Here is a 72,089-nt window from a genome sequence, read left to right as displayed (position 1 = left end):
TCTCATGCTTTGTGGTAAAATGTTAAGTATGTAAGTATAAAGATTTTTTTTTTTTTTTTTTTTTTTAGAACAGTCTATATAGCCCAATGCATGTAGGAATATAACAGTAACATGGAAGTTGATGCACTAAACTGCAGTGAATATTACCGTTGCTACGAGCAGCGTGTACTGCGAGTTACGCTATTAGCGCAACCTGCGGTACTTGAGTGGCATGGGTTGTGTAGTGAATTGGTTGTGTAGTACGGATAATTACTAGAACATTAGTAGCAAAGAAAATATTCTCATATCTATATTTTCAGTTAGTTTATTTTATAACATTGCATCATTCTCTAATATTTGCAGTTTACACACTACTCAGCATTGTAAATGATTTTACAGAGCAGGCTAGTGAACTCTTGAACTGTCCTCTGCAGAGAAAAAAACAATACAGTGCCAGACACTTGAGATAATAAGCTTCAAAAGACAGCTCTCTGCGACTTTGAAAGTTGTGGAGCTCAATGGCTCTTTTGCATAGATAACTGGAGTTTCTTAACTCTTCCTGTACTGGAAAAAAATATTAGACTTATGTCTCTGCTCCAAATGCTTTATTTCTTAGCTGTACAACACATACAAATAATTATATCATAATTTTTTTCCGCTTCAGTGTCTCCGGCTCCCTTGCTCCATTGGCGCAGAGTGCGGTCTGCCCGCTTCCCGGGCTCCAGCTCCCCAGCGCTTACTCTGAGGACCGGCTCGCCACGTGGGAGACACCGGCTGATTGACCCCACGTGATGCTGCTGGTGCTGGCCCCGGAGCTGGATCTGTGCGGCTGTGTCGCTGCTGAGGCCCGCCTGTCGGGACCCTGGACCCCACCTGCTCTCTTCCTCACTTGCGGAGGTGTGGGCTCGCAGACAGGATGTGCAGACGCCGCCGGTGTGCAGCCAGCTGATCGGGCTGCCAGCTGATCAAGCCATGTGCTGATCAGCTGGCCTGTGAGGGTTCCTGGCTGCACTGTCCCGCTGCCTCTGGTCTGCCACTCACCACCGACTGGATTCCCACCACCGCCACGTGCTATGGAAGCCTTTCTGTGCTCGTCGGAGGCTCCCATACCGCCGCACTGAACAAAGCAGAGGATCAGCGGCATGGCTTTAGCCCCATCCACCAGCTGATCAGGAGCAAGCATCAGCAGCACAGCCCTGGATCCAACTAGGCCTAGGAGGAGGAAATCGCAGCTTGCCCGGCTCCATTCACCAGAAGACCAGCTCCAGGACAAGTGGTCATCAGCCAGCTCACTGCATCACCAGCTGCCTTGAGGGCTCCAGCCATCCCATGGGACCCTGTCCTCCAGCGCGCCTGTGAGCAGCACCACCTAGCCCTGAGGATCAGCTGCCCACTTTCCTACACACGGGGAACCGGACCATAGTGCTGGACACGGGGTTATCTTGCCCAGCTCTGCCTGCCTGGGCCACTGAAGGTTAGTGCTGCGACTCCTTTGGCCTTCAGCTGTTGCCCAAGCTACCGCTGTAACAACGCTCACCCCATCATAGGGCCATAATGTGTATCATCCCCACGTGGCTGCGACCAAAGGCCCAGGAGCTGCTTCACCTGATGCAGGCACTGCCTTCCACCTTCTGTGGGCCCTCCACAGAAAGCATCCAGGCCCTCTACAGAGGAACTTTGCTGAGGCCATCCTGGTCCTCCGGCTTTCAGGCCCCGCTCCAAAAACCAGGCTTAAATAATCCAGTATCTGGCAAGGGCCCACCGAACTGGCACCTACTGGCACCTTACTTACACAGTGCCTAAGCAGCAGCTGCAGATCCGTCACAGCCTGCCAAGCGAGACTTTTAAATGGACTAGGTTGCACTGCAATCCTAGAGGGTCTTACTTTCCACTGCTTTCTTTCTCACTGTCTCCTATAGCTCCTTCTTTTTCTCTCCTTCTCTCTCACCGCCTGCATTTTCCAAGACATGTGGTGGGGTGTCTGATATTGCTGCTGAGCAGTTGAGTGCCGCACAGGGTGTAGCAGGCAGCTCCGCTCGACATAGCACTCCGACGGAGCCATCTAGCTTAAGTTTTGTGTAATGTGCAACGTGTAAATTTTGTTATATCTCTGAAGCGACCTTTTGTATTTCTATGATTCTGCTGTACCATACCATCATTGACCCTGTATGTGCCAAAAATAATTCCGGGTACAACCTGGATTTGTACCCGGGTAATTCCGGGTACAAATCTGATTCTTATACTGATTCTTTAAGTAACTATTATAGCCGATAGCTTATGGAGGTGAACATTGCTGTAGCAAGAGAGCCCACTGTGAGGTCATTGGGACAGTAAAACTAATTATTGAGAGTAACATGTTAAGGAAAATAATTCAATATGCCCTAAAAAACATAGTTCCAGATGAATATGCAAAGTAAGTAAAAAAAAAAAAAAAAAACCTGAAACCGTGTGAGAGCATGACTACCACATATAAAAAAAACACCTTTTGTTAACAATCCCACAAACATAAATATGATAATGCAGGTTAGCTTTTTTGGAATTTGGTAGGTGTCAAGGGTCAAAACAGGAAATTTGGGTGCCCCTTAATTTGCTATTTTATCGCCACCAACACCTCACTGGGCATCAATGGGTGGGTTGGTGGAGCTCTTGGTCAAGGATAGGTATCAGTGGGTGGGTGGGGGTGGGGGGGTTGGTTAGGGTTAGGCATTGGTAGAGGGAGTGCTGGTGTGAAAAATTGTTAGGTTTAGTGATAGTAAAATATTGGTAAAATGTACCGCTATTTTGTTATAGGAATTACCACTGCCCAGTAGTAAAATATTGGTTATTTTAGCGAATACTAGAGAATTACTAGTGAACATTTCCGGTGCCCGAATTGCCACAATGCTAATTTTGCGTTTACGAGTCACAAGTGTCCTCCTGAGAGCAGATTTCCCCCACACCAATTTGCAAAGTATGTGTTTGATCATTGATACTGATCAGATTATAAATAAATTAATAAATTAGGCAGAGGAACTGCTTTGCATAATTGAGGCAGAAAAACAATTATAAATGAGAAGTACACATTTATACCCTGGCTTTTGATTACTTCTGTAACAATTTATATTTATATATATGCCTTAAAATATATTTCCCCCGTTTATTGCACCTTGTCACCTCAACATTAAAGCGCATTTTAGGTGATGTTTTTGAGAATATCAGCAATTGCTAATGAATGTATTCCCAAATCCTAACACAGAGGATTTCTTCTTTTCCCTCTTCTTTCAATAGCTGGTCTCCTGGTAGGGTGGAAAAGATCTTTGGAAATAGTATTCTAATAAATGTCACATTGCTAAAAATGGAACTAAACTGAACTGACATCCAATATATAGAAAGTGGCCACTTAAAGAGAGTCTGAAGCCAATTAAAATATTTATTTTTACCTGCGATTTATGTTAAGCAATGTTAGCAGTGCTGAAACGTCACATTCCCACGGCAGAACAAGGGCTGTATACCCCCCAAATACCGGGGCAAAATTCCACAACCTTCCAGGTTGTGTATTTTGCTGCACGGGGAGGCAGAGCTTAGCGCTGTAGCCCTGCCTCTACTGGAGTCAATCTCTGCCTCTTCCCGCCCCTTTTAGTGAAAGAAGAATGAGAGGGGCGGGGAGAGGTGGCAATCGGCGGAGATTGACTCCAGTAGAGGCAGAGCTAGCAGCGCAAATCTCTGTCTCTACCAGGAAGCGCTCCCCGATTTTTGCTCCGGGGATTTGGGGGTATAAAGCCCTCGTTCTGCCACGGGAATGCGGCGTTTCAGCACTGCTAACATTGCTTAAAGGATACCCGAGATGACGTGACATGATGAGATAGACATGGGTATGTACAGTGCCAAGCACATGAATAACTATGCTGTGTTCCTTTTTTACTTCCTCTGCCTGAAAGAGTCAACTATCAGGTATGTAAGTGGCTGACTCAGTCCTGACTCAGACAGGAAGTGACTACAGTGTAACCCTCACTAATAAGAAATTCCAACTATAAAACAGTTAGTTCATAGATTTTAGCTCTGGTATACTTCAATGAATGTGTCATTGAGCAAAAACAAACAATAAACAGTTAAAACTTAAAAAGTAGATTTAAACAAACTAAAACTGTGGAATATCTTAAAGTGTCATTTTTAGGAGATGGAAGATAGATACATTTGTTTATTTCATTAGTGTATTTTAGCCTCCAGTGCCCTTTAACATAAATAGCAGGTAAAAATAAGTGTTTTAATAGGCTTCAGTCTCTCTTTAAAATGCAGCATTTTTCAGGGTGCGTAGACAGAACCATTTATGTCTGCCTCTAAAAAGGGTTTATAATCCAATACACCCTGACCTCACCCAGTTTCTGGGTGAAGTCGTTTAACCACTTGCCGACCGCCTTAAGCCGATGGGGGCCGGCAAGGGCTGGGCTCAAACGACCGCAATACGCCCATCGGCGGTGGGCGTGGTTATGCAGCGAACGCGTCATTCGTGACGCGATCAGCCGCCGGCTGTAATGTATACAAAGCCTATTATACAGGCTGCCTCCTGCGCTGGTGGTCCCAGTGTCCGAAGGACCACCAGGGCAGGCTGCAGCCACCCTAGTCTGCACCCAAGCACACTGATCTCCCCCCCCCTTTCCTCTGATCGCCCACAGCACCCCTCAGACCACCCCCTGCCCACCCCCCAGACCACTGTTTGCACCCAATCACCCCCCTAATCACCCATCAATCACTCCCTGTCACTATCTGTCAACGCTATTTTTTTTTTAACCCTAAACTGCCCTCTGCTCCCTCCTGATCACCCCTCCCCCCCATGTACTGTATGCCTCTATCCCCCCTGTAATAACCCACTGATCACCTGTCAATCACCCCCGGTCACTGCCATCCATTAATCAGCCCCTAACCTGCCCCTGGCGGGCAATCTGATCAACCACCCACACCATCAGATCGCCCGCAGATCCGACGTCAGATAACCGCCCAAGTGCATTGTTTACATCTGTTCTCTCCTCTAACCACCCACTAATTACCCATCAATCACCCAGTCACTGCTACCCATCAGATTAGACCCCTATCTGCCCCTAGGGCACCCAATCACCCACCCACACCCTCAGAACGACCTCAGACCCCCCCCCCCCCCCCCCTGTGTACTGTATACATCTATTCTCCCCTGTAATCACCTATCATTCACCCGTCATTCACCACCTGTCACTGCCACTTATCAGATCAGACCCTAACTAGAGGTGTAGCGAACGGTTCGCCGGCGAACGGTTCCAGGCGAACTTCGGGGGTTCGCGTTCGCCTGCACCAGGCGAACTTTTGCGGAAGTTCGATTCGCCCCATAATGCATTGTGAGGGTCAACTTTTACCCTCTGCATCACAGTCAGCAGGCACATTGTAGCCATTCAGGCTACACTAAGCCCTGGAGCCCCACCCCCCCTTATATAAGGCAGCCTCCGGCGGCCATTACAGTCACTCGTCTGCCTGCTATTAGACAGACTAGGGAGAGCTGCTGCAGACTTGTTCTTCTAGGGACAGATTAGTTAGGTTCTTGGCTGCTTAGCTTGCTCCTGGCTGATTGTTATTGCTTTTATAGCACACAGCAACAGCTCTTATCAGAAGCTCATCCTGTACTTTTTTTTTTTTCTGTGTCAAACTGACACTTTTGTTGCATGCACAGCATTGCTAATTGATAGTGTGTGTGCCACTGCCAGCAGCCCAGTACATTCAGTGACTACCTGTGTGTGTGACAGGGAGCTGCACATTGTACTACAAAGTACTGCATATACCCCAGTACCTGTTGTGTATACTCAACCCACCTCATCACTGCATATACCTAGCTTTGTGTTGAGTGAACCCAGCTCACTGCATCTAAATACCTGTTGTGTTGGGTGAGAACCCACCTGGCCACCTCACTGCATCTAACTACCGGTTGTGTTGAGTGAGAACCCACCTCACTGCATCTTAAGTACCTTCACTGTTCAGTGGACCCAGCTCACTGCATCTAACTACCCAGTACCTGTTGTGTATACTTAACCCACCTCATCACTGCATATACCTAGCGTTGTGTTGAGTGAACCCAGCTCACTGCATCTAAATACCTGTTGTGTTGGGTGAGAACCCACCTGGCCACCTCACTGCATCTAACTACCGGTTGTGTTGAGTGAGAACCCACCTCACTGCATCTTAAGTACCTTCACTGTTCAGTGGACCCAGCTCACTGCATCTAACTACCCAGTACCTGTTGTGTATACTTAACCCACCTCATCACTGCATATACCTAGCGTTGTGTTGAGTGGACCCAGCTCACTGCATCTAAATACCTGTTGTGTTGGGTGAGAACCCACCTGGCCACCTCACTGCATCTAACTACCGGTTGTGTTGAGTGAGAACCCACCTCACTGCATCTTAAGTACCTTCACTGTTCAGTGGACCCAGCTCACTGCATCTAACTACCCAGTACCTGTTGTGTATACTTAACCCACCTCATCACTGCATATACCTAGCGTTGTGTTGAGTGAACCCAGCTCACTGCATCTAAATACCTGTTGTGTTGGGTGAGAACCCACCTGGCCACCTCACTGCATCTAACTACCGGTTGTGTTGAGTGAGAACCCACCTCACTGCATCTTAAGTACCTTCACTGTTCAGTGGACCCAGCTCACTGCATCTAACTACCCAGTACCTGTTGTGTATACTTAACCCACCTCATCACTGCATATGACTAGCGTTGTGTTGAGTGAACCCAGCTCACTGCATCTAAATACCTGTTGTGTTGGGTGAGAACCCACCTGGCCACCTCACTGCATCTAACTACCGGTTGTGTTGAGTGAGAACCCACCTCACTGCATCTTAAGTACCTTCACTGTTCAGTGGACCCAGCTCACTGCATCTAACTACCCAGTACCTGTTGTGTATACTTAACCCACCTCATCACTGCATATGACTAGCGTTGTGTTGAGTGAACTCAGCTCACTGCATCTAAATACCTGTTGTGTTGGGTGAGAACCCACCTGGCCACCTCACTGCATCTAACTACCGGTTGTGTTGAGTGAGAACCCACCTCACTGCATATAGCTAGCATCCCCCCGAGATGGACAAAATGGACAAACCAGGTAGAGGAAGAGGTAGAGGCAGGCCCAGAGGAAGGCCACCAGGCACCGGCTGGTCTGTGCGAGGTGGTGTTTCTCTGATTTCGTGCGGACCTGCCCCAAAATACAGTGCTCAGAAGAAGGCACGTGCCAGCACTTCCCAAAATCGTGAGGAGGTGATTGAGTTTTTAACACAGAACACCTCATCTCCCGCAGCCACCAGCGCTACAACAAGCACCACATCCGCTGCATTTGACACTTCGCAGGAGTTATTTGGTGGTGGTGGTGAAATCACTGATTCCCAGCCACTACTGCCACAACAACAAGAAGGCGCAGGTACACCACCACATACGTCTGAGTTAGGTGGCGATAATATGGACGTAACGTGTGTGGATGGGGATGATGGTGGACCACCTGAAGTTGGTGCACTTGAGGAGGTGTCTGAAGAAAGCACAGCTGGCCAGGAGGATTATGATGACGATTATACGGATACCACATATGTGCCCGGTAGAGGAGATGACCAGGGGGACAGTTCAGAGGAGGAGTCAGAGAGGAGTAGGAGGAGACGACTCCAAGATAGAAGCAGAGGGAGCTCGTCCTCAGAAACAGCTGGGGGCAGTGTCCGGCGCCATGTATCGCCAGCTATGGCCAGCCAGCACACATGCCCTTCAACGTCAGCTGCTGATGCCACCGTAGCGCCATCAGCCCAGGGGGGCTCAGCGGTTTGGAAATTTTTTCACATGTGTGTCTCAGATCGGAGCAAAGCCATCTGTTGTTTCTGCCAGCAAAAATTGAGCCGTGGAAAGGTCAACTCTCACGAAGGCACCTGGAGAGAAGGCACAAACAGCTATGGCAAGAACACCTGAGGAAAAGCAGCACCCCTCAAAAGACAAGCCACCCTCCTTCTCCTCTTCCTCCTTCAGGTGCATCGTCTTCATCCACTTTCTCCCTTGCACCTTCACAGCCACCCTCCTCCACACCGCCTCTTCCCTTGAGCGGTTCCTTCTCCTCTGCCCACAGCAGTACCCAGCTGTCCGTGAAGGAAGTATTTGAGCGGAAGAAGCAAATGTCTGCCAGTCACCCTCTTGCCCGGCTTCTGAAAGCTGGCGTGGCGGAACTATTAGCTCGCCAGCTATTACCATACAAGCTGGTGGAGTCGGAGGCTTTCCGTAAGTTTGTGGCCATTGGTACACCGCAGTGGAAGATACCAGGCCGCAATTATTTTTCACAAAAGGCCATACCCAAACTGTACCGTGCAGTTGAGAGGCAAGTGGTGTCATCTCTGGCACACAGCGTTGGGTCAAGGGTCCACCTGACCACGGATGCCTGGTCTGCCAAGCACGGGCAGGGCCACTACATTACATACACAGCCCATTGGGTCAACCTGGTGACCGATGGCAGCAAGCAGGGAGTACGTGGCTGCGCAGCAGACCGACTTGTCACACCTCCACGGCTTGCAGGCAGGCCTCCAGCCACCTCCCCTCCACCTGCTACCACCGCTTCGCTGTCGTCATCCTCCTCCTCCTCGGCTGGTGCCACGATCTCCTCTCCAGCTACACAGCCCCAGTACCCCAGGGCCTATGCTGAATGCCAGGTACGACGGTGTCACGCAGTGTTAGACATGTCTTGCCTGAAAGCGGAGAGTGGCCACGCTACTAGACCCTCAGTACAGGCACAAAGTGGCGGACCTCTTAGCAACTCAACAAAAGGCGGAAAGGATGCAGCACTTGCAGAACAAGCTGTCGATGATGCTTTACAATGCATTCAAGGGTGATGTGGCTGCAAAACGCAATCAAGGTACCACTGGCAGTAACCCTCCTCCTCCCAAGTCCACGCAGGCCATACCCAAACTGTACCGTGCAGTTGAGAGGCAAGTGGTGTCATCTCTGGCACACAGCGTTGGGTCAAGGGTCCACCTGACCACGGATGCCTGGTCTGCCAAGCACGGGCAGGGCCACTACATTACATACACAGCCCATTCTGTCAACCTGGTGACCGATGGCAGCAAGCAGGGAGTACGTGGCTGCGCAGCAGCCCGACTTGTCACACCTCCACGGCTTGCAGGCAGGCCTCCAGCCACCTCCTCTCCACCTGCTACCACCGCTTCGCTGTCGTCATCCTCCTCCTCCTCCTCCTTGGCTGGTGCCACGATCTCCTCTCCAGCTACACAGCCCCAGTACCCCAGGGCCTTTGCTGCATGCCAGGTACGACGGTGTCACGCAGTGTTAGACATGTCTTGCCTGAAAGCGGAGAGTGGCCACGCTACTAGACCCTCGGTACAGGCACAAAGTGGCGGACCTCTTAGCAACTCAACAAAAGGCGGAAAGGATGCAGCACTTGCAGAACAAGCTGTTGATGATGCTTTACAATGCATTCAAGGGTGATATGGCTGCAAAACGCAATCAAGGTACCACTGGCAGTAACCCTCCTCCTCCCAAGTCCACGCAGGCAAGGACAGGACGCTCCAACGATCTCAGGGTGATGTCGGACATGCGGACGTTCTTTAGTCCAACTCCTCGCCATAATCCTTCCGGATCCACCCTCCAACAACGCCTGGAGCGGCAGGTAGCCGACTACCTGGCCTTGAGTGTGGATGTAGACTCTGCGAAAAGCAACGATGAACCCTTGGACTACTGGTTGCGCAGGCTTGACCTGTGGCGAGAGCTGTCCCAATTTGCCATACAACTTCTCTCTTGCCCTGCCGCAAGCGTCCTGTCAGAAAGGACCTTCAGTGCAGCTGGAGGCATAGTTACTGAGAAGAGAAGTTGCCTAAGTCACGACAGTGTTCAGTACCTGACCTTTATCAAGAGGAATGAGGAATGGATCCCGGAGGGCTACTGAACGACCGAAGACTAAGTCAGTCCCCACACACAGCATCTCTGCCTGCAGGCCGCTTGACTGCCTTCTCCGCCACCACCAACAGGGTCCTGGACTCTAGGCGGATTCCTGAATTTTTAAGGCCGCTGCTAGCAGCGGCCGCTACACTAATTTTTCTGGTGCGTGTACATGCCTGCCTAATTTTTCTGGCTGCACTGCGGGCGGCTGCAACAACAAAACAAAAGGCATGTATACCCACCTTCGCCAGATAACTGAATGTTCCGATTTTTTATCCAGAACCAAATGGGCCCTAATTGAAGCAACACACATACTCCCAATCTCTTTAGCCTCACTCATTTGGCCAAACTCTCCTCATCTTTCCCCAACACCCCTGGGTCTTTCTACCACTAGGTTCATGATACGCCTTTGGGCCAACACAGCTGTGGATGCAGGTCTTCGATCCCCTTTCAGACTGCAACCATTCCTGGGTAACCCCAATTTTAAGCCTGGTTTAAACAGAGATTTTATGAAACGGTGGTACTCCAAGGGATTCTTTCGACTGCAAGATTGGTTACAACCCTCCTCTACATCATTCATAACCTATGACCACGTCTGCAAACACTTCCCCCGCTCTCCTAAACTCTTCCTGGAATACAGTCAAATCTCCCATTTCCTAAAAACCCTATTGCCAAATCCCTCTAATCTGGGTCGCCAGACGACTTTTGAGGACCTTTGTATTCAAAGAGGTCATCAAAAGGGTTTGATAACACAGATATATGTACTCCTATGCACAAAATCGTCCACTGCTACCCCTGACCACCCTTACATGGCTAAGTGGGAATCAGTTCTACCCCAGCCCCTATCCATCTCTGACTGGGGCTCCATTTGGCAAAATGCTAAAGACTCTTCCATGTGTGTACAAATTAAAGAGAACATATATAAAATTTTATTTAGATGGTATTTGACGCCAGCTTGGCTGTCTCGAATCTATCCTGGATCCTCCGACCTCTGTTGGAGGGGCTGTGGCCTTAAAGGAACATTAGACCATATATTCTGGTCTTGCCCAGCTCTATCCTCTTTCTGGACAGAGATTCAAGATTTAATCTATCAAGTCCTAGAAGTCTCCATCCCTCTAGACCCCACTTACATGCTCCTAGGCAAGTCCCTCCCCCAGACCCATAAATTCGAAAGAATTTTAATCATTCGTATCCTCACCGCTGCCAGGCTATCCATATCCTCTAATTGGAAAAAAATTGCCCCCCCCCAGAACTCCCAGAAGTTTTAGTAAAAATTAAATGGATCAAGCTTATGGAAAAACTAACCGCTACCCTTAGGGACACTGAACAACGCTTTGATAAAATCTGGGGCCCATGGGAGAACCACTTCCCTAATGGCTAGATATTACTGGGTACCCCTTTATACTAGGGTCAACCTTAAAACTCCCCCTGCCCATTTCTTTGGCTACCCATAACAGTGTGGATGCACAATAGATCTCTAAACCAATCTGACCTCCTTTTCTCCTTTTAGTCCTCCTGACCAAATATAGGGGCTAATGATTTATTTTCTTTTCTTTTTCTGTTGTTTTCTGATTTTAAAATTAAGTTGATTTCCGCTTAAAACTCACCTTTAAACCCACAGGTACTCAGATCTTGAGAAATTTTTGTACTATGCTCGCTCTTTCTTCTCACCAGTAGGCTCAACTTACACCACCTATTCCACATTCGATTAATGGTATGGATCTGGACATTAATTTACCACCTATGCTCCTTTCCAGTCTCAGGTTGTAACTTTCCACGTTTACTGTATTTGTATTTGTTGATCCTACCTATGAGGTACTACTTTACTATAAGACCTCATAAGTGTCTATGTACCTGTACCTGTAAACTTTTTCTTTTATAATCAAAATAAAAAATAGTGTTACAAAAAAAAAACCAAAAGGCATGTACATGTGCCCATCCCCCTTCATGATCATTACCTTGCCGCGGTGAAGGGGCTTGCGCATCACAATGAAGCAATGACCGCCGGCTATTTGAGTTTCTCGGGTGGGGGTGGCACACAAAGGATAATAAGGTCGTTGCTTCATTGTGGTCAGACCAAATTTGATCAGCTGGACAGTCACTGTTGTTCTATCATTGAGCTACCACAGCCCGGCGACCATATGGGCTTGAAAAACGCCACGGCCTACACTCTGGCCACGGTGCATACCAGTCCAGTACGGCCGTCACTACGCAAACAGCTGTTTGCGCTGCGTTACACAGTGAGTTTGGTGTGTCAGCGTGTAGCAGAACTCTAATTACACTCCCTGATTGATGTATACCCATGCAAGACGTTTTAAAGCACTTTAGGCCTGCAATTTAGCATTCAATGTGATTTCTGCCCTTAAAATGCTGCTTTGCGTCAAATCCAGATTTTTCCCCGGGACTTTGGGCATGTATCCCACTCCGCCATGCCCCCCTCCAGGTGTTAGACCCCTTGAAACATCTTTTCCATCACTTTTGTGGCCAGCATAATTATTTCTATTTTTGAAAGTTCGCATCCCCATTGAAGTCTATTGCGGTTCGCGAACTTTTCCGAGAACCGAACCTTCCGCAGAAGTTCGTGAACCCGGTTCGCGAACCGAAAATCGGAGGTTCGCGACATCTCTAACCCTAACCTGCCTCTTACGGCATCTGATCACCCTCCCACACCATCAGATTGCCCCAGACCTACCCTCAGATCACCTCCAAAGTGCATTGTTTACATCTGTTCTGCCATCTAATCACCCACCGATCACCCATCAATCAGCCCCTGTCACCGATACCCATCAGATTAGACCCCTATCTGCCCCTAGGGAACCCAATCACCCGCCCACACCCTCAGAACGCCCTCATCACCTCGCCAGTGCATTGCTTGCATCCATTTCTCCCCTCTAATCACACCTTGAGACACCCATCAATCACCTCCTGTCACCACCTGTCCCACCCCCTAGCACACCTACCCATCAGATCAGGCCCTAATTTGCCCCGTGTGGGCTCCTGATCACTCGGCCAAACCCTCAGATCCCCCTCAGACCCCCTTCTGATCACCTCCCCAGTGCATTGATTGCATCTATTTTCCCCTCTAACCACCCCCTGAGACACCCATCAATCACCTCCCTAGCACTCCTATCCATCAGATCAGGCCCAATACAACCTGTCATCTAAGAGGCCACCCTGCTTATGACCGGTTCCACAAAATTTGCCCCCTCATAGACCATCTGTCATCAAAATTTGCAGATGCTTATACCCCTGAACAGTCATTTTGAGACATTTGGTTTCCAGACTACTCACGGATTTGGGCCTGTAAAAATGCCAGGGCAGTATAGGAACGCCACAAGTGACCCCATTTTAGAAAAAAGGCACCCCAAGGTATTCTGCTAGGTGTATGACGAGTTCATAGAAGATTTTATTTTTTGTCAAAAGTTAGCGGAAATTGATTTTTATTGTTTTTTTCACAAAGTGTCATTTTTCACTAACTTGTGACAAAAAATAAAATCTTCTATGAACTCACCATACACCTAACGGAATACCTTGGGGGGTGTCTTCTTTCTAAAATGGGGTCACTTGTGGGGTTCCTATACTGCCCTGGCATTTTAGGGGCCCTAAACCGTGAGGAGTAGTCTAGAAAACAAATGCCTCAAAATGACCTGTGAATAGGACGTTGGGCCCCTTAGCGCAGTTAGGGTGCAAAAAAATGCCACACGTGGTATCGCCATACTCAGGAGAAGGAGTATAATGTGTTTTGGGGTGTATTTTTACACATACCCATGCTGAGTGGGAGAAATATTTCTGTAAATAGACAATTGTGTGTAAAAAAAAATCAAAAAAATTGTCATTTACACAGATATTTCTCCCACCCAGCATGGGTATGTGAAAAAATAAACCCCAAAACACATTATACTACTTCTCCTGAGTACGGCAATACCACATGTGTGGCATTTTTTGCAGTCTAACTGCGCTAAGGGGCCCAAAGTCCAATGAGCATCTTTAGGCTTTACAGGGGTGCTTACAATTAGGCACCCCCCAAAATGCCAGGACAGTAAACGCAGGCTTATCTGCATCTTGAGCAAAAAAACCTAATCCCCTCTCCTCCTCCCTTCTGCCTCTGAAATCTCTGGCTAGTAATACCTCCCCCTCCTCCTGCCCAGACTGACCTCCCATGAGCCCTTGCTACTGTCTGAAAGTGCCTTGGCTCTCTGAAAACCTGTGGGTCGTGGCTTGTTTAGTTTATAGGGAATTAGTATTAAAACAAAAAAGTATTCGGCTTGTGGAATGACCTATAAACCATAGGAAATGAACACAATTATGCAATGAGTAAAAGTTCATCTTGGATCCACTTTGTGAATAGGTGAATCGGGGGAAGCAGGCATGTACGGGAAGTTGTCCTGATGCCCACCACTACCCCCGTTCTCCTCCGTCCCCCTCCTTTGCTAGCTGAACGCTCCCCATGTGCTTTTTCCCAGTTGGCCAGGTCGGGTAATAGTGCGCAGGGCTGGCTGCGCGCATCCTACATTGTGCGTCCATGGCAGGGAACGCTCTGCGCATAACGTAGTCGAGACGTCATGTCGCAGAGCACTCCCAGACGTGTGCAGCCGGGCTCACTTCAGCTCTGGTCCTTTAAGCTACCAGTATGAGAATCCACACAAACTCCATGCAAACAATGTCTTTGCCAGGTATGGAAACCAGGACTAGAGTTACAAGTCAAGAGTGCTAACCACTTAGCTACCATTCTGCACAGAAGCAGTTTCCCTAGCAGAACTAAAGCCCTATCGACACGATACGATTCTTTGTGCGATTCGATCACGATTCTATTTACGATCCGATTAAATCCGACATGTCTGATCGGGATTCGATTCAATGAAATTCGATTGGCCACTGTTTTGCAATGGCAAATCTAATTGAATCAAATCCCGATCGGACTTAATCGGATCGTAAATAGAATCGTAATCGAATCACACAAAGAATCGTATCGTGTAGATTGGGCTTTAGATGTAAGGCCCTTAGCTCCTTTATCTATCTCTAATGTCTACCAAGGGGAAACATACAAAGAACTTCTTTATGAACCTATATCATGTAATGTAATATAATAATTTGGTCTAAATCCCAGGTAGCTGGCTCAGAGTGCTTACCAGATAAACAGCTTGAAAACCTAAACTGGAAATAAATAGATTGAGGACACAAACAATCTTAAAGCGGTATAAAACCCTGACATAATATTCAATAAAAACATGTTTTCCTACTTTTTATATGCCATACGGTTATCATATTTGCTTTAGTGCATAAGTATTGTTCATTTAGAAATTACAAGTTTCCAAAGTACACTTTTTTGCTTTGAGAGCTGACTTTGCATTTTAATCATAACTTTTTTTTTTCCATGTTGAAATATAAGCAGAAATACTTTCTGACTGACTGTCTTTGTTCAAGAGACTCTGCAGTGTCAAAGAAGTGTTTGAATACATTTCTCACTTGATACAATTAAACACAAGATAACATTATCTCTAGTTCGGATTTGTCCAGCTTTCCCGGCATTGAGCTTTTCTGTCCTGTGTTTAATCCTTTGAATGCTGTTCTTGTAAACAAAAATGCTGGTAGTATATAATATGCTGTAAATAATGTTTTAGAGCAAAGAAGAATTGCTGGGTTTCATTCCGCATTAACTAACTTCCTACTCCTAAAAACTGCCTTTTTTTATCTCACAATTTTAGTTTCTGATGAAAAGATAAAACAGTAGGTTTGATGTTTATTGTCTCAGTGAATAGATTAGATTAACAATCAGTTAGATTGTTCAGAGCTACAATCTAAACTATTGAGCTTTTTTATCTATTCATTGCACTCAGAAGCTGTTCTCTGCCAGGCAAAAGTTTTATGCCTTTCATTAGTTATGAGGGTTACACTATAGCCTGACTAGAGAAAACCTGCTATTTGATTACCTGATTATTTAACCCTTTCATGGAGAAAATAAAATGAACACAGCCTACTTATGTGGATGAATGACTCTGTACATACAAGTTTATCTCATCATATCACGTCAGTTCAGGTACCCTTTAACGAAACCGGTCACAGACACTTCTAAATGAAGTTTGTGTAAATGGTTTACTGCCTTTACACAGTTCTTTCAGCCTTTGTGCTAGGTAACAAATGATAGTGTTCCACAAGAAAGCTATTGTTACGCTTTGAAAGGACACAGATGAGGGACATTTGACAAGACTGCTTTGTGCTTATAACTCTTACCTTATTTTGCACATATACTGTATGGGATATTCATATAACCAGATAAAACAAAGATATGCTTTCTCTCTCTCTCTCTCTAAAAATATATATACATATATACATTATATATATATATATACATACATATATATATATATACACACACACACACACACACACACACCTGTATATATTTTACTAGCTGGGGTTTGTAGGAGCCAACACAGTAAATGATCATTTAAATAGGTATCACTTTATTCTTGCATAACCAATTCCTTTCTGGACATGATGTGGAAAAAAATACAGTTTTGACAAGAAGAACAGAGTGTTTCATGGTGTGAAGCCAGTTTCTCAGAGGAACACAAAAAAAACCCCCCATAAAATCTGTCAAAAAACAAAAACATAAAGCCAATATGTATAAAATAGACAACACACTCATATTTGGACAATAGTTTACAGTATATCAGGATTCAAAACTGAATGAGTTCTTACCAGTTGTAGACCATAGAGGATGCCCAATTCTAGAAAAAAAGTTATACTCTTTAAGTAAGGGCTCGTTTCCACTGTTGCGTTGCGGAATCGCCTGGATTCCACCATGGACGAAATCGCATGCGGATGCGTTTCCGCATGCTGTTTTCCCCGCGATTTCGCATGGCTAGGAAGCAGGCGAATTTAACCATGTCACTGCCTGTGTAAAGTTCCATAGCCTTACATGTGAAATCGTACGCGAAATCGCGGGGAAAACCGCATAACAAAGCCGCATGCGATTTCCCTATTAAAAGCATTGCGGGCGATTCGCCCGCATTCCTGCCGCACGCGAAATCTGACGGCTCTGCCATGCAAATTTTCCCCGCACACCAAAACGCACCCGCACGATGCACAAGTGGAAACAATCCCATCCACTTGTATTGCCTATGCGAATCCGCATGCAGTGCCTGCATGCGGATTCGCTATAGTGGAAACAAGCCCTCACCAAGAAAAATAAGGTTAAACAAAGCAAGCCAAAATACAGTGGTCAAGGAGGAAGAAGATGGGGGGGGGGGGGGAATGGAAGAGAGAGAAGCAGGGGGAGGGCTAGAAGGTGGGAGGGAAAAAGAGGGAAGGGGGTAAGGAGACAGGGCTATGTCTTTTTTTTGTTTATCCTTATTTATCTCAGTTGCTTATAGAGTATATTTTTTTTCTAGAATTGGGCATACTCTATGGTCTACAACTGTTAGGAACCCATTCAGTTTTGAATCCCGATATACGCAATTATCTAAATATGGGTATGTTGTCCGATTTATACATATTTGCTTTATGTGCTTTTTTGACAGATACATGTGTATTTTGTGTGCCTCTGAGGAAGTGGCTTCACGCTGTGAAACACACGCTAGGCCGCTCTGCTTGTCAAACTTGTATTTTGTTTCACATATATGCATACAGTATACTTGTTGTAGGTATGTAACAATGATCTGCAAACTTGTCTCTACAGCTGTTAAGGAACTACATGTCCCACAATGCATTGCAGGAGCCTGACAGCCATAGTCATGATTCATGAAGGCAAATGCATTGTGTGACTTGTAGTTCCTTAACAGCTGGAGAGCCAAGTTTGCAGATCACTGTGTAATTTAGAACGTATGGGAGCCAAAGACTCAGCTTGAGTCTGTACTCAGGAACAAAGATGTCAGCCCCCAGGTTCCTCTCGCTACAGCTTTTCCTTTCATATTAAAAACTTGTGTAGTTAATAACTTTTCAAGGGCTCCCAATATAAATTTAAAATAAGGTATAAATTACACATTTTATTCTTATTCAGTGGCTGATCCAGTAAAGCGCCATTGAGTTTATTTTAAAAGGTTAATTAAGTAAAATGACCATGCAGAGCACCCAATCAGCTTCTACCTTTCATTGCTGAAACTAGTATAAAACTGGTAGAGTATTAAACAATTGGTTCCTTTGAACTACGGCACTTGACACAGCATCATCATTGTGTCACTCTATTAAAAAGGCTTTTAATAATCTTCTTATACTGTGAAATATGGTTGCACATACAATGGCAGTACGGAAGGATCACCGGTGATCTTGCAATAAGCCTATATTGCTGTGCAGCCTCTCTTTCTGTAATCCTCCCACTCCACAACTGGTTGAGCGTCTTTCAAGTACAGTGCAATGCAAAGCTGCACTAATCACAAAAATTCTGCAATAAAGAGCGCTCATTGGACTTTAGCCGTTAATAGGCTTGGAAATGTGACCACACGCTTTCATATCACAAAGGGCTGTCAGAGAGGTACAAATCTGACCCGGCTGGCAGATTCAGAGCGAGCGAGAAAAGAACGGTTCTGCAGAATAGACTAATAATGGTACATTATTCAGCACAATGCTTCATTGTGGATTTTAAGTGTGTGCTTGCAGTAATCATACAGGCTCTTTTTCTATTGGAATCCCAGCGCGTTTCACTAGAAGGTGTAGTGGTCCCTGCAGTGTCTCATTTAATGACAGGGATGGCTGTAAGCAGAAAATATTGAGCAAAAATAAAACAGCTTGCAGAGGGACCTTTGTTTTACAATCCTTGGCAAAGCTGGGCAGCTGGGATGCCAGAAATGTGGAGGCTTCGCGTTCATATCATCCCAGATTAAATAGAATCTGGAGGCACAAAACAGCTGAATGCTTGTAGATTTTACCCATTTTTATTAAATGGTGCTTTCAAGTTACCTTTTCATTTCTATTCCTCCATCTACAGATCAGCAGCCTCCGGTATTACTAAATCTTCCATCTTTTTTTTTTCCCTCATAGTCATCCAAAAACATATTTAAAGAGAACCTGAACTGAAACTAAAAAGTCAAAATAACCATACACATGTCATACTTTCCTCCTGTGTAGTCCCGTCAATCTCTTTCTCCTCTCCTGCGTCCCATTTATCCACTGCGATCAATGGATTTCTCTGCCCTCCATTTTAAAAATGGCCATTACCCCATAACAGCTTCCTGGTCAGCACACTCTTAAACTGTAATATCACCCACTTGAGCCATAGGGAAACATGGACATTACCTAGCACATTCAGTTGTAACTGACAGCTGATGATATATAAGGTCCGTACACACGCCGGACTGCAGGCAACGACGGGTCCGTCGTCACCTCCCGCTGGGTGGGCGTTCTAGCGACAGTCCGAGGTGTGTACAGTCTGTCAGCGGACTGGTACGGCTGTTTCTGAGCGATCCTCTGGGCGGATCACTCAGAAACAGCCGTATCAGTCTGCAGACAGACTGTACACACGCCGGACTGTCGCTGGAACGCCCACCCAGCGGGAGGTGACGACGGACCCGTCGCTGCCAGCAGTCCGGCGTATGTACGAACCTATAAGCAACTGGTATATTTGAGTTCTGACAAAATATTGTGGAAGGGATCATGTATTTTATCTCTTGTTGCCCTCAGAAGTTGTATTCTCCCAGGACGTTTATGGCTGCAATCTGCTCATCAGTGATGTTTACTACATTCCCGACAAGACAGAAGCTGTCACTTCCATGCCTAGAAATGAACGCTTTTAGGCAGCAAAATAAATCAATGTAAACAGCATTATTAATATCATATGTACTGTACATACACATTTATCTCATGTCACATATTGCCTCGGGTACACTTTAACCTTCAACTTGTGATTTTATATAATATTGTAGCTTTTCATATAGCTTAACTTAAAAGCATAGAACCATTTCATGGACTATTTTCAGGATTAATAGCTGTACTATGATCGGAGACTTCTAAAGAGGCCAGTAGGCAAGGGCTTGTGATTGTTCCATGAGGAGGGATTGGAGCGCAGAGGGCTTTCTTCACACATCATGCACATAAACTGCAGTGTATGCAGGCAAGCTTCTCATGCAGGGACCGACCCAGAGGGGGCTCATCACTCCATAAGTAGCAAACATGAAATTGTCTGATTTTCTTGACCTGTAGGAACCATGGCTCAGTGGCCATTGCTTTATCTGCTGCAATTGTCATCTCTCTATGAGGTCAGGGCATTGCATAGTGGTGTTGGAGTAGATAGACTAGGGCAAGAACTGACTCTGCAGACTGTAAATTATATGGGCTGTCACTCAGGCTGATGTAATACAGTACATCTGGGTCAAAGAAAGACTTAACTGTGGAGAAAAAAAAATCCCTGCTGAGGAGATTGAATAGCTGAACCTTCTACTAACGAGGACAGACTACAGATGAACTGCACTGGCTCTGCCAAGTCGTGTGGTATTCACTAAGCATTGTACGTTTTGCAGGCTTCAAATAAGCAAGTTTTAAAACCTTTAACATGTCCATACTGAGCAGTACAGAGCCGCTCGTCTTCGGAAGTACTCGCAGAGTCAAGTACTTCCATGGAAAGCGGCAGGTCTCGACATTTATAGTCAAAAGCTGGAATGGGGAGCCAAGTGGTGGAACGAGGGGGTGCAGAGAGGAACGGGAAAGGCTTTAAAGCATCCAGAGCATTCCCTCCTCTGAGGTATACAACTTATTTTAGTTAGGATATTACAGTAGTCCTTACTGTACTCAGTTTACCTGAGGAGAGATGTGACATGATGAAATAAACTTATGTACAGCGGCAAGCATATTAATAACTAGGACATGTCTTTTTGTTTCTGTCTGAAAGGGTTAACCTTCAGATATGCAAGTGACAGTTTCTCTCACCGGATTATAGCATAGCCTCACTGATAAGGAATCACAGCCATAAAGCTTTTTTTCTGCAAAGAACAACTTACAGGCAATAGATATCAAAAGGTCAATAGTTCATATATTTTAGCTCTGGAACACGTAATAGACAGCCATTGAGAAGAGATAATGGAACATGAAATCTACTTTGCAAATGTTTAACCCCCTTGCCGTTCCAATTCTGACGGCAAGGGGGCAGCGCAGCACTTTTTTTTAATATATATATCTTTATTTATATCATTCAATTTTTACAAAATCAATCCTTAAAATCCAAGGCAGGAAGATTCCCTCCTAATCACACACAGAGAGTATTTTTACCAATAACAGGGTTTATTTCTCTTAAATACACATAAAATTGCTTTACTCCGAACATCAAGCTATATTGTGTTGCGTCTGTATGAACCCTTCAAGCCTAGGTGACATACATAATTCCTCCTAGTGTCTTCTACTGTTCTTCCATAGCAATTACTCACATTTATCCTTTGCTCTCACTCCCCCCTTTCATTTGTCTCCCGCCTTCATTCATTCATACACTGGGTCTTCTCTTTGCTTTTTTTTTGCTTTTCCCCTTCCCTTTGCCTACATTTCACTTCCCCTTACCCTTCTCTCCCTTCTGCCACTGAACCGCTTACGGGGTCTTTTCTGATGGTTCACATTCCCCTCATCAACCTATCATATTCCCCTTCATTCTTAAACCTCTCCCATTGGCACCATCTCTTCTCATACAGATGCCCCCTCGCCCTTAGTGTAGCTGGTTAATTCCTCCATTTTCTGCATTTCTGCCACTTCTTTAATCCATTCCTGGGTTGTTGGGCTTTGGGTCGATCTCCAGTGTCTTGCTACTAACATTCTTGAAGCATTGATCAGGGATTTCATCAGGGAGTTTTTATATTTCTTAATTGACCAACTATTGCTATGCAGGAGGAAAAGTGCAGGATCTTCCCATGTCTCTATCCCAGTGACCTGCTTTATTGCCCCACCAACCTCTGCCCAGTACCCTCCAAGTTTCTTACATCTCCAGAAGATATGAATAATATCTCCCCTCTCCTCCCCACATCTCCAACACAATGGTGAGGCACCCGGGAACATTCTACTCAATCTATCCGGTGTATAATACCACCTTGCAAAGATGTTGTATCCCGCTTCCTGTCCTCTTGTGGGCATTGCTGATCTACTGGCCATATTTATTACTTTTTTCCACTGTACCTCCGTGAATACCTTCCCCAAATCTTTTTCCCACTTCTCCCTCAACATTCTTGTAGGGTCCTCCCTCCCATTGAGAATCTTATATACCCTTGACAACATCCCCTTATTTTCCCTTCTACCTCTACACATCTCTTCAAACGGGGTTAAATCTCTACTTAAGGCCTCCCTGGATCCTCGGCTATTCACGAAAGATTTTATCTGGGCATATCTCCATTCATCCATAAACCCCCCCTCCCTTGTATCCATCAGTTCTTGGATCGGGGTCCATTCTGCATCAACTAATATATCTTAAACTCTCAGCCCCTGTTCCCACTTCCAACCTGGATAATTATGAGGGTCTATTCCCATAGGGAACTTTATATTCCCAAAGATGGGGATCATGGGAGTAGGCCAGGGCGACATTCCCGCATTCTTCCTCCATTTATCAAAAATATTCAATGTGTGACTCACCAATTCCGTCCCCCTTTTTCCCACCTCCATCCGGCTTTTTTCCTGTATCCAGGGAAGGTTACCTATTGGGCTCCCTATCATTTCCTCTTCCGTCGTTACCCACCTCTTTTCCCCGCGATTCCTGTTCCAGTCTATAATTCGGACCAGTACCGAGGCCTCTGAATATTTCTTAAAATCAGGGACCGCGAGGCCTCCCCTTTCCCTCTCCGTCGTTTGTAACCCATGGCTCACCCGGGTTCTCCGCCCCCTTCCTATAAATTTTCCAATAGTACTTTTCAACTGTGAAAAAAAAGGGGTGGAATTGGTACTGGTAAGGCCTGGAACAGGTAAAGAAAGCGGGGGAGCACATTCATCTTTATAATGGATATTCTGCCAAACCAAGAGAACCATGGGCGGTTCCAGGCCTCCAAATCCTGTTTTATCCTTTCCAATAAGGGGAAGTAATTGTCGTTTACTATATCTTTTGAATCAAATCCAATTTTTACCCCTAGGTACCTCATCATTCTATTATGCCATTTAAATGGGAAGCTCTGGTTCAGTTCTTCCCTTTCTTCCCCTCTCAATCCCCAAGCTATTGCTATACTTTTATCAAAGTTAATCTTCATGTTGGAAAGTCTCCCCACTATATCAAATTCCCTCATTAATCTGGGTAACGACTTCTGGGGGTCTCTAAGATAAAACAACATGTCATCTGCATATGCTGATACTTTATGCGTCTGTCCCCCAATTTCCAAGCCCCGTATGCTGGAGTCCGCCCTCACCCTACACAAGAATGGTTTTAACGACAGTGCAAACACTAGTGGAGAGAGGGGACAGCCCTGTCTCGTCCCGTTCTTAATCCCGAAAGATTCCAAAGTCACCCCATTAACTCTTATCCTTGCATTGGGGAAGGTATATAAACCCATTACCCTTGCACACATATTTTCTCGCAACCCCACATGCTTTAGTACCCCTTCTATGTAGGCCCACTCCACCCTGTCAAACGCTTTTTCGGTGTCTGTAGATAGAAATACTACAGGGCTGGAGTGGGCCCTTGTCCAACATGCCAAATCAAGGGTACGAGTGGTACCATCTCTGGCCTCTCGTCCTCCGATGAACCCCATCTGGTCTGGATGTACCAGTTGATTCATCAATGGTGCCAGCCTATTAGCCAAGACTTTCACGAAAATTTTTATATCGACGTTCAATAGCGCAATCGGTCTATAGCTTTGACACTGCATTGGGTCCTTTCCCTCCTTGTGCAGCAACGAGACATAGGACTCCAGCATACGGGGCGTGAACCCACATCCTCCCCTCTCCCTCGCAGTTATTCCATTAAATGCTTCAGCAAGCTATCCCACCAGTTGTTCACTAAACCTCATGTAGTATTCTATTGTTAATCCGTCCGGACCGGGCACTTTACCTGGTGGCATTTGTTTTATTGCTCTTTTAATTTCTTCGATCTGGATCTGACTTTCCAGGGTTGAGGCGTCTTCCTCTGACAGCCTGGGCATTCCACTTTCCTCTACATACCTTCTCATTTCCTCTCCTTTCTTCCCCCCTTCTCCCATCTGTGTCTCCCCTTTCAAATTATATAGCCCTTTACAATACTCTCTAAACACCCGGGTTATTTCGCCCAAGTCATGGACTATTCTAGCCTTCTTATCTTTTATACAGGGAATATAGTTACTCCTTTGCTGTTTTTTTAAGGCCCTCGCTAACATAGCACTGCTCTTATTCCCGTATTCATAAAAGGAACGTTTACATCTCAATGCCACATTTTTAACCCCCTGAAACAGTAATGACCTTAAATGCTCTCTTTCCTTCCTTAATTCCTCCCAGCAACCTTCTATATTCTCCTCTTTATGCTGTTGTTCCAATCTTTTTATATTTTCCATTGCATTTTTTATATTCCTGTCTCTTTCCTTTTTCTTTCTAGCTCCTTCCTGTATCAAAACACCCCTAATATAGCATTTGTGGGCCTCCCAGACCTCACCCCTGGAGTTTATTGAAAAATAAGTGTCCAGTTCCCCTCATCTTCTGTACAGTCTCCTCCTCTCTCAACAACGAATTATTTAATCGCCACATCATAGGTCCCCTTATTTTTTCCCCCACTTGAGGTCTATCATTACTGGTGCGTGATCTGATAATGTTATAGGGCCAATTTCTTATCCACTTACCAGGGAGAGTATGTCATGCAACACCAAGACATAATCGATCCTGGTGTAGCACTTATGTACCTGGGAGTAGTACGTGTAGTCCTTCACGGTGGGGTTACACACGCGCCAAGTATCCACCAATTGTACTTTATGCAGCAACTCTCTAATTTTTTTATAGGTTTTCAAGGGTGTCGTTTTTCCCTCAGACGTATCCATTCGGGGGTCTAGAGACACGTGCAAGTCTGTACCTATTATCACCCCTCCCTCCCTAAATGATTCCAATTTGTTCATAAATCTCCCCAGAGTTTCTACCCGTTTAACACTTGGTGCATAGTATGACCCCACCGTGACCATCCTATTCTTCAGTTCACCCTTAATTAGATTAAATCTCCCCTGCGGGTTAACATATTCCTCTTTTAATATAAATGGGACCGCCTTTGAAATCAGAATGGCCGTCCCCTTCACCTTAGATGTTTGTAATCCACTCCGGTATATTGTCTTATAGTACCTATCGTGGAAGTTTGGAGGCCTTGGGCCCTTAAAGTGAGTCTCCTGTAGGCAAATTATGTCTACCCCCTCCCTATGGTAGAGCTTAGAATAGAGGCTCTCTTCTCCGGGATATTTAGCCCCCTAGCATTCAGTGACCAAATTTTAAGACTACCTAACTTCATTTTTGTCTACTTTCTTTGCTACGAGTTCTGACCCAGTGTCCATTCTTTCCACTTTATCATACATTCCTCTCTCCACTCCCCCATTCACATCTCCCATCCCACTCATCCTGCAGCTAACCACCCTCCCCCCCCCTTTTTTCCCCAAGGAAAATATTTCCATTTGAAACCCATCCCCAGTTTCTAAGGCTTGCTGCTACGCCTTCTGGGTATTAAGCCACCAACCCCATGGAACGTGTGAGAGTAATCTCCCCCCGCGAGACCCCCCCTATATCCATCATCAACCTCTAACCAGGGGGGGGGGGGGGGGAAGAAATGGGAGAGAAGGAAAGAGAAAAAAAAAACAGCGGAGGGGGGGGGGGGGGGCGGGACCAAGGGGAGGCCCCCAGGCTTATCCACCTATCCTCCCAAGCTGCCCCCCCTCCCCCCATCTCAGTAATAGAGGGGAGGATTTTGCTCCCCACCCCATCCACCCCCCCCCCCCCCCCCAGCCCTTTGCGATGGCATGCGGACTCCTTTCCCTTTATTCTCATTATCTCATTATTATATCTACCCCACCTCAACCCTCACCCCTCAAATTCCCCCCCCCCCCCATCCACATACTTTTTAATTTTACATATTCAATTGTGCATTAATTATTTCAACCTTGCTCATATAAACACCGTGATCCCCCCCCTCCCCCACCCTAAATTTGTGAATTCATACCGTGTTCACCTGCATAAAATAAGCGTAATTATATTACTCATCTTTCCATTACTATATGAGACCTTGTATTATACCTTAGTGCTTCTCTTTCTCCCTGTCCCTCCCCTCCCCCCACTCCGTGTCTCCCTGTGGTTGATCCTGTGGATCTCTTTTCCCTCCCATCCCAAGGTCACAAAAAAAACATAACAAAACACAGTTATATCCCCCTCTCCCTCCCGATCAGTCAGTCACACCCTCATGCTGCTTCCTGATCCTCTTCGCTTCCGAGCTTCACAGCCTCGGTCTACCGCAACTCCTCCACCACCACGCCAGCCCGGGCCCCAGCTCGCCGCACGACTCTCCAGGCGGGGACACACTCCAAGGGAGCCGGCAGGGGTTCACCAACAACGGCACCCTCTCGCTGCCATCAAACGCCGGAGCCTCGCAGGGACGGGAGATCAGAGCCTCACACACTCACTCCCTCATGGTAAGCTCCTCCCCGGGTCCCGCAGCACTTTTTAAAATTTTTTTTTTTTAATCATGTAGCGAGCCCAGGGCTCGCTACATGATAGCCGCTGACAAGCGGCATCCCCCTACCTAGTTCGATCGCCGCGGGCGATCTTTGCAAGCAGGAAATCACGTTCAGAACGGGATTTCCTGCAGGGCTTCCCCCGGGATGATGTCACCGACGTCAGGATGTCAGAGGGAATCCCGATCCACCCCTAAGCGCTGCCTGGCACCAATTGGCCAGGCTGCGCAAGGGGTCTGGAGGGGGGGGGGGGGGTGAATCGGCGGTGATCGGAATATGCACGCAGCTAGCAAAGTGCTAGCTGCGTGCAGGTAAAAAAAAAAAATAATAATAATAATAATAATATTGTGAAAATCGGCCCAGCAGGGCCGGAGAAATCCTTCTGCACAGGTTACCCGGAGCTGAGCTCCGAATAACTGGCAAGAAGGTTAAAAATACATTTAAACCATGTGAATATCTAAAATAAAAATAATTTTTAGGAGGAGGAAAATTGATTTAACCTCCCTAGCGGTATGGACAGATCTATCCGTGCATAAAAACATGCTGTGAACAGTATAAATGTGCAAACGTAGTATGGATAGCACTCCTGTTGATTTTAGTGGGTGATGTGCCAAGGTCACTGGGTTCCGCAGCATTCAGAGCCCCAACTTGATCCAGAAGAATTGAGGACCGGCACCATCAGGTAAGTATTTTTGCTCTTTATTGCAGACACATGACCAGATAGCAAACAAGCATAGCAGCGACGTTTCGGAGGACAATCCCTCCTTTCTCAAGCTCTGTCAGTGTTTAAATAATAGCACACAATCTATCACATCCTTTTAAATATGAAGCTAACCAATCAGAGTGTTGCCACCTTTTTGGCGACCAATCCCCATCAGTCCTGCAACGCGGACCTGAAAGAGGACTGCTACTCTATATGCACACACTCTGTAGCCAATGTGGACCTCAGAAACACGGTCACGTGCGGGGCCGCCTTTCGTGACACAAGCGGCAGTCTGACACTCCCCCTGGGACGCCATGCAATGAGGAGAGGTCTGCTGGAAAACGTCATCAGGTCTACGCCCCTCAATGGAGCGGACCTGATGGGAAACCTCTACCTCCGTGAGGGGCGCGTGCACGCCCCTCTCTATGACGCACCACACCGCCCAACGTGCGGCGGAATGTAAACAAACCGCCCACGTGGCCATGCGAAGCGCCACCCAATGAGGAGAGAAGATGGACAGCGTAATCGGGTATCCGCCCCTAGCCAGGAGCGGACCCGATGGAATAGCCTCTACCTCAGAGTGGAGTGCGCTCCACGCCCCTCCATGACGTCCCAACTGAGCCCCCGTGTGGTGACATGTAAACACGCCGCCCACGTGGCCATGTGGAGTGCCGATCGCCGCCAGTGCCCATCCTGGCGCCCCACATACACCAGAAGGAAGGCCAAAGGTTCTGATATAAACATTAATAAATACCCATCACAATAGACATTGCAGATCTATAGGAGGAGGCACAACAAAACAGCATCCAAACCAAAGGCAGTATCAGGAAACCTAACACTAAACACAAAACACAACAACAACTAAGCACAACAGCACCACCAGATCCACGCCATACAATTAAAGGTGAATCTACAAAAACGGCGTCATATCGTAATCCCTATTCATGCCGCGCGGCTCTAAGGTGTCCAGCCTGCGAATCCAGATAGCCTCTCTATAAAGCAATCGTTTCACCCGATCACCACCTCGTCTAGGGGGTGGTATCTGTTCGAGTATCTGGAACCGCAGCTGGCTCACCGAGTGACGCGCCCGCATGAAGTGACAGGGTACTGACAATTCTTTGACGTTGTTTCTGATGGTGCTCTTGTGTGCAGACAGCCTGACCTTCATAGGCTGTGTGGTCTGTCCTACATATAACAGACCACAGGGACATTTCAATGCATATATAACAAACCTAGAATTACAGTCATATTGTCCATTAATTTTATATTTTATACCTGTATGAGGATGGCAGATGTCAGTACCTTTGATGACACTGCTACAGTGTACACAATTTAGACATGGGTAAGTACCATTTGCTCTTCTGGAGATCACTCTCCCACTAGTTTTAGTGCCCAAGTCTGCTCGAACTAATCTGTCCCTCAAGGATGGAGCTCGCCTATATGACATTAAAGGGTAATTTTGAAACTCTTCAATATCCACTAAACTCTCACGGAGTATCGACCAATGTTTACGTATAATACCTGCTATTCTCCCGCTGAACACACTGTACTGACTGACAAATGGAATACGTTTGTTGTGTCCCCTCCTACGGTTAATCCTATCTGTTCTATCCCTCTGTAGTTTTGACCTTGCCCTACCCAGCACCTGTCGGGGGTAGCCTCTCTGGATAAACCTCTTTTCTAATTCATCAAATCTAACCTCTCTCTCAGCATCATTTTCCACTATTCTCTGCACTCTTTGAAACTGACTGATGGGTATAGATAATTTCGTGGCAGGTGGGTGGAAGCTATCAAAGCACAACGTGGAATTTGTGTCAGTAGGCTTAATATATAAGTCTGTGCTCAGCCTACCATCTGACACACGCACCATTGTATCAAGGTAGCTCACCTCCCGACTGTCAGTATGTAATGTTAATCGTATATCTCCACAGCCTGCATGCAATTCATCCACAAACTGAACAAGGCTCGAATGTGACCCCGCCCACACGCAAAATACATCATCTATATAACGGAACCAACAAAGGGCATGAGTAGTAAATATTTGATTGGTATATACAAACGCTTCCTCATAAGCATTCATAAAGATGTTTGCGTAGGACGGGGCCACATTCGAGCCCATAGCTGTTCCCTTTAACTGCAAGTAAAACTGGTCCTCGACCATAAAATAATTGCAAGATAACACCAATCTCAATAGACCACAGAGAAACCCAACCTGCGGCAGGTCAAAATCAGAAGCACATCGTAATATGTGCTCAACAGCCTCCACACCTCCATCATGCGGGATGGAGGTGTAGAGGCTTTCCACATCTAATGTAACCAGAATAGCCCCTTCTGGAATATTTGGCAATCTCTTAATTTCTTCCAGGAACATGGAAGTGTCCCTCAGATATGATTTGCCTGCAATGACAAATGGTCTCAAGATTACATCTAAATATTTAGCTATGGGGGAAAAAAATCGAGTCAATGCCAGCAACTATTGGACGCCCTGGTGGTCTTTGTCTGTCCTTATGAATCTTGGGGCAGATGTAAAAAACTGGTATTATCGGGTTTTCCTGTATAAGATATTCAGACAGTCGTTCATCGATGACATCCATCTCCCTTGCTCTAGCAAGTAGCTTTTTGATTCTTGCCATAAAGTCTCTAGTAGGGTCCTGTTCTAATAGGGTATAAGTTGTTCCATCAGATAGTAGACGATAGATTTCATTTTTATAATATTCAGTGTCCATTATAACCACTGCACCTCCTTTGTCGGCCTGTTTAATTGTAATTAATTTGTTATTCAATTCACCGATTGCTATTCTCTCCTCTGGAGTAAGGTTATGGGAGATATGCATATCATTTCGTCTTCCACTATCTCTAAAAAGAATATCAATTTCATTGGTAACCCTAGTCACGAATTTATCAATGACTTGACATGATGTTGGATTAAATTTACTCTTAACTCGCAAGGGGGTATCTTTTAGTGACAGACTATCCATATCCACAGATTCCCTAGGCGTAAAGAAATCTCCCCGTGGTCTACCAAAAAAATATTTCAACCGAATCAATCTAAAAAATCGTTGAAGTTCAATATCAAGATCCACCTGGTGTGGCCAGTTTGTGGGTGCAAAAGAGAGGCCTCTCTCCAACAGTGCCTGCTGTGCAGGGGTCAAGGTCACAGAGGAAATGTTGACTACTATGGATTTCATTCGTTGGACCTGGGGTTCTTCATTCTGGGTTGACGGAATCGTTGCCGTAGGCGATCTTTGATGTTTTCGCCGCTTACCCCCCCTACGCGTTCTTCTGCGCTGGAGGGGTGATCTGAGGATGAGCTGTTGCCCAAAAAATCAGAGGAGCCACCATGTGGTTCAGGATGACTACTATCCTGTGGTTTAGGACGTATTGGGCGTCTCCTTTTGTTGTTGGGTTTCTGCCAAGCGTATATATAACCCGTGGTGTAATCTGATGCATCTCTTTGATATTTCTCCCTCTTGATGGCCTGTAGGTTGGCCTTATGATCTTTCATATTGTTAGATAATCCAACCACATATTTAGCATATTCGTCTGTTGGCATGTTATCACATAACTTTTGTTTGAGGTCACCGATTTGAGCATCAAGTTTGGGTATTTCTTCCATGATTCTATCAACGGTCAAGGTCATGGAGTCAAAGGATGCTTTATTCCATATAAGCATCCACGTATGGCAGAACTTGGTATCTGTCGGAAACATCAAAGGACTCACATTGGAACGTAATCCTCTTGGGATCCTGCCCACTCTCAAGTATTCAGCTAAAGTAGTGGCATGTAGTTCCAAGGATACTTTCAACTTAGATATTTTTTCCAATTGTTTCCGAATCATCTTATCATCGATTGTATTGAGGAAGGCCACTTCTGTAGTCACCTTGGCAACAATCCTCGCCGTGTCCTCCGGTGTATAGGAGAAGATGAGGTCCTCAATGGTTGAACTCTCCATATTAAAACAGGGTGCAAGTCCAATGCTGTATCAATGTGTAAACGTAGTATGGATAGCACTCCTGTTGATTTTAGTGGGTGATGTGCCAAGGTCACTGGGTTCCGCAGCATTCAGAGCCCCAACTTGATCCAGAAGAATTGAGGACCGGCACCATCAGGTAAGTATTTTTGCTCTTTATTGCAGACACATGACCAGATAGCAAACAAGCATAGCAGCGACGTTTCGGAGGACAATCCCTCCTTTCTCAAGCTCTGTCAGTGTTTAAATAATAGCACACAATCTATCACATCCTTTTAAATATGAAGCTAACCAATCAGAGTGTTGCCACCTTTTTGGCGACCAATCCCCATCAGTCCTGCAACGCGGACCTGAAAGAGGACTGCTACTCTATATGCACACACTCTGTAGCCAATGTGGACCTCAGAAACACGGTCACGTGCGGGGCCGCCTTTCGTGACACAAGCGGCAGTCTGACACTCCCCCTGGGACGCCATGCAATGAGGAGAGGTCTGCTGGAAAACGTCATCAGGTCTACGCCCCTCAATGGAGCCCAACGTGCGGCGGAATGTAAACAAACCGCCCACGTGGCCATGCGAAGCGCCACCCAATGAGGAGAGAAGATGGACAGCGTCATCGGGTATCCGCCCCTAGCCAGGAGCGGACCCGATGGAATTTTAATTGTATGGCGTGGATCTGGTGGTGCTGTTGTGCTTAGTTGTTGTTGTGTTTTGTGTTTAGTGTTAGGTTTCCTGATGCTGCCTTTGGTTTGGATGCTGTTTTGTTGTGCCTCCTCCTATAGATCTGCAAAGTCTATTGTGATGGGTATTTATTAATGTTTATATCAGAACCTTTGGCCTTCCTTCTGGTGTATGTGGGGCGCCAGGATGGGCACTGGCGGCGATCGGCACTCCACATGGCCACGTGGGCGTCGTGTTTACATGTCACCACACGGGGGCTCAGTTGGGACGTCATGGAGGGGCGTGGAGCGCACTCCACTCTGAGGTAGAGGCTATTCCATCGGGTCCGCTCCTGGCTAGGGGCGGATACCCGATGACGCTGTCCATCTTCTCTCCTCATTGGGTGGCGCTTCGCATGGCCACGTGGGCGGTTTGTTTACATTCCGCCGCACGTTGGGCGGTGTGGTGCGTCATAGAGAGGGGCGTGCACGCGCCCCTCACGGAGGTAGAGGTTTCCCATCAGGTCCGCTCCATTGAGGGGCGTAGACCTGATGACGTTTTCCAGCAGACCTCTCCTCATTGCATGGCGTCCCAGGGGGAGTGTCAGACTGCCGCTTGTGTCACGAAAGGCGGCCCCGCACGTGACCGTGTTTCTGAGGTCCACATTGGCTACAGAGTGTGTGCATATAGAGTAGCAGTCCTCTTTCAGGTCCGCATTGCAGGACTGATGGGGATTGGTCGCCAAAAAGGTGGCAACACTCTGATTGGTTAGCTTCATATTTAAAAGGATGTGATAGATTGTGTGCTATTATTTAAACACTGACAGAGCTTGAGAAAGGAGGGATTGTCCTCCGAAACGTTGCTGCTATGCTTGTTTGCTATCTGGTCATGTGTCTGCAATAAAGAGCAAAAATACTTACCTGATGGTGCCGGTCCTCAATTCTTCTGGATCAAGTTGGGGCTCTGAATGCTGCGGAACCCAGTGACCTTGGCACATCACCCACTAAAATCAACAGGAGTGCTATCCATACTACGTTTACACATTGATACAGCATTGGACTTGCACCCTGTTTTAATATGGAGAGTTCAACCATTGAGGACCTCATCTTCTCCTATACACCGGAGGACACGGCGAGGATTGTTGCCAAGGTGACTACAGAAGTGGCCTTCCTCAATACAATCGATGATAAGATGATTCGGAAACAATTGGAAAAAATATCTAAGTTGAAAGTATCCTTGGAACTACATGCCACTACTTTAGCTGAATACTTGAGAGTGGGCAGGATCCCAAGAGGATTACGTTCCAATGTGAGTCCTTTGATGTTTCCGACAGATACCAAGTTCTGCCATACGTGGATGCTTATATGGAATAAAGCATCCTTTGACTCCATGACCTTGACCGTTGATAGAATCATGGAAGAAATACCCAAACTTGATGCTCAAATCGGTGACCTCAAACAAAAGTTATGTGATAACATGCCAACAGACGAATATGCTAAATATGTGGTTGGATTATCTAACAATATGAAAGATCATAAGGCCAACCTACAGGCCATCAAGAGGGAGAAATATCAAAGAGATGCATCAGATTACACCACGGGTTATATATACGCTTGGCAGAAACCCAACAACAAAAGGAGACGCCCAATACGTCCTAAACCACAGGATAGTAGTCATCCTGAACCACATGGTGGCTCCTCTGATTTTTTGGGCAACAGCTCATCCTCAGATCACCCCTCCAGCGCAGAAGAACGCGTAGGGGGGGTAAGCGGCGAAAACATCAAAGATCGCCTACGGCAACGATTCCGTCAACCCAGAATGAAGAACCCCAGGTCCAACGAATGAAATCCATAGTAGTCAACATTTCCTCTGTGACCTTGACCCCTGCACAGCAGGCACTGTTGGAGAGAGGCCTCTCTTTTGCACCCACAAACTGGCCACACCAGGTGGATCTTGATATTGAACTTCAACGATTTTTTAGATTGATTCGGTTGAAATATTTTTTTGGTAGACCACGGGGAGATTTCTTTACGCCTAGGGAATCTGTGGATATGGATAGTCTGTCACTAAAAGATACCCCCTTGCGAGTTAAGAGTAAATTTAATCCAACATCATGTCAAGTCATTGATAAATTCGTGACTAGGGTTACCAATGAAATTGATATTCTTTTTAGAGATAGTGGAAGACGAAATGATATGCATATCTCCCATAACCTTACTCCAGAGGAGAGAATAGCAATCGGTGAATTGAATAACAACAAATTAATTACAATTAAACAGGCCGACAAAGGAGGTGCAGTGGTTATAATGGACACTGAATATTATAAAAATGAAATCTATCGTCTACTATCTGATGGAACAACTTATACCCTATTAGAACAGGACCCTACTAGAGACTTTATGGCAAGAATCAAAAAGCTACTTGCTAGAGCAAGGGAGATGGATGTCATCGATGAACGACTGTCTGAATATCTTATACAGGAAAACCCGATAATACCAGTTTTTTACATCTGCCCCAAGATTCATAAGGACAGACAAAGACCACCAGGGCGTCCAATAGTTGCTGGCATTGACTCGATTTTTTCCCCCATAGCTAAATATTTAGATGTAATCTTGAGACCATTTGTCATTGCAGGCAAATCATATCTGAGGGACACTTCCATGTTCCTGGAAGAAATTAAGAGACTGCCAAATATTCCAGAAGGGGCTATTCTGGTTACATTAGATGTGGAAAGCCTCTACACCTCCATCCCGCATGATGGAGGTGTGGAGGCTGTTGAGCACATATTACGATGTGCTTCTGATTTTGACCTGGCGCAGGTTGGGTTTCTCTGTGGTCTATTGAGATTGGTGTTATCTTGCAATTATTTTATGGTCGAGGACCAGTTTTACTTGCAGTTAAAGGGAACAGCTATGGGCTCGAATGTGGCCCCGTCCTACGCAAACATCTTTATGAATGCTTATGAGGAAGCGTTTGTATATACCAATCAAATATTTACTACTCATGCCCTTTGTTGGTTCCGTTATATAGATGATGTATTTTGCGTGTGGGCGGGGTCACATTCGAGCCTTGTTCAGTTTGTGGATGAATTGCATGCAGGCTGTGGAGATATACGATTAACATTACATACTGACAGTCGGGAGGTGAGCTACCTTGATACAATGGTGCGTGTGTCAGATGGTAGGCTGAGCACAGACTTATATATTAAGCCTACTGACACAAATTCCACGTTGTGCTTTGATAGCTTCCACCCACCTGCCACGAAATTATCTATACCCATCAGTCAGTTTCAAAGAGTGCAGAGAATAGTGGAAAATGATGCTGAGAGAGAGGTCAGATTTGATGAATTAGAAAAGAGGTTTATCCAGAGAGGCTACCCCCGACAGGTGCTGGGTAGGGCAAGGTCAAAACTACAGAGGGATAGAACAGATAGGATTAACCGTAGGAGGGGACACAACAAACGTATTCCATTTGTCAGTCAGTACAGTGTGTTCAGCGGGAGAATAGCAGGTATTATACGTAAACATTGGGCGATACTCCGTGAGAGTTTAGTGGATATTGAAGAGTTTCAAAATTACCCTTTAATGTCATATAGGCGAGCTCCATCCTTGAGGGACAGATTAGTTCGAGCAGACTTGGGCACTAAAACTAGTGGGAGAGTGATCTCCAGAAGAGCAAATGGTACTTACCCATGTCTAAATTGTGTACACTGTAGCAGTGTCATCAAAGGTACTGACATCTGCCATCCTCATACAGGTACAAAATATAAAATTAATGGACAATATGACTGTAATTCTAGGTTTGTTATATATGCATTGAAATGTCCCTGTGGTCTGTTATATGTAGGACAGACCACACAGCCTATGAAGGTCAGGCTGTCTGCACACAAGAGCACCATCAGAAACAACGTCAAAGAATTGTCAGTACCCTGTCACTTCATGCGGGCGCGCCACTCGGTGAGCCAGCTGCGGTTCCAGATACTCGAACAGATACCACCCCCTAGACGAGGTGGTGATCGGGTGAAACGATTGCTTTATAGAGAGGCTATCTGGATTCGCAGGCTGGACACCTTAGAGCCGCGCGGCCTGAATAGGGATTATGATATGACGCCGTTTTTGTAGATTCACCTTTAATTGTATGGCGTGGATCTGGTGGTGCTGTTGTGCTTAGTTGTCGTTGTGTTTTGTGTTTAGTGTTAGGTTTCCTGATGCTGCCTTTGGTTTGGATGCTGTTTTGTTGTGCCTCCTCCTATAGATCTGCAATGTCTATTGTGATGGGTATTTATTAATGTTTATATCAGAACCTTTGGCCTTCCTTCTGGTGTATGTGGGGCGCCAGGATGGGCACTGGCGGCGATCGGCACTCCACATGGCCACGTGGGCGGCGTGTGTACATGTCACCACACGGGGGCTCAGTTGGGACGTCATGGAGGGGCGTGGAGCGCACTCCACTCTGAGGTAGAGGCTATTCCATCGGGTCCGCTCCTGGCTAGGGGCGGATACCCGATGACGCTGTCCATCTTCTCTCCTCATTGGGTGGCGCTTCGCATGGCCACGTGGGCGGTTTGTTTACATTCCGCCGCACATTGGGCGGTGTGGTGCGTCATAGAGAGGGGCGTGCACGCGCCCCTCACGGAGGTAGAGGTTTCCCATCAGGTCCGCTCCATTGAGGGGCGTAGACCTGATGACGTTTTCCAGCAGACCTCTCCTCATTGCATGGCGTCCCAGGGGGAGTGTCAGACTGCCGCTTGTGTCACGAAAGGCGGCCCCGCACGTGACCGTGTTTCTGAGGTCCACATTGGCTACAGAGTGTGTGCATATAGAGTAGCAGTCCTCTTTCAGGTCCGCATTGCAGGACTGATGAGGATTGGTCGCCAAAAAGGTGGCAACACTCTGATTGGTTAGCTTCATATTTAAAAGGATGTGATAGATTGTGTGCTATTATTTAAACACTGACAGAGCTTGAGAAAGGAGGGATTGTCCTCCGAAACGTCGCTGCTATGCTTGTTTGCTATCTGGTCATGTGTCTGCAATAAAGAGCAAAAATACTTACCTGATGGTGCCGGTCCTCAATTCTTCCAGTATAAATGTGCATACACATCAATACTCTCCTGCACTGTATACTAGACCCTTGCTTGACACATTTTGGCAAGTTAAAGGAAAAAAAAAAAAGTTTTAAAAATACATTTGATCACTTTTTGCACAGAAATCCTGGGGAAATTGAACGCTAGGGAGGTTGCTTATCTCATCTGCTTATTTTCAACTCTGGTTCACTTAAAGGACGTGTAAACAGCTGAATAAAACTTGGACAAAGCTGCCAATAGAGACTGCCTTGGGCAAGAATCTAGCACGTTCATGAAGGCCCACAAAGTGGTCTAAAGATCTGGCATGGGCTAAAGTCAGAGATGGTCAATTAGATGCTAACAATATTGAGTTGATGCAAACTGTATTACATTTAGGCAAATTTATTCCACATGGAAGGACACAAGATTATTTTTCTCTCATTGAACAGCTCTACTCATAAGTACGTAACCTTTTTTTTTATGCCAACATACAAAACAAATAGTCATTAGCAGCAAAAACTAAATACAAAGAATTTAAGAGTTAATAAAAGAATTTAGACAAGTAGAAAAGTATTTGATGGAATGTTTATTCAAGTTATGAAATTAACCTGTAAACAACCGTAAATTGGCAAGGCAATAACAAACCTTACTTTGTCAAACTGTCAACAACGTTATTTGCATTATCCTGAAGTAACTAGACACCTTCAAGTAGAGATGATCAATGAGATGCAAGTCATTTCTCCGTGCATTCGTATTTTCTGTAAGTCATATGCAGCTTAAAATTGGTTCAATCAGAATAACTTCCTGTCAATATCTACTGGCCCAAGTTCACGCTGCATAACATTTACATAAAATTTGAATGCAAGGAGAAATTATTTGCATCTCATTGATCATCTCTACATTCAAGTATTACTTGTCCAGTGCAAGCTTAGACCTGAGAGTTTGTAATGCAACATTATTATTATAGCTCTGACATTTTCCATAGAATATATAGGTCTCAATACACTAATTATATCACCATGGTGATAATTGTAAAAACAGCTCAGAAGAGTTATTAAAGACAAGAGATAAGCTTAGTGAATTGAGGCCATTGTCTTGTCACTATCCCTCAGAGGAGCTTACAATCTAATCCCTGCGAGTCATATAAACATGTCCATCATAGCCTAGGGCCAATTTAAGTGCATGGCAATACATTCATGTCTGTATGTTTTGGGGATGTGGGAGGAAACCAGAATGTCTGGAGGAAACACATGCAGACAAAAAGGAGAACATACGAACTCCATGTTTTTTTGCAGATAGTGCCCTGGTTATTTCAGACACCCCAATAAGATAACATAAGACCTGAGGCTGCAAACCATTTGAGTTAAAATATAGTGGCCATACATGAGCTGACAAGAACACATCTTCCTTCAATGCCTTCTAAAAAATGTAAAGGGGTACTTTAGCAAATTTAAAGTGATTTAGTTAAATGTCTGCCAGAGGTCTGAAAAAAAATATACCGGTACATGGATTATTTGCAATAAATAGGACACATTACACATGTAACGGTGCATACACACATCCAACTTAATGCAAAACCAACTGCACAACATGACCAAGCGCACAACAAATGGTTTACCTGACAAGTACGTACACACACCCTAACTAAACAACCAACTCACTTAATACTATGCGCACAAACTAAACAAACTGCACATGTCCACATACAAAAACAACAAAGTTATTCAAAAGACACACTTTCCAACCTGCATGATAGCTGGGCAGGTTGATCCACCGGTTGGATTTGGCAAACATCCTGTTATCAGTTGGTCATCTGATCGTTTACCAGCCATTCACAGGCCCAACTATCTTCTAACAGAGCAAATCTAAAGGATAGATGGACAGATTGTTGGTATGTGTGTATGAGGCTTTCGGTTTGGGCAGGGCATAAGAATTCCACTTACTGCCACAGCTCAGGAGCAGTACCATTCACCTGAGGGGGAGGACAGTTGAAATGGCATCCTTTTTTTTTTTTCCAGCTCCCCTCTCTGCCTGTGTGCATCTTCCAGCCCTCTGAGCTCCCATGTGCCACTGGAGACATTTTCCTGAGCTGCCAGGTTCCCCGAGGCCCCCTGCAGCCTCTGCTAGTGGAGTAACAGACTTTAGCTGTTCACAGCAGAGCCTGTGAGGCTGCAGGGGGCCTCAGAGCATCTCGTACCTCATAAAAACAAACGTCTCCACCATGGCACAGGAGCTGAGAGGGCTGGAAGATGCACAGAGTCGCAGAAGGGAGGAAAAAAAAAAAAACAGATAAAACCGCTATTTCACCTGTTCTTCCTCACATGGGAATGTACTATCCCAGAGCTGCGACAGTAAGTGGAATTCTGACTCCCCACACAAACCTCACGTGTAATGGATTTCTCCCTTTTACTGTAAATAATCCATGTACATTTTTTCAATTAACAGACTTCTGACAGATATTACTTATATAACTAAAAAGCTTCATATTCCCTGTAGAGCACCTTTAATGATCACGGTCATGGGCATATATAGGCCTGAGTGTAAGCATGAAGCAGGTCATGGGTGAAAGTTTGGAAAAAACGTTTTGAAGACCACTTATTTTATTAACTATGTAAATAATCTATGAGGATTGTATGTTTAATGCCAATCAATCAAAAACAAATAAACTTAGCTTGGAACAGAAGGGTACGAGTATATGACAGAACCCGTGACTACTTCATTTTTTTTTTTTCATAAAATGTGAATACAATTTTCCATAACATGACATGGTTACGTGAGAATAGTGCCGTGGCCATCAGGCAAGAATGGTTTGCCTCAAATTCCTTTTTTTTTTTTTTTTTTTAAATTTGAATGACAAAACGCATTTGTCATGCTGGTTAATAGTGCAAGTTGTAACTTTTTTTTTTTTTATAACCGCTTTGCGGAATCGCATATGCCTCCCGAAAACGCAGCAGCACCATTGACTATTATATAGGATTCCACATACACGTGACCAAAGCCTAAGTGTTCCTTTGATAAAAAAAAGGACCCTTTATATAGTTGTATCCAATATGGAATCAGTCAAGTCTTAAAAGGCAAACCAACCAATCAAGAAAAAAACTAAACAAAAAACACTTCTTCAAATCACAAATCCTACAGTATATGGATAGCAGGACAGATACATAGATGACAGTCTTCACATAAAGGTAAGCGCACTGTAATGCTAGTTAAAGTGGACCTGTACTCTTGCACAGGACAGAAGGCAAACAAAGAAATGCACCCTGTATGTATTTAGAGAGTTTAGCCTGTCTAATACCCCCTTATCTGTGACTAATCAGCAGTGTAATTTGATCTCTCAGCTGTGTCAGCTGGCTGCCTGGGCAGAGCAGCTAATTTGTAAACACATGATGTTAAGCCTATGTCTGCTTCCATGAAAGCAGGAAGTAAACAAACTGCAGATTTATTGCAGGATTTGTATAAGCTGTAACTAAGAAGTGTTTTCTTTAAAAGTTATTATGCTGTTGCTTATCTTTTAGAGCAGAGAGGAAGTTCTGAGTTCAGGTCCACTTTAAAAAATTTAAAATTACAAAGGCTGGAGTAGAAGCCATATAACACAGGTACTTTAAATATGCCCTTATTTCTTGCTATTAATGAATAGAAATGAAATCCTCGAGTATTAAAATTACCTGTTGAACCCCACCTTCTGCTGCAACCTTCTCATCAATCTTCCATGTTGGATTTTGAACAACTTTTATAGTATCTCCCCACAAAGACTTGCTGTGAGCCACTTCTTTAGGCCCATACCCACAGCTCGATATTACCAGACATTAAGATCTGATGACTCCGCGCAAAGTACCGCGATCGCTTACTTCCCGTTTGTGCCCGTCGTGTGACCTCACAAGCAGGAAGAGGCGTCGCTTGATGACCGTCATCAAGGGGATGTCACTGGACCCGCCGGGTGGTGAGTACATAGCTTAACTTGCACTCTGCCCTCCCGATAGGACAATACAGATCTTACTTGCAAAGTCTCCCAAAGCGGTGACAAAATGACTTTCAGGTTAAATATCTATTCTATCTGTAGGCCCATGTCCACTAACCAATTTTTCACAGCAAATTTTGTTTTACGATATTGCACAAGATGTATATATGTATGTATATTTTCCAATTATTTAATAGGCAAGCATTTTCTCACAAGCAGAGAGAGAGAAAAAAAAAAAAGAAGACAAAAAAAAAAACCAAAAAAACAAACCCAAAAGACAACCTGGTCTGGATTCTTAAAAGAAACCTTAATTTGGGGCACTCTGGAATTCTATATTAACTTTCTTGTTTTATAAAGCAACCAAATCCTCATGCGCAACATGGATAACACAGTTGTATGGCTACATACATATTAAGATCAGAGTGTTTGCCGCATTTAGAGTGTAATATCCACATTAGGTGAATGTATTTGAAGCTTTTGCTTATGCTTTTACACCTACCAAAAATAACCTTAATGTAGGATTTAGGGTTTTCTAAACTCTGAGGACAACACAGGGTTTAAATTGACAAGCATAAGTAGGACTCCTTGAAGCTGTGATAACGTATTAAGGAACATACACCACAAGCTGAGGATCAATGTTGTAAACTGTATTAATTTATATAAATATGCTACAGGCTAAGGAATAAATTATTAATAATTCTGATTAAGTCCATATGTGCTGAAATCCAATATCTGACATTCATTTGCAGTCTACATCTAAATCTGAAGGCCAGTATTGGTCATCCATGTAGTGGCTGTTGTCTGGGGAACTGTCCTCTTCTAGGCTGCTCAGCTGAGATCTGCTGTGAATGTCTTGTTCTATATGGTCCTCCACCAATTTATAGAGTTCCATGCATGTCTGAGCATCTTCCACTGACGAGTGTCCCTTTTTACCAACCTAAATTGCATAAAGTATAAAAAAATAAATAAATTACAACACAAAAAAACCACCTGAACCATTAGAGATTAATTTCCATAATTCGTAAAGTATACCATGACTACATTTCTTCCTATTTGAATCTCTATAACTAAGATCCTCAAATATAATGATCACTTAAAGAGAACCTGTAACAAAAAAAAAAAAAAGTTCCCCTGGGGGATGCTCACCTCGGGATGGGGAAGCCTCAGGGTCCCAATGAGGCTTCCCCTGCAGCTGCAGGCAGTCCAGCGCTGGCTCTCCCGAAGTGTCCTGGAATCCTCCCTCGACAAGGCTGACAAGCGCTGATTTACCTTTCCTGGCTCCAGCAGGGGCGCTGTTGCGGCTATCCGCACGGAAATAGGCGAAAATAGCCGATCTCTGTCGGGTCCGCTCTACTGCGCAGGAGACTTGGGACTGCGCAGTAGAGCGGCCCGACAGCGATCAGCTATTTCCGCCCATCTCCGAGCTGGAGAGCCGATACTGTGTCTGCGCTGGAGCCGGGAAGGTAAATATTTACATACCCGCTGTTCGGGGAGCTTTATAGCTGCCGCCGTGGGACCGAGGAGGCCTCAATAGGATCCGGAGGCTTCCCCCACTACAGGTGAGTACCCCCCAGGGGAGGTTTTTCTCATTACAGGTTTTCTTTAAAAAGGACAACTGTAGTGAGTTATATGGAGGCTGCCATAATTTTTCCTTTTAAAGGGAAGGTTCAGGGAGGGTGGGTAAAAAATAAAAATCAATTTCCACTTACCTGGGGCTTCCTCCAGCCCGTGGCAGGCAGGAGGTGCCCTCGCCGCCGCTCCGCAGGCTCCCGGTGGTCTCCGGTGGCCGACCTGACCTGGCCAGGCCGGCTGCCAGGTTGGGCTCTTCTGCGCTCCAAGGCCCAGAACTTCTGCGTCCCACGCCGGCGCGCTGACGTCATCGGACGTCCTCCGGGCTCTACTGCGCATGCGCAGTAGTTCTGCGCCTGCGCAGTAGAGCCCGGAGGACGTCCGATGACGTCAGAGCGCCGGCGTGGGACGCAGAAGTTCTGGGCCTTGGAGCGCAGAAGAGCCCGACCTGGCAGCCGGCCTGGCCAGGTCGGGTCGGCCACCGGGAGCCTGCGGAGCGGCGGCGAGGGCACCTCCTGCCTGCCACGGGCTGGAGGAAGCCCCAGGTAAGTGGAAATTGATTTTTATTTTTTACCCACCCTCCCTGAACTTTCCCTTTAAGCAATACCAGTTGCCTGGCAGTCCTGCTTATCTATTTGGCATGCCAGAAACAAGCATGCAGCTAATCTGTCAGATCTAACAATGTCAGAAACACATGATCTGCTGCATGCTTGTTCAGGGTCTATAGCTGAAAGTACTAGAGGCAGAGGATCAGCAGGACAACCAGACAGCTGGTATTGCTTAAAAAGAAAAAACATATGGCAGCCTCCATATCCCCCTCACTACAGTTGTTCTTTACTGGGCTGTGGAGTCGGAGCAATTTTGGGTGCCTGGAGTCGGAGTCGGGAAAAAAAAAATGCACCGACTCAGACTCCTAATGAATTTAAGCTGTAATTAAAATAGAAAATATGATCAAATGTTCAATTTCTCAGATAATAGTTATCATAAATAATTTATACATACACAGTAATAGCTGTGATTAGTCCACAAAAATGAAATAAACCAATCAAAATTAGTTACTTGTGCTGCTTCAATAAAGCAGTCCCCATATTTTTAAAGTCAGATATACATATCTGATTGTGACTGTACAGTATAGTATAAGTATATATATATTTTTCACAGGAATATCTTATATACAGTATATATACACTAAATAACATCTATGCTGTAAGAATAAAGCCTGATGTGTAGCTGTGACACTAATAGAGATGGTCAATGAGATGGAAATAATTCTGCATTGCTTCTGATTTATGCAAATGTACGCACTCTCTTTGCTCATGAAATCAAATAATTTGATATATTGTTAAAATTTGGTTTGGCGACTTTGAATTAAAGGGTACCTGAGACGGATGAAAAGAAAAAAGTTTTATACATACCTGGGGCTTCCTCCAGCCCCCTTCAGGCTAATCAGTCCCTCGCTGTCCACCTCCGCCACCTGGATCTTCTGCTATGAGTTCCAGTAATTCAGCCAGTCAGCGCAGTCCGGCCACGTGCCAATCCTGAACCTTCTGCACCTGCGCAGTAGTGCTGCGCAGGTGTAGTACGTTCCCGGCGGCAGAGTGTGTGCATGCGCACTACGCCAGACTGGCTCTAGTACCTGGACTCATAGCAGAAGATCCAGGTAGTGGAGGAGGACAGCGAGGGACTTATTAGCCTGAAGGGGGCTGGAGGAAGCCCCATGTATGTATAAAAAAACTTTAATTTCATCTGTCTCAGGTTTACTTTGTTCCACAGTAGTACTATACTCTACATATGCCTTCCCCACAGAGCTGCAGGGAATCCACTGAGAATGTTGTGCACATTGAACACAGAGGTGTTGTCTATCACCCATAAACCTGGTTCAGGAGTGCTCCTGGTTTAGCAGCCGAGCTGTTCCTTCACCGGCCTTCAGGATTGTGTTATACACATCTGGTTGCTACAGATGTCCTTTCCATCCTCTGATGCTCCTGCCTTGCATTTCCTTCAGGATCAATAGATAGTGCCTTGTATATTGGGCCTGAGGAAGGGCTTTATGCCCGAAACAAACGTGTCGTTGCCTCTTTTTGAATTGCACTTAAACTGCTATATTCCTGCTTTAGAAGATATTACATATACTTAACCACTTGCCGACCGCACACTCCTACCGTGCGGCGGCAAAGTGGTAGCTGGAGGACCAGCGACGCACATCAGCGTCGCCAGGTGCCTCCCCAATTAATCAGGAAAGGCCGTTTCCTGTTAGATCACGGAGCGGGTCTCCGTGAATAGCCTGCGAGCCGCTGATCGCGGCTCGCAGACTAAATGTAAACGCAGGAGACGTTTGTCTCCTTTGTTTACATTGAACGGCACTGCTGCGCAGCAGCGCCGTAAGGCAGATCGGCGATCCCCGGCCAATCAGCGGCCGGGGATCGCCGCCATGTGACAGAGGACATCCTGTCACAGGCTGCACAGGACGGATAGCGTCCTGTGCAGCCCCGATCACCAGGGGGGACAGGTAGGAGAGGGAAAAGGGGGAATTTCGCCGTGGAGGGGGGCTTTGAGGTGCCCCCCCCCGCAACATGCCAGCCAGCAGGAGCGATCAGACCCCCCCTGCACCTCATCCCCATAGGGGGGAAAAAAAATGGGGGCGGATCTGATCGCTCTGCATGCCACCTGATCTGTGCTAGGGGCTGCAGAGCCCAGCCAGCACAGATCACAAAAAACAGCGCTGGTCCTTAAGGGAGGGGGGGGGGGGGGTAAAGGGTGGGTCCTCAAGTGGTTAAGGAGCCTTCTACTTTTGGAATTTTTTAATGAATTTGTGTCAAAGTATTTTTGATAACTTTTGTACCAAAGAGACTTTGCTTGACTTTCTCAAGATCCTTTCTAATCATAACAGTGTTTCTGGTGTAATCCAGACACTACTTCAGCCAAATAGATCAGCAGAACTGCCAGGCAACTGGTATTGTTTAAAAGAAAATAAACATGGCAGCCTCCATGTCCCTCTCACTACAGTCCTTTAAAACAAGCTGCAAATAAGACCAATGTCCATAAATCAGGTAAGAATTTAGGAGCTGCTCTGTCCAACCCAGGAGTCAGCAGGAAACCACTTCCACAGGTCGAGATAAACATGTGTATATATAGTGCTGAGCCAGCATAGAACTAAGCGATGTTCCTTTTTCTCACTGAAAAGGTGGCCACTAACAATGCAATTTGCCAAGCAATTGTTTACGAGCGATTCTTTGTATGAGCGGTCGGAAATATTTGTTTGGGACCACGAATGAACAAAGATCCCCTAAACAATCCGATCAGATTGACGGGATTGATACAAAAATCAGATCAATTTTATTAATCTGATTGGAGGCTTTTTTTTCTTTTAGTGGTCACAATCATTTCCGATTGTTTATACGAAGAATTGTTTGTAAACGATCTTTCAGCAAATTGTATTATTAGTGGCCACCTGAAGGATTCCAGGGCTGTGAGTGACAGTTCAGTGGGACTGTAAGGTAAGGTGCCTTTCACACTGGCGCTGTGCAGAATTTTATCGCAGCCTACCACTAGGGCAATAAAAGTCTATGGGGGGAGTTCATATTGCCGCAAGCACATACCTACGTTACCATGCGGCGGACCGAAAGTTTAGCAATACACTTCTGCACACGTCATCAATTGGGCCACAGGAAGTAAGCGCTAGAGAGCGTCACCTCCTGTATGGCCTGCTGCCAGACAAGATTACGGTGTACTTACGCAACAATCCCCGAAGGCCACCGGGCCGCACCACTACCGCTAATCCGCAGTGTGAAGCCAACCTAAATCTAACTGATGACTAATTGCAGGCTATATTACAGATAAAGAAAAAAGGATCAATTGGGATACTGTAGGGGGGGGGGGGGGGGGGGGGGGGGGAAATCGGGGGAACATGAGCTGAACTTACCCGGGGCTTCTAATGGTCCCCCGCAGACATCCTGTGCTTGCGCAACCGCTCACCGACGCTCTGGCCCCGCCTCCGGTTCACTTCTGGAATTTCTGACTTTAAAGTCAGAAAACCACTGCGCGTGCGTTGCCGTGTCCTCGCTCCCGCTGATGTCACCAGGAGTGTACTGCGCAGACACAGGGGGTCGGGGGAACATGAGCTGAACTTACCCGGGGCTTCTAATGGTCCCCCGCAGACATCCTGTGCTTGCGCAACCGCTCACCGACGCTCCGGCCCCGCCTCCGGTTCACTTCTGGAATTTCTGACTTTAAAGTCAGAAAACCACTGCGCGTGCGTTGCCGTGTCCTCGCTCCCGCTGATGTCACCAGGAGTGTACTGCGCAGACACAGGGGGTCGGGGGAACATGAGCTGAACTTACCCGGGGCTTCTAATGGTCCCCCGCAGACATCCTGTGCTTGCGCAACCGCTCACCGACGCTCCGGCCCCGCCTCCGGTTCACTTCTGGAATTTCTGACTTTAAAGTCAGAAAACCACTGCGCCTGCGTTGCCGTGTCCTCGATCCCGCTGATGTCACCAGGAGTGTACTGCGCAGACACAGGGGGTCGGGGGAACATGAGCTGAACTTACCCGGGGCTTCTAATGGTCCCCCGCAGACATCCTGTGCTTGCGCAACCGCTCACCGACGCTCCGGCCCCGCCTCCGGTTCACTTCTGGAATTTCTGACTTTAAAGTCAGAAAACCACTGCGCCTGCGTTGCCGTGTCCTCGATCCCGCTGATGTCATCAAGAGCGCACAGCGCAGGCCTGCGCTGTGCGCTCTTGATGACATCAGCGGGATCGAGGACACGGCAACGCAGGCGCAGTGGTTTTCTGACTTTAAAGTCAGAAATTCCAGAAGTGAACCGGAGGCGGGGCCGGAGCGTCGGTGAGCGGTTGCGCAAGCACAGGATGTCTGCGGGGGACCATTAGAAGCCCCGGGTAAGTTCAGCTCATTTTTCCCCGACCCCCCTACAGTATCCCTTTAAGATTGGGGTTTTATAATCTATAAAACTGCCATTATACAGCTGAGACAATAGATTTTTTTTTTTAGCTTATAAAAACACAAATTGAGATTGTGGAATTCCGGGAAAATACCATTTGTAAGTAGGCCATAGATAAACAATTCTATCTCAGCTTTTCAGCTCAGGTTTGTTTTAAAGACTAGTTGTGATTTTAACAATTCCTGGCTAACTGGTTTCTTGGATTCATCCACCCATGTATTATCCTATACCATAATTTGCCATCAGTGGACAACTTCTGTACAAATGAACTGCAATTACAGAATATACTAACAGCTTAAGGTGGCCACTAACGATCCAATTTCTAACGAAAAATCATTTTGGCGATTAGATAATTCTGATCATAAGTAAAATAATGTAATACATCGTTCACTACACCATCAACGAACCAATTTGTTTCCTATTACAAACAACAAGAAAATCCACATTTTGGTTTGACGAAAACCTAATTAAATGTTTTTTTATAATCGTTTGTAATCGATTGTGCCCATCAACTGAGATTATCTACAATAAATCAGATCACAATTATCTGATCGCTCAAAAGATTTTTCACTAGCAATTGGACCGTTTGTGGCCATCTACCGGCCCCCTGAAGCTGTAATGTCCCGCGCCGTCCTCCAACGATCTGCCGTTCCCCGTCGCCGATCCCGGTCTGATCAGCATCTGAGAACCACTGCGGCTGCATGCGTGCTCGCTCTCGCATCATCGGGAGCTTACTGCGCAATACAAGAAAATTTTGAACAGCGCCGTCAGCTCCTGATGACACGCACGGGAGCAAGCAGTATTTGTCTTGTTAGACGAATCGATTACCGGGACCGGCGGCGGGGAACAGAGGATCAGAGGACATTACATCTTCAGGGGGCTGGTAAGTGTCTGTTTTTATTTTTAAAAACCCCCCAGAGAACCCCTTTAAGTATTACTACTGTATGACAGAAAAATGTACATTTAAGTCCCCTGAAGTACATAGTTGTATAATGCCCATTTACTTAGAAAATAGGTACAATGCAAGACTGCCAGTAAAGTATCATAGTTGACAATTAAAGGCCATTTCCACAAATGCATTTTTTTTTTTTTAAACGATATACCCTCCCCCTTATTTTATGGAGCCTAAAATACTCTTAGAACCTTGAACTACACAGAGGACTGGTGCATACCAGAGCGGTTCTGGAGCGGTTTTTAAATCGCTTGCAGGGGGAAAACCGCTTGGCTAATGAAAGCAGTGGTGCTCATTCGGATTCCAGATATCCGAACTACCCGGATAATCCGAACTTTTACCGCTATCCGACCTCGGATCCGGATATCTGGGCAAATCCGGAATGCGGTATCCAGATAGGAATTTGGATATCCGGATCCGGGTACTGTAACCATGGAGATGACGTCTATGACGTCATTGAGCCAACCAGAGGGCTCCCAGCAGAAGCCCTAGCAACCAATCACAGAGGGGAACTCTGGCAAGCCCCCCCCCCCCCTGTATAAAGCGGTGGCCATGTTGAAGGAACTCCTCCTTGCTTTGTGACTGCTCACTGAGAGACATCTCCAATGCTGTTTGGCTAAAGCGAGTGCTTTCTACTGTGTTAAACCTAGCGTTTTTGCACATTAACACCTGTACTATACCACTCTTTTACTGTTTAGATAGCTAGCTTGTATTGTGATTTTAGTTAGTGTGTGTGACAGTCAGTGCTGCAGCAGCTCTAGGTCCTGTCTGTGTGTGTGCACTGTTGTGCACACAGGCCAGGCCTGTGCTATTAGCCTTAGCTACATTATAGGTAAGGGATTAGGATTACTGTGCTATTGTGTAGTTAGTACTGCAGTTAGTTGTTAGAGTAGTACTGTGTTATCTCACTACAGAGCTGCTGTCTGTGCTGAGTGTCAGTGTGTGTGACAGACAGACCGTTAGTGTGCACACTGTCTTCTACTCTGCTGTCTGTCACTCCATGCTGATTTATTAAAGTCCAACACCAATTACCCCGATTTCAATAAAGTACAAGTACCCCGCATCCATATCATCACACAAACTTGTACTGTCTGCTGACACTGGCACCCGGGGGAAGAGCAGCAAGGCCAAGAAGAGAGGCAACATTGCTGGCACCGTCACCGCCAGCAGTTCTGCCGCACCAATGTCCATTCCGCCGCTAGCCACTGGCCGTGGATGCACTGGGCGCCCAGCTGATAGGGTGAGTCACGCTGCAGAGGCGCAGCAGCGTATGGTGGCCATTTTCAGCAGGGTCGGCGCCGCAAATTGGAGGAGAAAGACACAAAGCCTGTGATGCAGCTGATGGTGGATGAGCAGGCCACCATCAGCTCTACAACAGAGAGCTCCACCACCACTCCTGTTCGCAGGAGCAGCCGCCCAGCAGTGCATGGGGACTCGTCTGTCATGCCAACCCCAGCGGGCAGCCTACCCTACTCCAGGCACCGCGAGTGCAATCAGGGCTGTTACCAGAGAGTTTGAGGAGGAGGATATTCTGGGGGCGCAATGGGGTATGTGGAGGAGTCACAGATGGGGATTGCTGGGGAAGGGGGGTGTCCTTGCCTGATGTGTCAGCAGAAGAGGAGTTTGGGGAGGTCATCAACATCCCAGCAATTGTTTGAGGGAGGGGGGGAGGGGGGAAGGGTTGAGAGTATGATCATGATAAAGATGACGAGATGAAGGACTGTGACTACCATCCACAGGAGGGGGATGTTAGCTGAGAGTCTGAGGAGAAGGATGCATCAGTGGGTCTGTCACGGAGCATCAGCATTGCAGACATTGGCAGGAGCAGCAGTGGGCGTGGAATGCGGTACCCACAGCCTGCTACTTCATCTTCTGCCACTACCACCAGCCGCACCACTCAACCCCAGGCCCCAACCACCGCACGGAGAAAAACAGCAGCAGCCCATTCAGGGCGTAAGGGAACATTTTTTATCTCCAAGCTGGGATTTTTTTGATCTTCCCTCAGTAGACAGCCAGTATGTGACTTGCAACGTGTGCCATGTGAAGCTGAGCAGAGGTTGTAACCCCTCCAACTACGGCACCTCCAGCTTCATTAACCATCTGGCCAACAAACGTTATGATGAGCATGAGGAGTTCAAGAGGCTGAAGGAAGCTGGCGCTCACAGTGGTCAGACCAAAAGCACCACCAGAACCCCCTTTGCCACTCCTGCAGACACTGAGGCCTGTTCAGGCAGCCAGTCCTCCTCAGTGGTCTCCTCTGCTCCCTCCTCCTCTTCACATGCAAGTAAAAAATGCCACCAGACCCTGCTGAGCGAGTCCTTCCTCATCAGGGCTCAGCCTTCCGGCAGCAGTCGCATTTGCCAGCTGAACGGCTTACTTGCACGGGCAATGTCCTCCCAACCTACTCCGTACTCGTTTGTGCAGGAGGGGAGCAACATGCGTGCACTCCTGCAGTGCGCTGCGGCGGATTGGCTAATTCCAAGCTGGCATTATTTTTCACGCACGGACATCCCAGCACTGCACCGCTTTGCAATGGCCAACGTGGAACGTGGGCTGTATCATGCGGTGGGTGAGCGGGTCCATGTGACCATGGACTCCTGGAGAAGCAGGTTTGGGACAGGCCACTACCTCTCTTTCACCACGCATTGGGTCAGTTTGGTGGAAGGGGGTGAGGAAGGGACAGCAGCATCGGGCACAGCAGCAATCCAGTGGGTGGTGCCACCCCACAGCAGGGTCAGGGGAAGTGCAGCAGGTTCCTCTGATCTGGTTCCACCCTCCGGCAAACCCGCCGCCAAACACCCCCGTCTCAGCAGCAGTGTGAAGGCCCGCCACTGCCAAGAGCTGTTGGAGATGGTCAGCCTGGGGAAGCACAGACTGACAGCAGACCACGTCCTAGCCAAACACCGAGAGCAGGAGAGGAGTTGGCTGACCCCCCGAGGCCTCAGAGAGGTGGTGTCCAACAATGGGGCCAACCATGTTGCTATCATCCACCGGGGAGACCTCACCCACATCCCCTGTCTGGCCCACGTCCTGAATCTGGTGGTGCAGAAATTTCTGAGCACCTACCAGGGGATGGACCCACTTTTGAAAGCGGCTAGGAAAACAGTGGGTTATTTCCGCCACTCAGGCGGTGCCTCACACAGTGGAATTCCACCCTGGCCATTTTGGATGGTCTGGTTGAACAGAGGCAGGCTGTCAACCAGTACCTGGCCAAAGCCACGGCCACCATGTTCGGGACCGGCACCACCCACCTCCCGGACATCATCCTCAATGCTGAGTGAGGAACAATGCAGCTGGTGTGCTTGGTGCTCGCACCCTTCCTGGAGGCCACCAACATGGTCAGTCGGGACTGTGCGGCGGTCTGTGAGTGGGTGACCATGGTGTGCATGCTGGACAAGGCCCTCTATGCTCTGCTGGAAGTGGGAGAGGGAGCCTTGATCCAGCAGTAGCAGCAGCCACCTGCACATTCCACCTCTGTGCGGCAGGAGGAGGAGGTTGAGGAGGACTTGCAGTTTGAGGCGTTGGAGGTCCCTGACCTTGAGGATGAGGAGGCACAGCTGAGTGCAGTTGCAGTAGTGCGGGGGTGGAGAGAGCAGGAGGAGGCTCAGGAGTCAGAGGAGGAGGACAGCACTGGGGGTGACGATTCTGTGTCAGCACAGATGGCAGCCCTCTTACCCATGGCAGAACATGCTGCAGTGCCCCAAGGGTGAAGCATATGCATGCTCGGGAAGACATCTGGATCACCCTGATGCTGGACCCACGGCTGAAGGGAAAGCTGCATCAGTTCCTGCCTGCAGGAGGAGACCCTGTGCGCCGAATGAGGGACTTGCAGCGGTCCCAGTTTCGGCGCCTGGAGGAAGCCTTCCCTCAGACTTCCATCCCCCTGCTGTCACAGTCCAGCCAGCACTGCAGCAGGTGCCTGCGTCCATCAGCAGCAGGCGCCCATCAAACCTGCTGCCTCTCACAAAGGTGCTGTACGCCACACCGGTACAGCTGCTGACTGAGGAGGTGCCTTCTGCAGCATGTGGCTATCCAAGCCAGAACCAGCGTCTGACCTGGATGGTGGCAGACTACATGGGGTCCTACAGCGGGCTTGACAGCGACACCCTTGTGGACCCCTTGGATTACTGGGTCAAGCACCTGGATATTTGGAGCGAGCTGGCACAGTACACTCTGGAAGTCCTTGCTTGCCCCCCTTCCAGCGTGCTGTCCGAGAGGTGCTTCAGTGCGGCCGGTGGCGTGGTCACCGAGAAGCACCCTCGTCTGTCCACCCAGTCTGTGGACAGACTGACGTTTCTCAAAATAAACCAGGCTTGGGTGGTTGGTGAATTCCTGGCCCCTGTTGTTGGCAAGAGGGAGAAAGGAAGTGGCTGGAAATCACCATGCCTGCCTTACCACCCTTTACCACCACAACCTCCAGGCTCCGTCTTGTGAAATAAGCTGCCTGGTTTAAAAAATGTTTACAGCTGTGGTACCTACACACTAGGTGTTATGGTCTACCTAAACACAATTGCTGTGTAAATTTTTTTGGAGGTGTCTAGTCTGATAACTGTGCTATCCCAGTTGTGGGGAGGCCCCAACTGCAGTACGACCGCATCCTGGAACATCTCCTTTGTAATGTTTTAACTGTGCCGTGGTACCAACACACTAGATGCCATGGTGGAATATCTATGCTGCCTGCCACACGTTACACTTCTTCGCCTCCTCCTCCTGCTGCCTGTGCTGCTCCCATCGCCAGGGTGCATCTACCTACTCCTCCTGCTGCTCCTGTCCGTGGTACCCACCAACACCAGGGTCCACACAGAACTATATCTTCTGCCACCAGCTACTACAATAGCTGCATCTACCTACTCCTCCTGCTGCTGTCTGTGGTACCCACCAACACCAGGGTCCACACAAAACTATATCTTCTGCCACTACCACCAGCTACTACGCCACTACAATAGCTGCATCTACCTACTCCTCCTGCTGCTACTGTCTGTGGTACCTGCCACCACCAGGGTCCACACAAAACTATATCTTCTGCCACTGCCACCAGCTATTACGCCACTACAATAGCCTGCCACCAGCTATTACGCAACTACAAAAGCTTTAATTTTTTTTTAAATGTCTGAGCTGAAAACTGTGATGTCCCAGTTGTGCGGTTGGACTTTGGACACAATTGGGCTGCACGACCGCTGTCTGGAACCTAGTCTTGATATTAATTTACAGCTATTTTTTGGGGGGAATCGAAGTCCCCACATAATCAATTAGTGTTTCTCTTTAAAAAAAACAAAAAACAAAAAAACAACAACAAAAACGATGCTACATGCCTCATTTACCCTAAAAAATGTTTTTAAAGCAATTTAAAGGCCACTTCCGGTTTTCTATCCGGATATCCAAATCCGCCTGGATATCCTGGTTAACGCGTTCCAATATCCGGATGTACGCGGATATCAGAACGTTCAGATTTGGATATCCAATTCGAATCCGTATATCTGGGTATCCAGATCCGAATCAATTCGGATTTTAAAATTGGGTATCCGAACAACCTGATTGAAAGTGAATGGGATGGTGCACACCAGAGCGGTTCGTTTTTTCCACAAACGCAAACTCGGGGGCTGCAGCATTTTTTCGATTTCTGAGGCGTTTCTGCCTGAAAGTATAAGAAAGTGGAAAACCGCTCTGAAAAACGCTACATCAGAGAGGTTTTCCAGGCGTAATATATGAAATCTGCTACACAAAAACGCTCCAAAAACGCTAGGCATGTTTACAAAACATGCCTAGAATCGCTATGAAATCTGCTTCAAAAACCTCTAGCGTTTTGCAGATCTGCTAGAGGTTTTTGGTGTGCACTGGGCCTAACTGACCATGTCACACACAGTATAAATGCAATAATTAGAGATGGTCAATCACATGCAAATAATTTAATCCTGCATGAAAATGTAATGCAAATCGTATGCAGATTGGAATTGGGCCAGTCAAATACACTTCCTGTCCGAATTTGACAGGCCCAATAAATCCACAGAGATGAAATGACCAGCCTCCTCTGCTGAGGATCTAGTGTGTACAGCCACCCAGAGTGCTGGGTTATCTGGGCCGAGGTGCCAAGCAACTACTTGACTACATGCTGTGTATTGCTCCTGTTATTTATTGTCTGAGGAAGCGGGTTCTTGCCTGCGAAACGCGTTGCGACTTTCATTGGGAGTATTTGAATAAATTGTATATTACTTGTATTTCGACAGTACATGTGTCTGTTTATGGTTGGCTGGTCCACCACCGCAACAGAAACAATTTTAAACCTTTTAGTGACTTTTATCCTACCAGCGCCTCTGTACATCTCTACGCATCTAGAAGTCCACCCTTGGTGGAAGGGTGACATACCCTGTGATTTCCTCCTATCCACAGAGAGCGACGGTTTATTCCTGAGTGGGGACAGGCTTGTTCTCCCCACCTGCCTTCACAGTGGTTGCCTTGGAGGTAACCCTGGTTTGTGAGTATAATACTTACGTTTCATATTACATCCCCTCCCCTTCCTAAATATACTACACTATATTGGGCTCTCGGTCTTCTACCTTTATACTCTTCACCACTAGAACATCCACCACCACCAGAATGTGTCCCAGTCGGCAGCAGTACATCCACTAAAGAGCAGTGCATCCCTGTATTCTCTATTTGGTGTAATTAGGACTCTACTGATAAGCATTCTGTTGTTAGTGTCCTTATCCTTCGAGTCTTACCTGTATTGCTTTATGGAGGAGATACCATGCAAGGTTTTTTAAAGAGGGACTCCCATTTCCAGGTAATTGCGCCATTTCCTTCAATATAGGCATTTTACTGGTGTCTCTGGTTTGCTCCGGCGGATGGTAGTATCGCAGAGCTTTGAAGTCATTGTGCAAGGCATGCCCAATCACCAGCTTATCCTTCAGGATATTTAATATCTGGGGGGGGGGGGGGGGGGAAACAAGCATTGTAAGAACAGGTTGCACAACAGTTTTGTACGTCTTTAAAACCATCTAGGTGGAGGTGTAAAAACAGCATTATATAAGGATAACACATATCAATATTCCCCATCTTACCCCCTTTAGTAAACACCTGACAGAGATATCACTTCTACACATATTTTTGGGGGAAAAAGCCAAAAGTTACTTCCGTTACATAATTTACTACAGCAGAGAATGGTGGACTGCTAAGCATTCTTTATTTACAGCCTGTAGTATATTAAAGATATACAAATTAGCAGGTGCATTTAAAAGAAACAAAATAAAAATAGAAAATATCAGTATTCCCGCTAGTAAAATATTGGGAATGTCAACGATTTTCTACCACAGTATCCCTTACCCTAGCCTCTTATAAAAAAAACTCTTCCCCTACCTACCCCTGACACTATCCCCTCCCCCCTATATCTAACATTATCCTACACCCCTCCCCCCCCCCCCCCACCATCAACATCCATCACTGCTAACTCTGGCGCAAGCTACAGACACTAACCAGAATTTGGCTACACAGCAGTTTATGGCGCTGCGTAATATGTGGGCGCTTTATAAATACAATAAATAAAATGGTGGCACCCATATTAACTAATCCAAATTAGCCAGTAGTGCAGTACATCAATGCTTTACTGGGTACCTGAAGTGCCATGATTAATGGATACCTTAGCGCCAAATATATTTAAAAAAAATAAAAAGTGTGTGTGTGTACACAGCACCGCCCGTCACACTCCGCTCTCCGGTTCTTTACTTCTGGTCGGACCAGGAAATACTACATTGCACATGCACAATATGTCCGCTTGGGTGCCTTGCGACCGCGCTTACATCATATGGGGTCGACTGGGAGCACAGTCGCAAGGCGCTAGGCTGTTTTATTTATCGTCGCAAGGGTTAAAAATTCAGGGCTCCCAATAACACTTTCTCCGCAGCCAGTCTGTAGTTGAATTTTACAATTCAGTGATAACTAATTAGAGCAGATAATGCCTTGCATAGTACCCAGAAATCATTAAAAGCTGTCAACATGTACCTGAGGTAACCAGAAGTTTAAAGGTAGACTTTAATACAATAGAACACTGTCATTTTAGGAAAGTTCTATTTGTTCAGTTTACTTTCACTTCAGGATTGCTTGAGGCATTCTGCAATAACAAGAAATTGAGTAATTTTTACAAGCTCAGCAATGCAACACTTACCTCTTTCTGTGCGGTTTTAAATAAAACGGCATTCTTCATGTGAGATTTGGTAATGCCACTCCAGCGTGTTCTGTAGTCTGAAATTCGTAGCTCTGGCTTAATGTATTTGTCATAGATAACATCTCCTCTGTAGTTGACTATGCTGCACCGAGCTAGCTCGCTAAGCCTAGCACCAGGCCCTGTGCCAACCATTTCACAGTCCATGGCAACACACTTCCCAGGTTTCAGCCAGGAGACAGGAGAAGAAGTCCTGGTAGTGTGAGAACTGCCAGACACAGAAAGACCACTGTCATAGTCGCATGCTGTGGAACAAGCAGAGGATTCTGATGCCATATTTGGTAAAGAACTAAGCATGCTCTTTAACTCAGCAAGTTTGGCAGACTGGTCAGTCAGACAATCACTGGTCGCTTCATCCATGTGAAGCCTACAATGACTGTCTTCATCAATGACAACACTTGAACCATCATCTCCAGGTGGTCCTATGGCGTTAGGCTGCAGAGTTCCTAACAAACCATGTTTCTGCAGAAATGCCTTCCGCACCATGAAACGTTGATGTTTTCGGCTCTTCCTGTGATTCCTAACGTGCAAAACTTTTAGCTGGTCCGCTGGCATGTCTTTATGTGAAGAGTTGAGGTACTGGCTAGAGCCAGAAAAGCCATAGAATAAAGAGCTGGTTGCTGCACGGTCCATTTCTCAAACTGTTGAAGATATAGGAAGAAGACAACTTGTCAAATAAATAAAACCCAAAACCTGATTCACAAGTTTTTAAATGAACCTGAACTGCCCATGATCAATAACTATCTCTACAGACCCCCATGGGAGAGGGTTTGAGTAGCACACTGGACAACCTGACTAGAGCCATAGTGGAGTGTCAGTTTAGCCAAACCGCCCCACCTATAAAACACTGTAACACTGCCACATTTGGTGTTTTTAACTATCATGTGAGTATAGGGAGGGGAAGTACAATAAAATACAATGCTAGACATGGGCTCTTGACACCATAGAGACTTCCTGGTAGTCTCTCCGTGACCTTGGTCCACCGCCGTCACCAATTGACATTTCAGTGACATGTGCAAGCCTGCATTCACACGTGCATAGTACAGATCCACCATTTTCACAAGTACTCAGGGTTTGAGGGAGCTAGTATGGTTTAGGTGATTCGCCTCATAGGGAACACTTCTCCAATCACAGGACCCTCTGCAACTTAAACCATTGGGTACTTATCCGTTAGCCGGGCGCATCCTCTAGGTGGCGACAAAACTCCACCAGAGCTACATCTTTCCCTACTATCCATGTCGGCCTGGAGGGGGGAATAGTAATTAGCGCCACCTGCCGGATGCGCCCGGCTAACGGATAAGTACCAACCATTGTAATTGGCTAGTAGCATGGGCGTAGTTACTGCTACAACCTATCTGAAACCTACAATTTATAGAGAGTGCTGTCATTGGAGAACTGTTGAAAAAGCAAACAATCACATTGGAACTTCCCTATAAAATTTCCCAGTGGGTTACCTAAATGCTACTAGCGCCAATGTGAGTACTTCACAAGGACTCTCATAGTTATATTCGACTGGTAGGTCAAATAAGTTCAATGAGGGACAGCGGTGAACTGAGGTCAAAAAGGGAGGACTGGAAAGGCTCTATGGCCTAGGTTCTCAACGTGTGGTACGCGTACCCCAGGGGGTACTTCTGATGGTTCCAGGGGGTACTCAGGCTTAATATAATTAACCAACAATAACACATTTAGAGTTTTAGAAAATAACTATTATTTAAACAACACCAAATTAGTATTTTAGCTAATTAAAAGCAATAGTAAATTCTTGGAAATTGTTTAGAACCAATTATCATGTAATACGATTAAATATATATTTGTCAAGGGGTGCTTGTGGTAATGTTTACTATGCTAGGGGGTACTTGGTGAGTACAGGGTGTTAAAAGGGGTACATACCAATAAAATGTTGAGAAACACTGCTCTATGGGATCCAGAGCCTCCCCTATCCATAGACGAGGAGCTAAAAAAAAAATGTTTCAGCTTTGCGTCAGTATTGCTTTAAACAGGGATGAGCTCTGGGTAGAATTCAGATGAAATCCGAATGAGTTTCATTAGGATTTCATCCGCTAATTATTGCACCTGAGGGGGTGTGTGCGGCGGGGGGGGGGGGGGGGGGGGGAGTTAAACTTACCCAGCAGCCTTCCTTAAAGTGAATGGGAACCGCATTTAAAAAAAAAAAAAAAAAAAAAAAAAAAAAGGAGGCAAATCATTACCTAAGGAGAGGAAAGGCTCTGGGTCGTATAGAACCGTCTCCTCTCTCGGTGCTTTCTATCATGTTCTGCCCCCCCCGTTTCAATCCCCCGCCGAAAGGGTATTCAGAAGTCTTCGGGAGCCGTGTCCTCCCGAAGACGTGCGGCTCCATACTGCACAGGCGTGAGCGTGCAAGAGAGCGTGCTTGCGCAGGTGCAGTACAGGGCCGCCCTTCTTTAGGAGCACTCGGGCTCACTGAAGACTTCTGAAGCCTCCTTCGGCTGGGTAAAGCAGTATTTGACTAATTTAGCGAGCCAGCACCAGAACGAGGGGACCAGGAGAGGAGCGGGAAGGCTCTATAGGACCCAGAGCCTTCCCTCTCCTTGGGTAAGTATCTATCTCATTTTTTTAAAATGCGGTTCCCATTCACTTTAACCCATCCCATGCTGCGTCACGTGACTCCAAACACTTCCTCCTTCTGGGTTGAAGGAGGAAGCGTAGTAGTCATGTGACGCGGCTTGGAACGCAGCATGGGACAGGTTAAGGAAGAAGGCTGCTGGGTTAGTTTAAACCCCCCCCCCCCCCCCCCAACAGGTGTACTAATTAAGAGGATGAAATTCAAATGAAACTCATTTGGATTTAATCCGAATGTTATCCAGAGCTCATCCCTGGCTTTAAACTTTATTTTGAGGTGCTACATTATGTAAAAAAAACAAAAACCCTTGTTAATGTCAAGATGATGTGTTTGATAGCAGTCAGCGCTACATTACCAATCTATACATATTATAAATAGGTCCCTTGTGTCTTTCTCCATAGAAAACCGCTGGCTTCCTTAGGTTGCTCATTATTACAGTGCATCTGACTCAACCCCAAAAGAACATGGCAGCAGCTGTCGCCAGTATGCTTAACATGACTGCTGATTCAGCTATAGAGCAATGAGCCACGAGAGTGCTGCTTACAGCTGCTGATCCACCCAAACTACAATGAACCCCTTCTCACCTATCACCTCTCTGCTGGTGTCCTATCTGCTGACCTGTCTCCGGTGACCTCCTAACACACCAATCGTTCTTTTACTTTCCAGCCACCACGTGTTCATCTACCGGCTTCTCTACTACCGGAATCTTGTCCAGACATGTCCCTACTCCCTTGCACTGCCAGGCTGTGATTGGCTAGCCTTGCAAGTCCCGGCTCCTGCGTCCTCTGATTGGACAGTGGAGGCGCCAGTCTTGGTGAGCTCTGTGCAGTAGGAATGCGACAGGCGAGGCTGAATTACGTCAGGGGGTTACGTGTGTTTCATGACTCGTGGTGACGCTACACATGTGTCACGTAACAGCGGCTCGCCGTGTCAGTGAGGAGAGGCGAGATGGTTCTTTCCCAGCTGTGTTGTCTTGAACCACATCTTGCCCAGTGTCACTGCAGTGTTTTTGTAGCCGTGACATTTTACAATCTGCCTTTCAGCAGTGTGCATAGCTCCTTAGGGACAGTCCCTCTTTGGTAGCCCTGTCCCTCTCTTCTCCTCATGTTCCCTCTTTCAGGACTTTGTCCCTCTTTCTATGTAAATATATATATTTTTCTACTAAAAAATGTGTTTGATTGACTCTCAATTTTATTCCCATGCTTTAAATTAATGTATTACTCATTTTAAAATGTTAATGTGAAGGAAAATGAACCAGGATAGAAAAGACCATTGTGGATGGAATTATAAAACAACATATTTATCTTATGAAATCTTTATGGTATGTGTGACTAGGGGGTGTGGTGGGGGCATGATCAGGGGTGTCCCTGCCACACCCTTGATCACGCCCCCACCACACCTGTAGTGGCTTCAAGCAGTAGGCTTAGCCAATTAGAGATGGGAAGTTCGGATCTTTTCAATGATTCGGATAATTTGAATCGGATCATTGAAAAGATCTGGATCTTTGATCCGAATCTCGGATCATTTTACTAGGGAAGCATTCGGGGGTGAAATGACTAGCAGGACAGGACTTTCCCTGCGGTGGACAGAGAAGGGGAGGAGGGTGGACACACAGAGAAGGGGAGGGGGTGGACAGAGATGGGCAGGAAGTGGACAGAGAAGGGACGAGCAGAGAGCAGAAATGTTTGTTTGCACACAATACCCACATGCTGCAATCATATGCTCTACATCTATTTCACCTATATGTTCATCTGTATACTTTGAATGCAAACGTCTCACAGTGAAAGAGAGCATTCCCCAAAGCATTCCCAGAAGTGAAGTGCAGCTGTTTAGAGCAGAGTGCAGGAGGATCATATTGCCCTGCAATCACAGTGCCTGCCCTTCTAGCCCAGCACGCTGTCTACAAAGTTACTGAGCTCTGCTTCTGAGCCAAAAGTTTCCAATGTGATCACTATGCAGCACTACGGAACAGACAGCCTATAATGAGCAGCACATTATAGCCAGTATGTGTGCTCTACACATATCTGGCAGTGGCACCCATGTCCCCTCTCTCTGATCTACCTGTCCCTGCAAGGCTGGCTCCCCTCCAACTGAGCGATCCATCTCTGCTCTGCTTCCCGGACTCCGCTGCCCGCTGAGAGGGGGGCGTGCCGCTCCTGGCCCCGCCCCCTTTGCGATCCGAATCACTCATTTTGATGATTCGGATGATTCGACTCACAAAAGAGATTCGGATCAAAGATCCAAATCGTTCATGATCCGGACAACACTATTAGCCATGTTATGCCAGGGAAAAAAACACATATATAAGTAGATAAATACTTGATCTACTTACATAGCACACGTATTGTACTGTCCACGTTTTGATTTCAGTGAATGCTATATAGTAAATGAAGAGAATTCTGCTCGTGTTGGGAACCATGTCTTTTGCCCACAGTTTAGGCTAAATCCTGATGTCATTTCTGCCCTTTACTTTTTTTCCTTTTCTCCTCCAATCGTTGAGTCACCTCAGCCTTGCTCGTAAACACACGTGAGCAGAGGATAATGTTTCAGATAAGCAGCTAGGCAGGGAAATAAATGGAAGAGGGGGAATATAATATAGATAAAAAGAACCCCCAGCATGCAACTGTTTGGCACTGACTAATAAGGGGGTAGTGCTCCTTAAGTATGTGATAACTCCAAATCATAACAGAAGAAAAAGTTTTGAATGCAGGATTAGCATCTTTATCACTTAGTACACACAGACCAGTTGCTGTTGAAATTTGATTTTTATGGTGACAATCCTGCGTGTCCCTCTTTCTCATCTCAAAAAGTTGGGAGGTATGAGTGATATCAGAATCAGACTTTATTCGCCAGGTGCGACGGAAGTCGTACTCGGAATTATTTGTGGTTCACATGGCATGGCAAGTACAAAGACAGGCAACAGATACACTGGCAGACAAGACAGACATTAACAGTTGTGCAAAAGTACATAGACATTTACCAGCACCCAACAATACGAGCAAGCCTGAGGGGCCCACGTAGTGTCAAATTAGTTCAAAAAGTATCAAAACCATCAAAAGTTCCAAAGCTGGCTGTGTGGCCATATTGACCCGTGTGGTGTGAGCATCAGTGAGTGACTGACCGGTTCCGTGCCCTCAGGTGGGTGCTACCCTAGTTTAGCACCCGGACTGCTTGGGGGAAGAAGGAGTTCCTGCGCCTGGTAGTTTTGGATCGGATAGTTCTATACCGGCGACCCGACGGGAGGAGGTCAAAGTAGCGGCTGCCAGGGTGGGAGGGGTCGAGAGCGATCCTGGTGGCCCTCGTCTTCATTCTAGCAGCGTGGAGGAGATCTAGAGGTGGCAGCGGAGATCCGATTATCCGCTCTGCATCATTAATGACTCTCTGCAGTTTGTACCTGTCACTGGCTGTCGCGCTGGCATACCAGACAATGACTGAAGAGCAGAGGATGGACTCAATGATTGCAGTGTAGAAGCTGGTCAGCAGCTCCCGTGGCATGCCAAATTTTTTCAGTTGGCGCAGGAAGAACAACCTCTGTTGTGATTTCTTTTGAATTTTGGTAGTGTTCTGCTCTCATTTCAGGTCACAGGAGAGGGTTGTGCCAAGGAAGCGCACAGATGATACCCTAGAGACTTCGGTATCACCTATGAGGACTGGTGTGAGGGGAGGAGGGTGCCTCCTAAAATCAACTATTAGCTCAACAGTCTTTGCTGCGTTGAGCACTAGGTTGTTGTCCTTGCACCAATTGCAGATTCGTTCAACCTCTCTGCGGTACTCGTGCTCTCCATTTTTGCTGATCATGCCGATGATGGTAGTGTCATCTGCAAATTTGATGACCTTCACGGAGCCAGCGGTAGAGGTGCAGTTATTGGTGTACAGGGAGAACAGGAGAGGAGACAGTACACAACCACTTGCCGTTAGTGTGTTGCCTGGAGAGCAGGGCATTTTAAATAGCCAGTACATTACAGTCTGCTGCTTACCTTAGTCAAAACGTTTTGAATACTAGTTGCACTACTAATACAGATGTAACATCAGTGGATTGAGACTGCAATATTTATACCCACCACACGATGGCAACCTCACCCCTCTTGCAGAGTTAAAGGAAGTGGACAGAGGGGGGTGATGGGGGGAGGACAGGAGAAAGGAGGAAGTGAGAGGACAAAGGGGAGAACAAAGGACAAAAGCATAGAGGCTGGAGGGGCATGTGGATCTCTCTGTCCCAGCCTCTGCGTAAGCCATTTTCGTGTGGGTCAGAGGAACGGAACAGGGCAGAAAGAGGAGTACAATCAGGCTCCAATTGATGCGATTAAACAAGGATAGCAGGAGTTGGACGCGAAACAAGCCACCAGCGACCAGACAGGACGAATCGTCTCACCTAGCCCAGAGGACAAGCCATTCCTGAGTGTTGCTTGCTGCAGCGACGAGACTGGTGAGGGGCCTGTGGCCACAGTACTTTGGGTTTAACTGTTCCTTCACCTGGCGAGCGAGAAGGGGCCCCTGCCCCTCTCAGCTCAGAGTCCTTTGGAGAGCTGGTCGTGCCATGTGGATTACAAATACCTTCTCTTGAAGGTCTGAGCGCTCCAACATTAACTTGAATGGGCCCCATCGCTAGCAGACTTTATAGCAGTTTCACCACTGGCCAGTGGTTAGTCAGGGTTTGAAATGTTTTAGCTAAGTGCAGTAGCTAGTTGCACCTCCTCTGCTATTTGTGTGAATTGCATATAACTGTTTGTCTGTTTGATTGTAAAGAATTGTACAGCAGTCTGTCTCTCTCTCACCCAGTGCATTAAGGGGCAGAGTCTCTTCACGGGGGACAGTAGGAGAACCCAACTCTTACAGCAGCTCCTGTGGGAGTCAGTGCTACACGTGGGGGGCTCGTCTTCTGGGATTCTAACCTAGCCCCTAGAGTGATGACTGCCCTAGGATCAACGAGCCAGGCCAGCAAAATGGACCCAGTCACTGCTGCCCGCTGGTGTGAAGAAGAAAATGGTAGACTACAGTTCAGTGTGGTGATGGATATACCTGCTGATGGATGGACAGAGAATCAAATAGATAAAGCTATCACAGCCCTAGCACTTGATCGTCGGGTGTTCGTCTTAGACACACGGACTGATCCGGAGATCTCTCACACATATGCCCTGCTAGAAGTGAAAAAAGGCCTTCCCACTTGCTTCCAGAACACAATCTTACAGCTAACGGATGACATCAAAGTTCAGTTGATCCGACCAAGTCCCTCAACCAATCACTCAGACAGTTCCAGTGAAAGGCCACCAAGTAAAAGAGAGGTCTGCTCAGCCTCTGTTGACTCCATGCCCACCACCCCAGGATATCCACCCGCTTCCTTCTACACTGATATGGGAAAACTGATGGAAAATTTAGTGACAAATTCATTCCAACCTATCAGTTATGGGTACAGAAAACTGAGGGTTTGTTCTGGGCAGATACCTGTCCCATCCGGGGAAGATGACTTTGAGACCTGGATAGACCAGGCTGCACAGGCCTTAGATGAGTGGGAGGTCTCAGATACAGTCAAGCGACAGAGGATTGTAGAGAGTCTACGTGCCCCTGCTTCAGATGTTGTCCGGAATCTTAAAAGAGACCAGCCGGGTTGCACTGCCACAGAGTGTCTGGATGCCCTTCGTGAAGTTTTTGGGCAAATAGAAAGTTGTGCTGACTTGATACATCGGTTTGGACATACCTACCAAGAGGAAGGGGAACGCCTATCCACCTTTGTCACTCGCCTGGACAAGATCCTACACCAAGTAATCCAAAAAAAAGGAATGGCACAAGACAATGCAAGTGAGGCTTTATTGACTCAGATCCTAAAAGGTGCACAACCTTTAGACCCTATCATGCTGAAAATTCAAATGAGAGACCGAAGTGACCTTTTCACCTACTCAAAACTGATTAAGGCCATTCGAGAGGAAGAGACACTGTTGTCCGCTAAGTCCCAGAAGATGACCACCTCTGCTGGTTCTGGGCGAAGTAGTGGTAGTGCATCTGTGTACTTAGCACAAACCCCCTTGGAAGCTCCGGGAGAGATGGACAGTAAGACCCCTTCTACTGCTGAGGCCCTCACTCAGGCGATAACCCAGATGGTGCAGTCAAATTCCACTTTACTACAAGCTTTTACTGAGATTCAGAGATCGATGATGCAAGTGATAGAGACTCAGGCAGGGATGCAACAGTCCATGGCTGATCTGCAGAGAGCTATTGCACACCCTACCCCAGAGGGCTCACAGCTATCCAGAGGAATAAAGAGTAGAAGATATTCAGCCGGAGTAGAGTGCTTTAATTGTGGGCAAACTGGACATTACCGAGCCCAATGCCCTAAACCCCGGCACTCTCGGACCTTAACAGAGGAAGTGCGCCAGGCCCTACAGGATCTTTTACCTGCCAAGCCGGCGGAAAACTTCAGAGGGCCCCGGTGAAGGAGCAAGCCGGGAGCCCAATTGCTTCAGACAGCTCCAGCCCGCATCTAAAGGATGACTGGGCAAACGTACAGGAACCCTTGAGTAGGACATTGCACCGGATTCATAAGAGACAGTCAAATACGCCTCCCTCAGCAATGGGCCCCAGTGTACAGGGGAGAAATACACATCAATGTGAGAAAGGCCACCAGGAGCATCGCTTAGAGCGTAACAGGAGGCCAAAAGGAGTGCAAGCTCAACCAGCCAGGCCTACAAGTACACCTCCTTCTGGGCAAATCCCTGCTAACTTAGTGGGCCCCTCTCCAGTGGTGCCTGTTCAAATAGAGGGCATCTTCACAAGAGCGTTACTTGACTCGGGTGCACAAGTGACTTTATTATATCGAGACTTCTATGATAAGTATCTGCAGCACCTGCCCCTGCGAGAATTAAAAGACCTAGAGATCTGGGGAATTGGAACCGAGCAGCTCCCCTATGATGGGTATCTGCAGATCAAGTTGACCTTTGACCCACTGGTTGTTGGGCAACCGGGAACCTTTGACACCTTGGCCATTGTATGTTCTCGACCCCCAGGTTCAGTGAGAAGTTCTTTAATTGTGGGGACTAATACAGACCTGATAAGACGAATCTTGTCTCCCATAGCCTCCTGCTATGATCTACCACCAGAAGGTGTGCACCCCATGCTTCATCCAGTCTACCAACGTTTAGTCCAAGAACAGAGGGCTCCAGCCGAGGGAGTGGGAAGATTGTGGCGATTGGGGAAGAAGGAGAAACTGTTGCAACCAGGGGAAGTGGCATGCCTTCAGGCTTCAGTAAGACTGAGCTGGGATCTGCCGGGACCGCATGTCCTGCTAGAAACCATCCCTGGAGAGAAGACAGCCCCCGGGATAGAGTTGATCCCTGAAGTGATCCCAACAAAGGCACTACAGAAGGCTCAAGGAAAGATCTCCGTCAGTGTTTGTAACACCACTGACTCCCCAGTGAGGATCAAAGCCCGGATGCTTCTTGGACAGGTGGGCTCAGTCACCCCAATTTCGCCATCCCTTTCAGTGGGGGGAAATGAAGATGGAATCCCTGTAGACAGCTTCTACCCAGCAGACTCCCCGATATCTCCAGAATGGAAGAGCAGGATTCAAGCCCTGCTTCTGAAACGGCAAGAGTTATTCTCCAAGAGTGAATTTGATGTTGGGTGTGCGAAAAGTACTCAACATCGCATACGCCTACAGGAAGACAAGCCTTTCAGAGAGAGATCTCGTCGGATTCCATTTGGGGATTTGGAAGATTTGAGGGAACAGATTGCAGAGTTGAAGAGAGCTGGAGTGATCCGTGAATCCCGAAGTCCCTATGCCTCCCCCATAGTGGTGGTTCAGAAGAAGGATGGGTCCATCCGAATGTGCATAGACTATCGCACTCTTAACCGTCGTACCACCCCAGATCAGTACACAACCCCACGAATAGAAGATGCCCTACATTGCCTAACAGGAGCTAAGTGGTTCAGTGTACTGGATTTGCGCAGTGGGTATTACCAAATTCCAATGCACCCCGATGACAAAGAGAAGACCGCTTTTATCTGCCCTTTGGGGTTCTACGAATTTGAAAGAATGCCTCAAGGTCTTTCAGGAGCGCCTGCAACCTTCCAGAGGCTGATGGAGCGCACAGTGGGAGACATGCATCTGCTAGAAGTCTTGGTGTATCTGGATGACGTGATTGTCTTTGGAAGAACACTGGAGGAGCATGAGCAAAGGCTGGAGAAAGTACTGAGTCGACTTCAGGAAGAAGGACTGAAACTGTCCCTTGAGAAGTGCCAGTTTTGCCAACCGTCTGTCACCTATCTGGGGCATGTAGTCTCAGCTGAAGGCGTGGCCACAGACCCCAAGAAGCTGGAAGCTGTGGTCAATTGGCCTAGACCGCAAGATGTAGCGGGATTGAGATCATTCCTGGGGTTTTGCTCCTATTACCGAAGATTTGTGGAGGGATTTGCCAAGATGGCCCAACCCCTTACTGAGCTCTTAACGAATGAAGGTGACGAAAGTGACTCGAAACTTTCAGACAAGGCTCAATCAGCTAAAGGGCCCAGAAGACCTCGAGAGTCAATACAGGAAGAGTGGTCCGATCGTTGTGAGGAAGCATTTCAGCAGCTGAAGTGGAGTCTAACCCATGCCCCAGTCCTAGCCTATGCTGATCCTACTCTTCCTTATGAACTGCATGTGGATGCTAGTAGAGAAGGGCTCGGTGGAGTGCTGTACCAAGAGCATGAACGGCATCTAAGACCTGTTGCTTATGTAAGTCGAAGTCTCTCCCCATCTGAGAAGAACTATCCTACCCACAAGCTGGAGTTCTTGGCTCTTAAATGGGCAGTAGTAGACAAGCTTAGGGACTACCTGTATGGGGCTGAGTTTGTAGTCAAGACAGACAACAACCCACTCACCTACATCCTCACTACCGCTAAGTTAGATGCTACAGGACACAGATGGCTAGCTGCACTGGCTGAGTTCCGCTTCAGCTTGAAGTATCGACCAGGAGTGGGGAACAGAGATGCTGATGCCCTGTCCAGAAGGCCTCATAACACTGGAGCTTCGGAAAGAGACTGGACTCAGCTGACCACAGAAGGGATACAAGCCTTGTGCCAGGGGGCAGAACATTGGGTCAGAGGAGTGACAGGGGCTGAAGTTGTTGGAGTCAGTACAAAAGGGGTCCCCAAACTCTACTGCAACCTGACCCAATTGAAGGATGGGAGCTTGCCCATCCTTAGAAAAAAGGATCTGAAGCAGGACCAGTCAGAAGATCCCCTCTGCCGACTGACCCTGGAGGCCCTAGAAAGCCAACGACCAGAGCTCCTGCAAACTGAATCTGTTGAGAAGGCCAAGATGGTTTACAGAGAATGGAATCGGCTACAGCTCCGAGATGGACTGGTCTACCGTAGAGCTCCTGTTGATGATCTGGAAGAAAAGTGGCAGTTATTCCTTCCTGAAAAACACAGAGAGACAATACTAGTGGCCTTGCATGATGACCATGGTCATTTGGGAGCAGAGAGGACTCTCGGCCTAGTCAAAGATAGATTCTACTGGCCCTGTATGAGAGCTGAAATAGAAAGCTACTGTCACTCATGTCTGCGGTGTATACAGCGAAAGACCTTGCCCACTAGATCTGCCCCAATGGGTCACCTACAGAGCCAAGGCCCCATGGAGTTGGTATGCATGGATTTCCTGTGCCTGGAACCAGATATGAGCGGACAAGGAAGTATCTTAGTGGTGACTGATCACTTCACCCGATACGCTCAAGCTTTCCCCACAAGGGACCAAAAAGCTTCCACAGTAGCAAAAGTCCTAGTAGAGAAGTTCTTTGTCCATTATGGTCTACCGCAGCAGCTTCATTCAGACCAAGGTCGAGACTTTGAGAGTAAACTCATCAGAGAGTTATTGCAAGTGCTGGGGGTGCAAAAGTCACGGACTACTCCTTACCACCCCCAGGGCGATCCACAACCCGAGCGGTTCAATCGCACACTTTTGAATATGTTAGGGACACTTACCTCTGAAGAGAAGCAGCACTGGAGTAAATATGTCTCAGCAGTGGTCCATGCATACAGCAGCACAAAGCATGATACAACAGGATATTCACCTTACATGCTAATGTTTGGGAGAGAAGCTCGACTACCAGTGGATCTTGCCTTTGGCACCTCCACTGATGGGACTTCAGCTGCATCTCAAAAAGGCTATGTTGACCGACTTCGGAGGAACCTGAAAACTGCCTATGAAAAGGCCCAAAGTGCTTCCAATATTCGGGAACAGCAAAACAAGAGAAGATATGATCTGAGGGTTCGGGTCCATGACTTACAACCGGGTGACCGGGTGTTATTGAGGAACCTGGGCCTTCATGGGAAGCAGAAGTTAGCTGACCAGTGGAGCTCACAGCCATACATTGTTTGTGCACGGTTGCCCGGCCTTCCAGTGTATCAGCTCCGTCCAGAGGGGAAGACAGGGCCCTTGAAGACTTGGCACCGCAATCACCTTCTACCACTGAATGAAACAGTGCGGGTGCCCCCTCCACGTGAACCATCCCTGCCTAAACGAACCCCAGTAACTCGGTCACAATTGCCTTCTACTGCAGTGGAAGAAGAGGATGACGAGGAAGAGGACCTGGAGATGGAATGGCTGTGGCGGTTTGACCCCATTGCTTCCACACCGCCTATAGAGGACAACTACTCTAGGCCATTAAGAGCTGATGCACAAGAACTCATACCACGGGCCCAGGTTGAGGAGGGGCCAGAACAGGTACCCACTGAGCCTGAAGAGGAAGGAGAGCCCCAAACTATGGCTGAGACCCCATCAATGCCACCTCGGGAGATTGTAACAGAATCCCCCGCGAGAGAGGTTGTAACTGAATTCCCTGCCAGAGAACCCCTAGAGCCTATGGAGCAGAGAACCAAGCGACAGATCAAACCTCCCCTGAGGTTGACATATGACTCCAGAGGAAACAGTTCTGAAGAAGCCATCACCACCGTCTGCAGATCTACTAAGACACAAGTCCATCAGACCACTGTACCAGTGTGTGATACCTCCTGCCCCGTATCCGACACACCATGGTGGGAAGTCCCACTGCCCACAACCCAGGATAGCTTCAGTTACCTAGTTACATGTAGGTATTAAGTTAGATAATTGGTAGTTAAAACTTTGTTCTTTGGGGGCCAAAGACTTTCAGTGGGGGGAGAGTGTAACATCAGTGGATTGAGACTGCAATATTTATACCCACCACACGATGGCAACCTCACCCCTCTTGCAGAGTTAAAGGAAGTGGACAGAGGGGGGTGATGGGGGGAGGACAGGAGAAAGGAGGAAGTGAGAGGACAAAGGGGAGAACAAAGGACAAAAGCATAGAGGCTGGAGGGGCATGTGGATCTCTCTGTCCCAGCCTCTGCGTAAGCCATTTTCGTGTGGGTCAGAGGAACGGACCAGGGCAGAAAGAGGAGTACAATCAGGCTCCAATTGATGCGATTAAACAAGGATAGCAGGAGTTGGACGCGAAACAAGCCACCAGCGACCAGACAGGACGAATCGTCTCACCTAGCCCAGAGGACAAGCCATTCCTGAGTGTTGCTTGCTGCAGCGACGAGACTGGTGAGGGGCCTGTGGCCACAGTACTTTGGGTTTAACTGTTCCTTCACCTGGCGAGCGAGAAGGGGCCCCTGCCCCTCTCAGCTCAGAGTCCTTTGGAGAGCTGGTCGTGCCATGTGGATTACAAATACCTTCTCTTGAAGCCTGAGCGCTCCAACATTAACTTGAATGGGCCCCATCGCTAGCAGACTTTATAGCAGTTTCACCACTGGCCAGTGGTTAGTCAGGGTTTGAAATGTTTTAGCTAAGTGCAGTAGCTAGTTGCACCTCCTCTGCTATTTGTGTGAATTGCATATAACTGTTTGTCTGTTTGATTGTAAAGAATTGTACAGCAGTCTGTCTCTCTCTCACCCAGTGCATTAAGGGGCAGAGTCTCTTCACGGGGGACAGTAGGAGAACCCAACTCTTACAGCAGCTCCTGTGGGAGTCAGTGCTACACAGATGTATAGTCTTATGCAGCTTCTGGTCCTCCTAACTTCAAGTTGGAGTGAACGAACGCTCAATGTATCTTTTGGGGGTGGTAATTCCACCTTGCAGCTGTGTTATAATGTCTGGATCCTATCCATTACAATGATATTTGGGGCCCAAATTGTTCTTGCTCTTGTAATTTTAAATAAATTACATGGCCACGCATCAGGTGATTTTGTGGGCTGATTGACCTTCCAATTCGATAATTTTATTGCACAGCGGAGAGAAACCAGTGCCACAACACATCCACCCAACTGATGTTTCAAGGATTGATCGCACATGCTGGAAAATCTTGGTCGCAAGTGCTCAATCAGGTGTGCGGCGGTAACTACGAATGATATTGCAATGGACCCCTGGCTCAGTGTCCTTCCCCCCCCCCCACCAAGTGTAACATTTCCCCATGTGCAGTGTTTTAAAATCTGACCTGTCCGCCTGCATTATTCGTGGCCTCCACCGTCACACACATGCTTGATCCCACGTGGTACAGGCTACCACGGTGACAGCAGATGAAGCACTGACGGCAGAGGAGGCCAGGAATTGCGCCGGCGGACAGGTGAGATTTAAGAGAGCACAGGCTATGGGGTGACACCTTAACACTGATGGCAGCGCTTGGTTAATTTCGGATAGATTTCTTGCTGAAACCTATCGAAAATTGGTCTGCAGTGTATGGGCAGGCAAAAGATCCTCTGATCAGGTTTGATCAGAGAGAGATCTATCTCATGGTGATTTGCCCATACATTGATGATGTATGGGCACCTATATCATGCACACACAAAAAAGTAGTGCTGCTCTGTGTGTGTGTGCTTTTTTTTCACATACATCCACTTCTTCAATGTCGAGGGTAAGGAGCAATCATATGGGGAGGTGCAGTGCAGATTCTAGGCTAAATAGCTCTAAGGTTTAGTTTACACTGCAAAAAAGTGAATGCCATTTTTGAAGGAATGTCAGTTTTTGTACATTTATAGTTATATTGGCCCTGATTC

General features: G+C 46.8%; 1 protein-coding gene across 2 annotated transcripts; it reads right to left on the bottom strand.

Annotated features, from left to right (window-relative positions):
* Positions 1-41,438: 41,438 nt before the first annotated feature.
* LOC137563119 (apoptosis-enhancing nuclease-like) lies at positions 41,439-59,833 on the bottom strand. Of its 2 annotated transcripts, none has more exons than XM_068275180.1 (4): positions 59,687-59,833; positions 56,447-57,144; positions 55,008-55,208; positions 41,439-41,743 (listed from the first exon to the last, which is right to left on the bottom strand). In XM_068275180.1, exons 2-4 carry the CDS (start codon positions 57,134-57,136, stop codon positions 41,546-41,548), a joined length of 1,089 nt encoding a protein of 362 aa, XP_068131281.1. In that variant the 5' UTR covers positions 57,137-57,144; positions 59,687-59,833; the 3' UTR covers positions 41,439-41,545. The 2 variants fall into 2 exon arrangements, with proteins under 2 accessions (XP_068131281.1, XP_068131282.1); XM_068275181.1 differs by having other exon boundaries at positions 59,721-59,833.
* Between the last annotated feature and the right edge of the window lie 12,256 nt (positions 59,834-72,089).

Source organism: Hyperolius riggenbachi, chromosome 3, assembly GCF_040937935.1.
Source record: "Hyperolius riggenbachi isolate aHypRig1 chromosome 3, aHypRig1.pri, whole genome shotgun sequence".
Lineage (NCBI taxonomy): Eukaryota > Metazoa > Chordata > Amphibia > Anura > Hyperoliidae > Hyperolius > Hyperolius riggenbachi.
The sequence above is the reverse complement of the archived record's forward strand: the minus strand, read 5'-3'. Positions and strand labels throughout refer to the sequence as shown.

Bases quoted from the DNA above. Each gene is read 5' to 3' on its own strand.
- LOC137563119 (XM_068275180.1), bottom strand. From the start codon at position 57,136: ATGGACCGTGCAGCAACCAGCTCTTTATTCTATGGCTTTTCTGGCTCT. The intron at 55,209-56,446 runs GTAAGTGTTGCA...CCCCCCCCCCAG, and splicing joins TTAAAACCGCACAGAAAGAG to ATATTAAATATCCTGAAGGA. The intron at 41,744-55,007 runs GTAAGACTCGAA...TATGCAATTTAG, and splicing joins TCCTCCATAAAGCAATACAG to GTTGGTAAAAAGGGACACTC.